General features: G+C 45.4%; 1 protein-coding gene across 1 annotated transcript; it reads right to left on the bottom strand.

Annotated features, from left to right (window-relative positions):
- Window positions 1-24,409: 24,409 nt before the first annotated feature.
- Window positions 24,410-58,985, bottom strand: FSCN2 (fascin actin-bundling protein 2, retinal). Its single transcript, XM_077253377.1, has 5 exons — window positions 57,853-58,985; window positions 31,136-31,292; window positions 30,510-30,631; window positions 26,082-26,249; window positions 24,410-25,137 (listed from the first exon to the last, which is right to left on the bottom strand). Exons 1-5 carry the CDS (start codon window positions 58,676-58,678, stop codon window positions 24,932-24,934), a joined length of 1,479 nt encoding a protein of 492 aa, XP_077109492.1. The 5' UTR covers window positions 58,679-58,985; the 3' UTR covers window positions 24,410-24,931.
- Window positions 58,986-72,089: the final 13,104 nt, after the last annotated feature.

The raw sequence follows: 72,089 nt of genomic DNA, 5'->3' as shown, positions 1-72,089 counted from the left end.
GCGCCTGTGCGGCGAGTGCGGCCACCCACCTTGGTAATCCCAGCACCGCAGTGTGTTATGCATTATGCAGAGTGCGGGGCTGGGATTCACAAGCAGGGCGGCCGCACAGGCGCAGTGTCCAGCATTGCCCCAGTGTGTCCAGCAATCTGCCCCAGTGTCCAGCATTGCCCCAGTGTGTCCAGCAATCTGCCCCAGTGTTCAGCATTGCCCCAGTGTGTCCAGCAATCTGCCCCAGTGTCCAGCATTGCCCCCAGTGTGTCCAGCAATCTGCCCCAGTGTCCAGCATTGCCCCACTGTGTCCAGCAATCTGCCCCAGTGTGTCCAGCAATCTGCCCCAGTGTGTCCAGCATTGCCCCAGTGTGTCCAGCAATCTGCCCCAGTGTGTCCAGCAATCTGCCCCAGTGTGTCCAGCAATCTGCCCCAGTGTGTCCAGCAATCTGCCCCAGTGTGTCCAGCAATCTGCCCCAGTGTGTCCAGCAATCTGCCCCAGTGTGTCCAGCAATCTGCCCCAGTGTCCAGCATATTACCCCCAGTGTGTCTGAGTCAGACATAAAGAAAAAAAAAAAAGTAAAATCCTCACCTCTCCCGTTCCCAGCGCAGGTCCGGTGCACTCAGCGTCTCTCCGGCTCTGCAACGCTCAGGACAGAGAGGCTGAGTGCGCAGTGATGACGTCATCGCACCCTCTGCCCTGAGACGTCGCAGAGTCGGCGCCGCCCGAAGATTTAAAGGGCCCGCGTCGTTTTTTTTTCTTCCTCCTCCTCTCTGGGTCGGACCCGCCCCCGGCATTGTGCCGCCCGGGGCGGCCCGCCCCCCCGCACCCCCCTTCCTACGCCACTGCTCTCTCCCTGGCACTGTTATGAAGGCTCTCTCCCTGGCACTGTTATGAAGGCTCTCTCCCTGGCACTGTTATGAAGGCTCTCTGCCCGACACTGTTATGAAGGTTCTGTACTCGGCACTGTTATGAAGGCTTTCTCCCCGGCACTTTTATGAAGGCTCTCTCCCTGCCACTGTTATGAAGGCTCTCTGCTCGGCACTGTTATGAAGGTTCTCTACCCGGCACTGCTATGAAGGCTCTCTCCCTGGCACTGTTATGAAGGCTCTCTCCCTGGCACTGTTATGAAGGCTCTCTCCCTGGCAGTTATGAAGGCTCTCTCCCTGCCACTGTTATGAAGGCTCTCTGCTCGGCACTGTTATGAAGGTTCTCTACCCGGCACTGCTATGAAGGCTCTCTCCCTGGCACTGTTATGAAGGCTCTCTCCCTGGCACTGTTATGAAGGCTCTCTCCCTGGCAGTTATGAAGGCTCTCTCCCTGCCACTGTTATGAAGGCTCTCTGCTCGGCACTGTTATGAAGGTTCTCTACCCGGCACTGCTATGAAGGCTCTCTCCCTGGCACTGTTATGAAGGCTCTCTCCCTGGCACTGTTATGAAGGCTCTCTCCCTGGCAGTTATGAAGGCTCTCTCCCTGCCACTGTTATGAAGGCTCTCTGCTCAGCACTGTTATGAAGGTTCTCTACCCGGCACTGCTATGAAGGCTCTCTCCCTGGCACTGTTATGAAGGCTCTCTCCCTGGCACTGTTATGAAGGCTCTCTCCCTGGCAGTTATGAAGGCTCTCTCCCTGGCACTGTTATGAAGGCTCTCTACTCGGCACTGTTATGAAGGCTCTCTCATTGGCACTGTTATGAAGGCTCTCTCACTGGCACTGTTATGAAGGCTCTCTCATTGGCACTGTTATGAAGGCTCTCTCACTGGCACTGTTATGAAGGCTCCTCTCTGCCCGGCACTGTTATGAAGGTTCTCTACCTGGCACTGTTATGAAGGCTCTTTCCCTGGCACGGTTATGAAGGCTCTCTCCCTGGCACTGTTATGAAGGCTTTCTCCCTGGCACTGTTATGAAGGCTCTCTCCCTGGCACTGTTATGAAGGCTTTCTCCCTGGCACTGTTATGAAGGCTCTCTCCCTGGCACTGTTATGAAGGCTCTCTGCCCGGCACTGTTATGAAGGTTCTCTACTCGGCACTGTTATGAAGGCTCTCTCACTGGCACTTTTATGAAGGCTCTCTCACTGGCACTGTTATGAAGGCTCCTCTCTGCCCGGCACTGTTATGAAGGTTCTCTACCTGGCACTGTTATGAAGGCTCTTTCCCTGGCACGGTTATGAAGGCTCTCTCCCTGGCACTGTTATGAAGGCTTTCTCCCTGGCACTGTTATGAAGGCTCTCTCCCTGGCACTGTTATGAAGGCTTTCTCCCTGGCACTGTTATGAAGGCTCTCTCACTGGCACTGTTATGACGGCTCTCTCACTGGCACTGTTATGAAGGCTCTCTCACTGGCACTGTTATGAAGGCTCTCTCACTGGCACTGTTATGAAGGCTCTCTCACTGGCACTGTTATGAAGGCTCTCTCACTGGCACTGTTATGAAGGCTCTCTCCCTGGCACTGTTATGAAGACTCTCTCCCTGGCACTGTTATGAAGGCTCTCTCACTGGCACTGCAATGATGGCTCTCTTTCATGCACCGCTATGAAGGCTCTCTACCTGGCACTGTTATGAAGGCTCTCTCCCTGGCACTGTTATGAAGGCTCTCTAACTGGCACTATTATGAAGGCTCTCTCCCTGGCTCTGTTATGAAGGCTCTCTCCCTGGCACTGTTAGGAAGGCTCTCTCACTGGCACTATTCTGAAGGCTCTCTCCCTGGCACTGTTATGAAGACTCTCTCACTGGCACTGTTATGAAGGCTCTCTCCCTGGCTCTGTTATGAAGGCTCTCTCCCTGGCACTGTTATGAAGGCTCTCTGCCCGGCACTATTATGAAGGTTCTCTACCCGGCACTGTTATGAAGGCTCTCTCCCTGGCACTGTTATGAAGGCTCTCTCACAGGCACTGTTATGAAGGCTCTCTCACTGGCACTGTTATGAAGGCTCTCTCACTGGCACTGTTATGAAGGCTCTCTGCCCGGCACTATTATGAAGGTTCTCTACCCGGCACTGTTATGAAGGCTCTCTCCCTGGCACTGTTATGAAGGCCCTCTCACTGGCACTGTTATGAAGGCTCTCTCACTGGCACAATTATGAAGGCTCTCTCACTGGCACTGTTATGAAGGCTCTCTCCCTGGCACTGTTATGAAGGCTTTCTCCCTGGCACTGTTATGAAGGCTTTCTCCCTGGCACTGTTATGAAGGCTTTCTCCCTGGCACTGTTATGAAGGCTCTCTCCCTGGCACTGTTTTGAAGGCTCCTCTCTCTGCCCGGCACTGTTATGAAGGTTCTCTACCCGGCACTGTTATGAAGGCTCTTTCCCTGGCACTGTTATGAAGGCTCTCTCACTGGCACCCCTATGAAGGCTCTCTCCCTAGCACTGTTATGAAGACTCTCTCACTGGCACTGTTATGAAGGCTCTCTCACTGGCACTGTTATGAAGGCTTTTTCCCTGGCACTGTTATGAACGCTCTCTCCCTGGCACTGTTATGAAGGCTCTCTCCCTGGCACCGCTATGAAGGCTCTCTACCTGGCACTGTTATGAAGGCTCTCTACCTGGGACTGTTATGAAGGCTCTCTCACTCGCACCGCTATGAAGACTCTCTCACTGGCACTGTTATGAAGGCTCTCTCACTGGCACTGTTATGAAGGCTCTCTCCCTGGCACTGTTATGAAGGCTCTCTCCCTGGCACTGTTATGAAGGCTCTCTCACTTGCACCGCTATGAAGGCTCTCTCCCTGCCACTGTTATGAAGACTCTCACTGGCACTGTTATGAAGGCTCTCTCCCTGGCACTGTTATGAAGGCTCTCTCCCTGGCACTGTTATGAAGGCTCTCTCACTTGCACCGCTATGAAGACTCTCTCCCTGCCACTGTTATGAAGACTCTCACTTGCACCGCTATGAAGACTCTCTCCCTGGCACTGTTATGAAGGCTCTCTCACTGGCACTGCAATGATGGCTCTCTTTCTTGCACCGCTATGAAGGCTCTCTACCTGGCACTGTTATGAAGGCTCTCTCACTGGCACTGTTATGAAGGCTCTCTCACTCGCACCGCTGTGAAGGCTCTGGCACTGTTATGAAGACTCTCGCTGGCACTGTTATGAAGGCTCTCTCACTGGCACTGTTATGAAGGCTCTCTCACTGGCACTGCAATGATGGCTCTCTTTCTTGCACCGCTATGAAGGCTCTCTACCTGGCACTGTTATGAAGGCTCTCTCACTCGCACCCCTATGAAGGCTCTCTCCCCTAGCACTGTTATGAAGACTCTCTCACTGGCACTGTTATGAAGACTCTCTCACTGGCACTGTTATGAAGGCTCTCTCACTGGCACCCCTATGAAGGCTCTCTCCCTAGCACTGTTATGAAGACTCTCTCACTGGCACTGTTATGAAGGCTCTCTCACTTGCACCGCTATGAAGGCTCTCTCACTGGCACTGTTATGAAGACTCTCTCACTGGCACTGTTGTGAAGGCTCTCTCACTGGCACTGTTATGAAGGCTCTCTCACTGGCACTGTTATGAAGACTCTCTCACTGGCACTGTTGTGAAGGCTCTCTCCCTGGCACTGTTATGAAGACTCTCACTGGCACTGTTATGAAGGCTCTTTCCCTGGCACTGTTATGAAGGCTCTCTCCCTGGCACTGTTATGAAGGCTCTCTCACTTGCACCGCTATGAAGACTCTCTCCCTGGCACTGTTATGAAGACTCTCTCACTGGCACTGTTGTGAAGGCTCTCTCCCTGGCACTGTTATGAAGACTCTCTCACTGGCACTGTTGTGAAGGCTCTCTCACTGGCACTGTTATGAAGGCTCTCTCCCTGGCACTGTTATGAAGACTCTCACTGGCACTGTTATGAAGGCTCTTTCCCTGGCACTGTTATGAAGGCTCTCTCACTTGCACCGCTATGAAGGCTCTCTCACTGGCACTGTTATGAAGACTCTCTCACTGGCACTGTTGTGAAGGCTCTCTCACTGGCACTGTTGTGAAGGCTCTCTCACTGGCACTGTTATGAAGGCTCTCTCACTGGCACTGTTGTGAAGGCTCTCTCACTGGCACTGTTATGAAGACTCTCTCACTGGCACTGTTGTGAAGGCTCTCTCCCTGGCACTGTTATGAAGACTCTCACTGGCACTGTTATGAAGGCTCTTTCCCTGGCACTGTTATGAAGGCTCTCTCCCTGGCACTGTTATGAAGGCTCTCTCACTTGCACCGCTATGAAGACTCTCTCCCTGGCACTGTTATGAAGACTCTCTCACTGGCACTGTTGTGAAGGCTCTCTCCCTGGCACTGTTATGAAGACTCTCTCACTGGCACTGTTGTGAAGGCTCTCTCACTGGCACTGTTATGAAGGCTCTCTCCCTGGCACTGTTATGAAGACTCTCACTGGCACTGTTATGAAGGCTCTTTCCCTGGCACTGTTATGAAGGCTCTCTCACTTGCACCGCTATGAAGGCTCTCTCACTGGCACTGTTATGAAGACTCTCTCACTGGCACTGTTGTGAAGGCTCTCTCACTGGCACTGTTGTGAAGGCTCTCTCACTGGCACTGTTATGAAGGCTCTCTCCCTGGCACTGTTATGAAGACTCTCTCACTGGCACTGTTGTGAAGGCTCTCTCACTGGCACTGTTATGAAGGCTCTCTCCCTGGCACTGTTATGAAGACTCTCACTGGCACTGTTATGAAGGCTCTTTCCCTGGCACTGTTATGAAGGCTCTCTCCCTGGCACTGTTATGAAGGCTCTCTCACTTGCACCGCTATGAAGACTCTCTCCCTGGCACTGTTATGAAGGCTCTCTCACTGGCACTGCAATGATGGCTCTCTTTCTTGCACCGCTATAAAGGCTCTCTACCTGGCACTGTTATGAAGGCTCTCTCACTGGCACTGTTATGAAGGCTCTCTCACTCGCACCGCTATGAAGGCTCTGGCACTGTTATGAAGACTCTTTCGCTGGCACTGTTATGAAGGCTCTCTCATTGGCACTGTTATGAAGGCTCTCTCACTGGCACTGCAATGATGGCTCTCTTTCTTGCACCGCTATGAAGGCTCTCTACCTGGCACTGTTATGAAGGCTCTCTCACTCGCACCCCTATGAAGGCTCTCTCCCTAGCACTGTTATGAAGACTCTCTCACTGGCACTGTTATGAAGACTCTCTCACTGGCACTGTTATGAAGGCTCTCTCACTGGCACCCCTATGAAGGCTCTCTCCCTAGCACTGTTATGAAGACTCTCTCACTGGCACTGTTATGAAGGCTCTCTCACTTGCACCGCTATGAAGGCTCTCTCCCTGGCACTGTTATGAAGACTCTCTCACTGGCACTGTTGTGAAGGCTCTCTCACTGGCACTGTTATGAAGGCTCTCTCACTGGCACTGCAATGATGGCTCTCTTTCTTGCACCGCTATGAAGGCTCTCTACCTGGCACTGTTATGAAGGCTCTCTCACTCGCACCCCTATGAAGGCTCTCTCCCTAGCACTGTTATGAAGACTCTCTCACTGGCACTGTTATGAAGACTCTCTCACTGGCACTGTTATGAAGGCTCTCTCACTGGCACCCCTATGAAGGCTCTCTCCCTAGCACTGTTATGAAGACTCTCTCACTGGCACTGTTATGAAGGCTCTCTCACTTGCACCGCTATGAAGGCTCTCTCCCTGGCACTGTTATGAAGACTCTCTCACTGGCACTGTTGTGAAGTCTCTCTCACTGGCACTGTTATGAAGGCTCTCTCCCTGGCACTGTTATGAAGACTCTCTCACTGGCACTGTTGTGAAGGCTCTCTCACTGGCACTGTTATGAAGGCTCTCTCCCTGGCACTATGAAGACTCTCACTGGCACTGTTATGAAGGCTCTCTCCCTGGCACTGTTATGAAGGCTCTCTCCCTGGCACTGTTATGAAGGCTCTCTCCCTGGCAATGTTATGAAGGCTCTCTCACTTGCACCGCTATGAAGACTCTCTCCCTGGCACTGTTATGAAGGCTCTCTCACTGGCACTGCAATGATGGCTCTCTTTCTTGCACCGCTATGAAGGCTCTCTACCTGGCACTGTTATGAAGGCTCTCTCACTGGCACTGTTATGAAGGCTCTCTCACTCGCACCGCTATGAAGGCTCTGGCACTGTTATGAAGACTCTCTCGCTGGCACTGTTATGAAGGCTCTCTCACTGGCACTGTTATGAAGGCTCTCTCACTGGCACTGCAATGATGGCTCTCTTTCTTGCACCGCTATGAAGGCTCTCTACCTGGCACTGTTATGAAGGCTCTCTCACTCGCACCCCTATGAAGGCTCTCTCACTCGCACTGTTATGAAGGCTCTCTCACTCGCACCGCTATGAAGGCTCTGGCACTGTTATGAAGACTCTCTCACTGGCACTGTTATGAAGACTCTCTCACTGGCACTGTTATGAAGGCTCTCTCACTGGCACCCCTATGAAGGCTCTCTCCCTAGCACTGTTATGAAGACTCTCTCACTGGCACTGTTATGAAGGCTCTCTCACTTGCACCGCTATGAAGGCTCTCTCCCTGGCACTGTTATGAAGACTCTCTCACTGGCACTGTTGTGAAGGCTCTCTCACTGGCACTGTTATGAAGGCTCTCTCACTGGCACTGTTATGAAGGCTCTCTCCCTGGCACTGTTATGAAGACTCTCTCCCTGGCACTGTTATGAAGGCTCTCTCCCTGGCACTGTTATGAAGGCTCTCTCACTGGCACTGTTATGAAGGCTCTCTCCCTGGCACTGTTATGAAGACTCTCTCACTGGCACTGTTATGAAGGCTCTCTCACTGGCACTGTTATGAAGGCTCTCTCCCTGGCACTGTTATGAAGGCTCTCTCACTGGCACTGTTATGAAGGCTCTCTCCCTGGCACTGTTATGAAGACTCTCTCCCTGGCACTGTTATGAAGGCTCTCTCCCTGGCACTGTTATGAAGGCTCTCTCACTGGCACTGTTATGAAGGCTCTCTCCCTGGCACTGTTATGAAGACTCTCTCACTGGCACTGTTATGAAGGCTCTCTCACTGACACTGTTATGAAGGCTCTCTCCCTGGCACTGTTATGAAGACTCTCTCACTGGCACTGTTATGAAGGCTCTCTCACTGGCACTGTTATGAAGGCTCTCTCACTGGCACTGTTATGAAGGCTCTCTCACTCGCACCGCTATGAAGGCTCTGGCACTGTTATGAAGACTCTCTCGCTGGCACTGTTATGAAGGCTCTCTCACTGGCACTGTTATGAAGGCTCTCTCACTGGCACTGCAATGATGGCTCTCTTTCTTGCACCGCTATGAAGGCTCTCTACCTGGCACTGTTATGAAGGCTCTCTCACTCGCACCCCTATGAAGGCTCTCTCCCTAGCACTGTTATGAAGACTCTCTCACTGGCACTGTTATGAAGACTCTCTCACTGGCACTGTTATGAAGGCTCTCTCACTGGCACCCCTATGAAGGCTCTCTCCCTAGCACTGTTATGAAGACTCTCTCACTGGCACTGTTATGAAGGCTCTCTCACTTGCACCGCTATGAAGGCTCTCTCCCTGGCACTGTTATGAAGACTCTCTCACTGGCACTGTTGTGAAGGCTCTCTCACTGGCACTGTTATGAAGGCTCTCTCCCTGGCACTGTTATGAAGACTCTCTCCCTGGCACTGTTATGAAGGCTCTCTCCCTGGCACTGTTATGAAGGCTCTCTCACTGGCACTGTTATGAAGGCTCTCTCCCTGGCACTGTTATGAAGACTCTCTCACTGGCACTGTTATGAAGGCTCTCTCACTGGCACTGTTATGAAGGCTCTCTCCCTGGCACTGTTATGAAGGCTCTTTCACTCGCACCGCTATGAAGGCTGTCCCTGGCACTGTTATATGATTACTCAGTTTGGCCCTATAATGGGAAGACACTGCTAAGGAGACACTGCGCTGTCAGCAATGTCACTACTGGTATGGGGGCACTGGGGCTTGCACTGTTATGAGGTCTTCTTAGCAATGCTACGTAAATATTGTGACTGGCGATGTTAGACTGGCCCACATATGGGGCACCCTGGGTAGAAGTGAGAATGGGGGGGGGCATTTTCAATGAGCTGAAGCATTGTATTTGGCCCCCACATTCCTGGCCCTGCACAGGGAGTGGAGCCACTATCAGCCATTTAGGGCACTGGCGGGCTGTGGTACCTGGCAGCGCCCTGATGTCAATGGAATTCCTTGGGATGAATTAACTTTATCTTGGTTACATAAGCTTTACAGAGCCGTCTGTCCAGAGTCCTGGGAATGTGTAAGGAGCCCTGCAGAGACGGCTGGAGGGAAACTCACTCTGCAGATTACCTACAAAGGAAGACGGGAGGGGTGGGGGAGCTTTTTCTTCCTCTGCATTCCTGCCTAATATTAAATTAGGTTAATTGCCCCCCACCCCAGGTTAGGGGTGACTGCAGTGCACCTCATTTAAAAAATACAAATAAAAATGCAGCCTGTCAATTCTTTCAGCACTTCTTTTTCCATTGAATGGATGAAAAGATACAGACAAAAAACACGTAATGTGCACAGCGTTTCTCCTGCAAGCACTTTGTGTTTTTCATGCTGCAGAAAAGCACTGTGTGAACATACCTTAGCAAATCCTGCTCCCTGCGGCTCACCATCCTGCCAGCTACCACTCATAGGTGGTGCTTGTGAGATAGTTTCTTTTGTTCTGTGAGAGAGAGAGAGCTTTTTTGCATATTTTTCTCCCATAAAGCATTGGCTAAGCACTCCATACTCCAAGTCGTCCCCCCAACAACGAGTTAAATATATTTTGGTAAATAGAACCCTACGTTCATCGAGAACATGACTGCCTGTCAGAGGGTCCCCTAAACATATTTATCGCAGGTCGATAGGATCTGCTATAAACTTGTGATTGATGGGGAGGGGAGAAAAAATACATCCTCTATTCAGACTTAGTTACATTTTTGTGAAATTGCTAAATTTGAGTTTTGCTGAAAAGCTGTAAAAATGGTGACATTTTACAGTTTTGCTGTGATCACAGCAAAAAAAATGCATTTTATGAATGAACTGTCTTCATACTATGGATGAAGATTCGCAGGACCTGGTCTAGCTGACACATTAGTAGTCCATGGTTGCCAGACCGAGACCCTGCGAACCTCACACAAGCCATGTGCCCCCTCTGATTTGTAGGCCACCACCATGTGGTGACTTTGCTGGGCCTACTAATCAGAAAGGTCTCCGTGGAGGTTCAGAGGTTCTCTGGGCTCTGGTCTGGACCACCGATAAGACCACTGGACCAGGGTCTCTTTGATGCTGGAATTGCATTTTTTTTTTAAATCTTATTTTACGTGAACGCAAAATTGAAAAGTGCGTCAGTTTGTGGTGAAATGACTCAGAGGTTTTTGATGCATTTTTCACCACATGGTCATCAAGGACTGATATTAATACACCTATAGTATAAAGACCACCCGGCCCGGATTGCAGATGTCTGCCGGTCATTGTGTCCGGCAGCTCTTGCCTCTCATGTGTAAGTGGAGCACATGTGGCCTCCCTCTGAAATGTCCTTATAAGGAAGGGTATAGAGACGCCTTGTGAATGCAAAACGCTGCTGCCTCCTAATGTAAAGCGCTGCAAACCAAGCAGGAAGCCGATGGTTATCACAGGGGCCGGAAACAATACGCCCAGTCATGTGACTGCCGTGCAGCCCCAGGTTGAAAAGAATAATAAAAATAAAAAAAAAAGTAAATAAAATGTTAAATTAAACAAAAAAAAATTGAAAAAAAAATGTGATTATGCACGGCCTGACTGCTGCCAAGCTGCACTCCCATTATCTGCTGACAGCACGAATCCAGCTGTGAGCTTGAGTTCCACAGAACTGACAGCATCGGAGGGCGATGAGACTTGGCAAGAGGTCTCCAGACGAATAAATCAGATTATATATGAATTAATTTAGGGGGCGAACCGACCTTTAAATTAATAGTCTGATTGTAACCAAAAGTATATTTTTCCCTTGGATTGTCCCAAAAATAAAACTGTAAGGCCACGTGCCCACGTTGCGGAAAGTGGTGCGGATTTTTCCTGACTGATTTTGGTAAATCCGCAGGTACTGCGGATTACCTGCGGAATTACCACGGATTTACCGCGCTTTTTTTGTGGATTCCACCTGCGGTTTTACTCCTGCGGATTCCTATTATGGAGCAGGTGTAAACCGCTGCGGAAATCCGCACAAAGAATTGACATGCTGCGGAATAAACAACTTTACGTTTCCGTGCGTTTTTTTCCGCAGCATGTGCACCGCGGATTTTGTTTTCCATAGGTTTACATGGTTCTGTAAGCTCAGGGAAAACTGCTGTGAATCCACAGCGGCCAATCCGCTGCAGATCCGCAGCAAAATCCACAACGTGTGCACATAGCTTAAAGATATGGGATTTAAAATGGTTGGGAATCAGGAAAAGCTGGATGGGAGTCTCCCTTTTGCTTTTGTGGTAATTAGACATAAAAAGCAGTTCCCTAATAAAAATGTTAACAAGCTGACCTCCTATCATGCAGGGGGAAGGTAGATGACGATGTAAAAGAGGACATTTTCCAGAATGCAGATCACGGAACAAGGAGAGAATGGGAGGAGGTTTCTCCTCTGAAACGGATGCTGGAAGCCTGTGCTAGCATTTCTTCTGCCGTGTTGCTATCAGTATGTCAAGAGTGGGAGAAGAGGGTTGCATTGACAATCCAGCACAATATGCAGCACTTTGAACACATTTTATAAGTGGTCATAAACTTGTAAATAACTCATGAAAGAATAAAGTTATGTTAAAACCAAGCACACCATTGTTTTTCTTGTAAAATTCTCAATAAGTTTGATGTGTCACATGACCCTCTTCCCATTGGAAAAAATAAAGTTGGATCCAAAATGGCCGACTTCAAAATGGCCGCCATGGTCACCACCCATCTTGAAAAGTTTTCCCCCTCCCATATACTAATGTGCCACAAACAGGAAGTTGATATCACCAACCATTGCCATTTTATTTAGGTGTATCCATATAAATGGCCCACCCTGTATGTACACAGTGACTGCACCAGCAGAATAGTGAGTTCAGCTTTTGAGCATAAGACACGGAATTATTCAGCTGTACATGCCTGATCGTAGGTCATTGCACTACAACATCAGGTAGTTGTCAGCAAGTGACATTTTACCTGACATTCCTGGTGATGGGATATCTTCAAGACGCCTTATATGTATTGTAACCTGAGCCCAAGGAGTTACATAGCAGCAGTGACATTCCTAGCCTGGGCTATTACATTATGATGATTAACCCCTACATTCACTCACTTTTACTATTTTATTGTCAGTCTTCACTGTAGTTCTGGCATTGTATTCATGAACCAGGAGGAACAGGATGAACCATATTAAATAAAAGCATTACAGCATAGCTTCTAATGCTTTTTTGTTGGAAGTAAAATAAAAGCAGAATGGCAACCCAGATAACCTGGTATCCACTAAACCCATCTGCAAGCAGGTTAGCTGTTGGTGGATTTGCTTTTAAGTCTATCTATATATATACTGTATATAATTGTCTAAGGGGTACTTCCGTCTTTCTGTCGGCAACTTCCGTCACGGAAATCCCGCGTCGCTGATTGGTCTGGCCAGCTGCCTGTCATGGCTGCCGCGACCAATCAGCGATGGGCACAGTCCGATTAGTCCCTCCCTACTCCCCTGCAGTCAGTGCCCGGCGCCTGCTCCATACTCCCCTCCAGTCACCGCTCACACAGGGTTAATGCCAGCGGTAGCGGACCACGTTATGCCACGGGCAACGCACTCCGTTACCGCTGCTATCAACCCTGTGTGTCCCCAACTTTTTACTTTTGATGCTGCCTATGCAGCATCAATAGTAAAAAGATCTAATGTTAAAAATAATTAAAAAACAAAAAACCTGCTATTCTCACCTTCCGTCGTCCGATGATGCGCTCGCGCCTGCCGCCATCTTCCATTCCCAGAGATGCATTGCGAAATTACCCAGAAGACTCAGCGGTCTCGCGAGACTGCTAAGTCATCTGGGTAATTTCGCTATGCATCCTGGGAACGGAAGATGGCGGCAGGCACGCGCGCATCGCCAGAGCTTCGCTGGATCCCAGCGGGTAAGAATATAACTATTTTTTATTTTAATTATTTTTTTTAACAGGGATATGGTGCCCACACTGCTATACACTACGTGGGCTGTGTTATATACCGCGTGGCTGCTATATACTACATGGGCAGTGTTATATACTGCGTGGGCTGTGCTATATACTACATACCCTGTGTTATATACTGCATGGCTGCTATATACTACGTCGCCTGTGTTATATACTGCGTGGCTGCTATATACTGCGTGGGCTGTGCTATAAAGTACGTGGGCTGTGTTATATACTGTTTGGGTTGTGTTATATACTGCGTGGCCTGTATTAACGCATCAGCTATTCTACAATATGTATGTATATAGCAGCCACATAGTATATAGCACAGGCCACGTACTATTTGTCTGCTATATTCTACATGGCTCCTATATACTACGTGGCCTGTGCTATATACTAAGTGGCTGCTATATACATACATATTCTAGAATACCCGATGCGTTAGAATCGGGCCACCATCTAGTTTTATAATTATGTTTTATATGTTCACCGCTTAAAGGGGTTGTCCAGCTACAGGATGTTGATGACTTTTCATTGAGATAGGTCATCAAAATGAGATGGGTGGGGATCCAATACCTGGCACCAAAACCGGGCGGCCCAGTGTAAACATATCAGGCTGAGGAGCTGTATCTACTATATAATTGTCTAAGGGTCACTTCCATCTTTCTGTCTGTCCTTCTGTCTGTCACGGATATTCATTGGTCGCGGCCTCTGTCTGTCATGGACATGGCAAAACGCCCACGACCATTGCCATGACCAATCAGCGACGGCCATAGTCTGGCAGCGAAATGGCCGCTGCTTTACTGCCCTGCAGTCAGCGCTGAGCGCTCACACAGGGTTAATGCCAGCGTTAACGGACCGCGGTGTAACGCACTCCGTTAACGCAGCTATTAACCCTGTGTGACCAACTTTTTACTATTGATGCTGCGTATGCAGCATCAATAGTAAAATGATCTAATGTTACAAATAATAATAATAATAATAAAAAAAAAAGGTTATTCTCACCATCCGACATCGCGTGTTGTCCTCGGCAGTGCAAGCGGCAGGTTCCGGTGCCAAGGATGCTATGCGAGAAGGACCTGCCATGACGTCATCACAGGTCCTGCGCGCATACCAACCCTGGGACCGGAAGCTGCCGCGTGCACCGCACACAGGCGCTAGGACTTCAAGGGGCCTTCAGAAGGTGAGTATATGTTTATTTTTTATTTTAAGTCTTTTTTAACCACGGATATAGTGCCCACATTGCTATATACTACGTGGGTTGTGTTACATACTGCGTGGGCTCTGTTATATACTACATCTCTGTGCTATATACTATGTAGCTGGGCAATATACAACGTGACTGCAATATACAGTACAACGTGACTGTCCAATATACTACGTGACTGCAATATACTACGTGCTCTGTGTTATATACTACGTCGACTGCAATATACTACGTGGCTCTGTTATATACTACGTGGCAGTGCAATATACTACATGCTCTGTGTTATATACTACGTCGACTGTGCAATATACTACTTGGCTCTGTTATATACTACGTGGCTGTGCAATATACTACGTAGCTATGCAGTATACTACGTGCCTCTACAATATACTACGTGGCTATGTTATATACTACGTGGCTCTGCTTTATACTACATCGCTGACCAATATACTACATAGCTGTGCAATACACTACGTGACTGTTATATACTACGTGGCTGTGCAATATACTATTTGCCTGTGCAATATACTACATGGCTCTACAATATACTACGTGGCTCTGCTATACACTACGTGGCTGAACAATATACTACATACCTGTGCAATACACTACGTGGCTATGTTATATAATACGTGGCTGTGTTATATACTATGTAGCTCTGCTATATACTACGTACGCTGTGTTATATACTACGTAGCTCTGTTATATACTACGTAGCTATGTTATATACTACGTCGGTTGTGTTATATACTACGTCACTGTGCAATATAGTACGTAGCCTGTGCTATATACTACCTGCATATTCTAGAATATCCGATACGTTAAAATCGGGCCACCATCTAGTGTGTTTATAACCTATAGAAATATCACTACTTTTATCAGAGGTTCGGTGCTGCGTACGTCCTCATTACAGGCTCTCTGTCAATAGAATGCCCCCTGCTAACTGCTACAGCTCTGATAGGGTTTGTAATCCAGCTTATCCAGGGTCCTGAATGGCAAGAATGCCCGAATGTATAATGATATTTACAAAACACACCAGGCATTGCAACTCGACCCCATTGACGTGAATGAAGCTGAGCCACAGTACCACACATAACCCATAGTGTTTCTTAAAGAGAGCAGCCATGTTTTACTAATCCTGGAGGACCCCTTTAACTGCTCCTATAGCACTACCTACTGTCTGTCACCAACCTTCCCATACATAGGTCAGGTTTATACCTGTCTGATATGATGTTTTCCACCAGTATCGTGCTGTGCCCATTTCCTTTCCATTTAAATTCATTAATCCTAAAGACTTGCATATTATAAAGAAGCAGAGGTCTAAGGGGTAAGGTTTCTCCTTGTGGAGAGTGACATACCAGCTCTGTCACTCTCCACAAGGAGAAACCTTACCCTTAGACCCCAGTCCAGAGCCTCTCACCTAGCCTAATCAGTTCTCATGCTTCGCACTGGCGAGGGCCAACAGCCCGAAACACCGTGTCTGCGTATTGAGATACTGATTTGGCTTTTATCCTAAGTCGTATTGCAAGACTCGTTAAAGGGTTGATTGTGACTTGTAGGATCGCTACTTCCAACAGGTGGCGCTATAGAGTTCAAGTCCTCTTTTTCTCTAAAGAGGCAATTTGCATATAAAGAAGCAGAAATGTTTTGGTCAGGGTGGTGGAAAAGTTGTAGTGGCAGCCATACTAGTTGTCACGCGACAGGTTGGGTCTTTACTTGTTTTTCAAGGATAAAAGGCACCATGGGCAGTTGGCACTAGCTGGGCATGCGGGGCTTCCAGGTGAGCAGCCGTGTGTGTTTCACAATGATGGCGAGGATCTATATTACGCAGCACACGATCTATAGTCACATCCTGTTCTGCTTCCTCCTTCATGCGCGCAGTGTGGAGGTCTATGTATCTCCTTATATAGAGAAATGGTGCTGAATGTGAACACGTCCTGTAAATACCAATAACCACAGGGTGCATCACAGGAGATGCTGATAATCCCGTACAGTACCAATTGTCCAGAGGTGATCCTGTATAGTAATGCCCGCCATCACTTGCCTCTGATTGTAACATCCGCTGCTGGCACCATTGGTGTTTGTCACAAGTGCAGCCGGGTGTAGACGAGGTCCATAATAGGCAGAGGGCTCGTGAACAGACCTTGTGCAAAAAGGAGGAAAAAAAATGGCACTATTCATAGCTCACACAACTTGAAAGAGTAACGGCACACACCTCGCGATTATTCGGGAACTTCATGTGCTTCATCAAATGCTAGATTTTAGTGAAACTTCAAAGAGAGGAAAGGCGGCACACTCTGTCCCATAAATACGTCTTTTACTACAGATTCATTAAAGAGTGGATGCAGGAGAATGCAGGTGCAAGAGACAGCTGACGTCTGTTTCGCACACAATGGTGCTTTAACAGGTCCAAACAACATCATGAACAGACCTTGGTATTGCACTCATAAATTGCTTCATGGTGCCTACTCACTACTGCAAGCGATAGAGACTAGGGGAGAATATAGTATAGGCTCGGGGCAGACTGTCTCAGGTAAGTGCAGGCTATATCAAGACTAGTAGACTTTATTCTGAGTAAATGCAAAATAAGGATTTTGAAGAGCTGGTGCAGGCTATGGGAAGGATAGGCCAATCTATGGGAAGGGTAAGTGCAGGCTATGGGAAGGGTAGGTGCAGGCTATGGGAAGGGTGGGTGCAAGCTATGGGATGGGTAGGTGCAGGCTATGGGATGGGTAGGTGCAAGCTATGAGAAGGGTAGGTGCAGGCTATGAGAAGGGTAGGTGCAGGCTATGAGAAGGGTAGGTGCAGGCTATGGGAAAGGTAGGTGCAGGCTATGGGAAGGGTGGGTGCAAGCTATGGAAGGGTAGGCCAATCTATGGGAAGGGTAGGTGCAAGCTATCGGAAGGGTAGGTGCAAGCTATGGGTATGGTAGGCCAATCTATGGCAAGGGTAGGTGCAGGCTATGGGAAGGGTGGGTGCAAGCTATGGAAGGGTAGGCCACTCTATGGGAACGGTAGGCTAATCTATGGGAAGGATAGGTGCAAGCTATGGGAAGGGTACGTGTAGGCTAGGAAAGGTAGGTGCAAGCTATGAGAAGGGTAGGCGCAGGCTATGGGAAGGGTAGACTCAGGCTACGAAATGGGTATGCGTGGGCTATGGGTTGGGTAGGCGCCGGCTACGAGAAGGGTAGGCATGGGCTATGGGAAAGGCAGATACGGGCTATGGGAAGGGCAGGCGTGGACTATGGGAAGGGTAGGCTCGGGCTAGTTGTAGAGTAGGCCCAAGCTATGGGAAGGTAAGGCGTGGGCTATGCAAAGATAGTGCAGGCTTGATGAGGAGTAAAGTGAATATGATCCAGACTGGATATACACTAAGGGTACCGTCACACAGTGAAATTTCCATCGCTGCGACGGCACGATTCGTGACGTCGCAGCGTCGTATGAATATCGCTCCAGCGTCGTAGACTGCGGTCACACTTTGCAATCACGGCGCTGGAGCGATGCCGAGGTCCCCGGGTAACCAGGGTAAACATCGGGTTACTAAGCGCAGGGTCGCGCTTAGTAACCCGATGTTTACCCTGGTTACCAGCGTTAACGTAAAAAAAACAAACAGTACATACTTACATTCCGGTGTCTGTCCCCGGCGTTCTGCTTCTCTCCACTGTGTAAGCGCCATAGCCGGAAAGCAGAGCGGTGACGTCACCGCGTCACCGCTGTGCTCGCTTTCTGGCCGGCAGGCGCTCACACAGTGCAGAGAAGCTGAGACGCCGGAGGACTGACACCGGAATGTAAGTATGCACTGTTTGGTTTTTTTACGTTTACGCTTGTAACCAGGGTAAACATCGGGTTACTAAGCGTGGCCCTGCGCTTAGTTACCCGATGTTTACCCTGGTTACAAGCGAACACATCGCTGGATCGCTGTCACACACAACGATCCAGCGATGTCAGCGGGTGATCAAGCGACGAAAGAAAGTTCCAAACGATCTGCTACGACGTACGATTCTCAGCAGGGTGTCTGATCGCAGTAGCGTGTCAGACACAGCGATATCGTAACGATATCGCTAGAACGTCACGAATCGTACCGTCGTAGCGATGGAAATTTCACTGTGTGACGGTACCCTAAGGTGAATATTTGGTGCTGACTAAATGAAGTGGTGACAGCTAATTACAGATTACATGCATAACCAATGGTGTATAGAGATTACCTGCAGATTATGGATGTATACAGATTACATGCAGACCCCGGGTATGTACAGATTACATGCAGACCCCTGGTATGTACAGATTACATGCAGACCTCGGGTGTGTACAGATTACATGCAGACCCTGGATGTATACACATTGCATGCAGACCACGGGTGTGTACACATTACATGCAGACCCGGGTGTATACAGTTAAAGTGCAGACCCCGGGTGTGTACACATTACATGCAGACCCCGGGTGTGTACACATTGTATGCAGACCGGGGGGTGTACAGATTACATTCAGACCCCAGGTGTGTACAGATTACATGCAGACCCCGGGTGTATACACATTACATGCAGAGCCCGGGTGTGTACAGTTTACATGCAGACCCCGGGTGTGTACAGTTTACATGCAGACCCCGGGTGTGTACACATTACATGCAGACCCCGGGTGTATACACATTACATGCAGACCGGGGGGTGTACAGATTACATTCAGACCCCAGGTGTGTACAGATTACATGCAGACCCCGGGTGTATACACATTACATGCAGAGCCCGGGTGTGTACAGTTTACATGCAGACCCCGGGTGTATACACATTACATGCAGAGCCCGGGTGTGTACAGTTTACATGCAGACCCCGGGTGTGTACAGTTTACATGCAGACCCCGGGTGTGTACAGCTTACATGCAGACCCCAGGTGTGTACACATTGTATGCAGACCCCGGGTGTGTACACATTCCATGCAGACCCCGGATGTATACACATTACATGCAGACCCCGGGTGTATACACATTACATGCAGACGCCGGGTGTGTACAGATTACATGCAGACCCCGGGTGTATACACATTACATGGAGACCCTGGGTGTGTACAGATTACATGCAGACCCCGGGTGTATACACATTACATGCAGACCCCGGGTGTGTACAGATTACATGCAGACCCCAAATGTATACACATTGCTTGCAGACCCCAGGTGTATACACATTACATCATTACATGCAGACCCCGGGTGTGTACACATTACATGCAGACCCCGGGTGTATACACATTACATGTAGACCCCGGATGTATACACATTACATGCAGACCCCGGGTGTGTATAGATTACATGCAGACCCCGGGTGTGTACAGATTGCATGCAGACCCCGGGTGTGTACAGATTGCATGCAGAGCCCGGGTGTATACACGTTACATGCAGAGCCCGGGTGTGTACAGATTGCATGCAGACCCCGGGTGTGTACAGATTACATGCAGACCCCGGGTGTGTACAGATTACATGCAGACCCCGGGTGTGTACAGATTACATGCAGACCCTGGGTGTGTACAGATTGCATGCAGACCCCGGGTGTGTACAGATTGCATGCAGAGCCCGGGTGTATACACGTTACATGCAGAGCCCGGGTGTGTACAGATTGCATGCAGACCCCGGGTGTGTACAGATTACATGCAGACCCCGGGTGTGTACAGATTACATGCAGACCCCGGATGTATACACATTACATGCAGACCCCGGGTGTGTACAGATTACATGCAGACCCCGGATGTATACAGATTACATGCAGACCCCGGGTGTGTACAGATTACATGCAGACCCCGGATGTATACAGATTACATGCAGACCCCGGGTGTGTACAGATTACATGCAGACCCCGGGTGTATACACATTACATGCAGACATCGGGTGTGTACAGATTACATGCAGACCCCGGGTGTATACAGATTACATGCAGACCCCGGATGTATACAGATTACATGCAGACCCCGGGTGTATACACATTACATGCAGACCCCGGGTGTGTACAGATTACATGCAGACCCCGGGTGTGTACAGATTACATGCAGACCCTGGGTGTGTACAGATTGCATGCAGACCCCGGGTGTGTACAGATTGCATGCAGAGCCCGGGTGTATACACGTTACATGCAGAGCCCGGGTGTGTACAGATTGCATGCAGACCCCGGGTGTGTACAGATTACATGCAGACCCCGGGTGTGTACAGATTACATGCAGACCCCGGATGTATACACATTACATGCAGACCCCGGGTGTGTACAGATTACATGCAGACCCCGGATGTATACAGATTACATGCAGACCCCGGGTGTGTACAGATTACATGCAGACCCCGGATGTATACAGATTACATGCAGACCCCGGGTGTGTACAGATTACATGCAGACCCCGGGTGTATACACATTACATGCAGACATCGGGTGTATACAGATTACATGCAGACCCCGGATGTATACAGATTACATGCAGACCCCGGGTGTATACACATTACATGCAGACCCCGGGTGTGTATAGATTACATGCAGACATCGGGTGTGTACAGATTACATGCAGACCCTGGGTGTATACAGATTACATGCAGACCCCGGGTGTGTACAGATTACATGCAGACCCCGGATGTATACAGATTACATGCAGACCCCGGGTGTATACACATTACATGCAGACCCCGGGTGTGTACAGATTACATGCAGACCCCGGGTGTATACAGATTACATGCAGACCCCGGGTGTGTACAGATTACATGCAGACATCGGGTGTGTACAGATTACATGCAGACCCCGGGTGTATACACATTACATGCAGACCCCGGGTGTGTACAGATTACATGCAGACCCCGGGTGTATACACATTACATGCAGACCCCGGGTGTATACACATTACATGCAGACCCCGGGTGTGTACACATTACATGCAGACCCCGGGTGTGTACACATTACATGCAGACCCCGGGTGTGTACAGATTACATGCAGACCCCGGGTGTGTACAGATTGCATGCAGAGCCCGGGTGTATACACGTTACATGCAGAGCCCGGGTGTGTACAGATTGCATGCAGACCCCGGGTGTGTACAGATTGCATGCAGACCCCGGGTGTGTACAGATTACATGCAGACCCCGGGTGGATACACATTACATGCAGACCCCGGGTGTGTACAGATTACATGCAGACCCCGGGTGTATACAGATTACATGCAGACCCCGGGTGTATACAGATTACATGCAGACCCCGGGTGTATACAGATTACATGCAGACCCCGGGTGTATACACATTACATGCAGACCGGGGGGTGTACAGATTGTGTATGTTTATGGTTGATAGTAAGACTATAAATATAGATGTTTCTGACTACAGTTCGCAGCACATAAAGGGTTACGTAAATTCTATTGAGGATGAGGGGAAAAAAAAGCATTAGTTCCTCTGAGCCAAAATACTAGTGGCCAAAAAGGGACTTCCAATTTAGGGAAGGAGTTTATGCAGTGGGAGGGCCCCGGACTGTGAGAGCAAAGGGTGCGATCCTCTCATCTCCCCACATATGGTAACGGCAAGGCCTGGTCCACCACTGGGCCTGACCCTCCCTCTGCACGGCCATTGTGCAAAAGAGGACAGGGGTGACGGTGCACCCTCAGCGGTTGCCTGACCGCAGCTCGGGGTGCATTGTGCAATCATGGCGTCATTACTGCCGAGTAGACAGCTAACCCTGGGGGGGTTGAGCAACAACAAAGACCTAATGTATGATTTAGGCCTCCTAACAGAATTTGATCATTTAAAGGGATTGTCCACTTTGTGCAGCCATGCTGCAGGGATGGCTTGCTATTGGCACCCAATCATCTCCCATTGCAATCAATGACCCATTCCTACATGTGCAGGGGCTCTCCATCCTAGAGATAATGATCCATGGATGAAACCAGCTGCCATATATGATCTTAGCACACATTTTATTTTTTTTACATGGACTCATAATTTTGGACCATGATTCTTTGCAGCAAATGCCACATTAATACCTTTACCAGCAGGTGCGGCTGCCATAAAGCATCCACTTTTACTGCTGTATGTGGGGGAGGGGCAGTGACAACCACTCTGTCCGCTGTTTCTCTTCTTCCTCATTTTTTTTTTTGCCATCCTTTAAGCACCCGCCACCCATATACTGGCTGCCAAACTACAAACACAGTGGCACCCCAAATTCAGAATGCTCATGACTGATCCAGTTAAAGGGCATGTCCAGGATTAAAAAAAAACATGGCTTCTTTCTTCCAAATCAGCGCCACCCCTGTCCACTGGTTATGTCTGGTATTGCAGCTCAGCTCCTCTGAACATGTTAGTTGTCCACGGAGATATTTGCTATATTTTTTTAGCTTTAGGCGAAGTCGATACAGGAACATTGGCTGTGCTGCATTGCGCTACCATAGAAGTGAATGGTGACTCCTACACGGCTCAGGGCCAAGTAAGTTGCAAAAAGTCCAACCGTGTGGGTTCTTCCGACCTGCTTGTCACAGTGTTGTAGGAGTCGCAGTGACCCCATTCACTTCCATAGTGCCGCGATGTAGCAGCGAGCGAGCCTCAGTCATGGCCTGTAGCCCTAGCTGTAAAGAAAGGGCCCCGTATACATTGCCCTTTAATATGGGGTCCTTTCAGCACAGCAATTAGTGACTGGGGGGGTTGTCTCCTCGCTGCTTTGAAAAATGGTTCTAATGTTCAGTGTCTGTAGAAAAAAAATGAAAGCATTTCTTCGCACAGGGTCACAGCTGCAGCTCTATAAACGGCGTGACCACTTGACCCTTCGCTTTATTGTGTGCATGTATCTTTAAAAAAAGGGATTTTTTTTTTTTTTTTACTGTCCACACCATAATAGCAGTATAAGCTTCCTTCCTGCTGGAATTAACCCATTTTGTGCCCCTGTACATGCAAGAGAGATGACGATGCTTTGCTGCACGGGTCGAGGGTCCTGGAGGGACTTTTTCGAGGGGCATTCTGTCCCTAGATGGCTGTGTCACTTGGGTTGCTTGCTTATTAGGGGGCATTCTGACACTATATGGATGCCCTAGTATGGTTGCTATGGGTTACAACACACTAGGAGGCATTCCAACACCACATGGATGCTCTAGTACGGTTGCTATTGGTTACAGGACAATCAGCATGCATTGTAATTTGACTACTGCATAAAGAGGATACAATGTGGTTGCCATGGGTTACAGTGAATTCAGCGTACATCCTGTGACGAGTGCTTTCGTTAGGTTGCTATGGGTTACAGCACATCAGAGGGTGGCATCTCACTATATGCAGGACTCAGATTGATTCCTATGGGTTACAACAATTTGGGGCATTCCGCAAATGTCTCCAACATCGCTAAGGGCTACAACACTTGGGCATGCAGTCTGACAAAACATGGATGCTTTATTTGGGTTGCTATGGGTTACAGCACATCGGGGAGATCTTACTAGTTAGAAGCTCTAGTTTGGTTGCTATGGGTTACAACACATTAGTGAAGCATTCTAACACTACAGGGATGCACTAGTTGAGTTGCCGTGGGTTACAGCGCATTGAGAGTGCATTCTGTGACTACATAGGTGGTTTAGTTGGGTTGCTATGGGTTACAGCACATTATTGATCATCCTGTGATTATTTGGTGCCTCCAGATTGGCTTCCATGGGTTACAGCATATTATAGGGGGATCCAGCTTGGTTGCTATGGGTTACAGCTAATTTGGAGTGTATTCTATGACTACATAGATGCTTTTGTTTGGTTGCAGCACATTATTGGGGTCATTTGGTCACTATATAAGGATCCAGTTTGGTTGCTACAGGTTGCAGAACATTTTAAGGAATACTTAATCACTCTGTAGAGGATCAGCTTGGTTGCTTTGGGTTACAGTACATTAGGAGTGCAGTCTGTGACTAAATGGATGCTTTAGTTTGGTTGCTGAGCGTTACAGCACATTGTGGGGTATATGGTCACAATGTTGAGGATCCAGTTTGGTTGCTCTAGTTTACTAATTCACCCATGAGTTAAGCAAGTAACCCATTTTTTGCCAAGTCCATGACTGGATGTATAAATATCTGTCATGGTGGTCCCACATGAGACTTATTCTGGAGTCACAGACTGAGAGCCACAAACGTTTCATGGATTTGCCAACAAGTTCATCTTTATTGATATTATGAGTGAATGCAGCAGCACCTCAATTAAAAATGATATAAAAAAAGACCCCCTATCCTGTAGAAGGAGGGCCGCTTGCTCTGAGCTGCGTATAGCGTTCTCTTAACCCTCATCGGGCTGCATTGGTAGCCACTCTGCTAAATTACGCAGTATGTAATCGCGGCAATTGTCCAGCACGTGTCCACGTTTCTATTATTGGTCCCTCTAAATCATGTGCCGGAGAAGTAGAGGCTAAATTACATATCTAAACCTATGCTAATTATAATAAATTATTTAGATAATTACATGCATTTCCCATGAGCCTAGTGGGATGTTGTCTGTGGAGGGCCATTATGTCCATGGGACATTGTGAACCACAAATTAGAAGCTGGTCACCATTTGGCTCACTGCTCGCCTCTCTACGAACTCATTTGTTGTGCCAGTCTTTGACCCTTGTCCTCCACGCTGACAATCTAATGTCCTCTAGACCTAAGCTGTGGTGGCTGGGGTCTCAGTATTCCCAGAGGGTGGCAGAGATTACAGATTCTGCATCTGCCTTTAGGGTGCCTGCTTGGTCCCCACGAAGATATTTGCCATTTTTGCCCTTAATGGCCACGCGGTTATATTCTCGAAACTCGAAAAAGAAATCTTCGGACATGTCTCCATCGGAACAAATCATGCCATTGCTGGAGATGTACCAGAACTTCCCACCCTGACCTATAAGAAATAAAGCCGAAATTTAGTTTTATTAACTACGAAAGAAATAAACACACACACTATACGGAGTAAACTATTGGGACACCCGTCTTAATTATTAAATTCACTCTTTTCAGCCAGTGTATAACATTCAGCCACTTACTTCCAGTTCATAACCGCCAGACCCATTGCCTCCAGTGTATAACATCCAGCCCCTCGCCCCTGGTGTATAACCTCCGGCCCCTCGCCCCTGGTGTATAACCTCCGGCCCCTCGCCCCTGGTGTATAACCTCCGGCCCCTCTCCCCCAGTGTATAACTTTACTAACATTACATAATGGCTTGTGGTAAAAAGCTCCCTGATACCAGCGTGATATTCAAGCAGCTGCATGCAGCCTTACATCACCAAGCACAATGCCGAGTGTCACATGGAGTGGTGTAAAGCTGCCACTACTGGACTCTGGAGAAAATATATTCTGTGCACTGATGGATCACACTTCTCTATCTAACATCAGATGAAAGATTCTGGGTTTGGTGAATGCCAGGAGAACTTTACCCGCCTCACAGCATTGTGCCAGCTGTACAGTCTCATGGAGAAGGGATAATGCTATAGCAGCACTTTTCAGGGGTCAGCCTCTGCTCTTTATGTTCAGTAAAGACATTTTGGATAGTTGTAGCTTCCATCTTTATGGGAACACAAACAAGGACCATAAAGAGATTGGAGAGTTTGGTGGAAAGAACATGACTGCCCCCCACAGAACCCAGACCACAAACTAATCCAACACCTTTTTGATCAACTAGACCGGAGATTGCAAGCCTATAGATTTAGAATGGAAGCTCCTGTAGGTGTCCCAATACTTTGGTTCGTATAGTGTATGAATATTGATATGAGAGAAATAAATATTATATAGATAGATAGATATGTGATAGACAGATACACATGACTAGATAGTATGGGATATCTAACCTTTGATTTGGTAGGCTCCGTTATTAAATATGATCTGGAAGACGTCGTAAGATGAGCGGTTTGCATCCAGAGTATTTGAGGTTTTATGGTAGCAGACAAATCCCAGATCTCCGCGGAGGACCAGAATCGGTCTGTTGATTAGTTTCAGTGTGAACTCTTCATCTTCACCTGCAGACACATGGAGGCCATGCTGTTAGTCACATTAGTCGTTCATCTATGCACCCACCAACTTGTTCAGCCATGATGACAGGGAATGGTCTGGAGACCCCAGTGGCTAGCCAACAGTCCAATGGTGATCATTGTATAGTAAAATGTAAAGACTCAGCCACGTTTGTGGGGGAAGGTGTGTAGAAAAGAAGAGCTCGATATCTATCAAAAGTGTTAGACCACCTAAGCTTTCCAGGCAGAAGAATAACTTGAAGAACCTGGCCCCTAAGCAAAATCTATAACCTGGCCCTCACCTACCATGTGCCATTTATAATACTATATAATACATAATCTTTTTATGTATAAGAGGAGTCAATATAATTAAATGAGCCTCAATAACTCCTCGGAAAGCCACTAAAAAGCCTCGCGAAAAAGCCGGTCTAATTGGCCATGTCACGTTCTGTCACCTCGCCTCATACAATACATCTGCTGAGTAACAGATGTTCCTTATCATTTCCATAATCAATGCCTGCACACTGCCCCCCATAGTCATGGATTACACTGGTGAGATTATCCCTTTACTTTCTTTTGTTTCACTGTCTTTTTAAGAGCTCAGATTGACCATGTATGGAACCTCAATAAAAATATATTTAAAGGGGATTGTCCAGTTTTGGAAGTGCAGGGGTTGTAAAATGTGACCTATCCATAAACTATCCTCTTACTATATCAGAGTTTAAAATGTAATCACTTAAAGGGGAATTCCATTTTTAGGTATCTTATAAAAAGATCTGACACGCAATGGTAGAAAGGAATAGGATGTGGTGCTCAGTAAAGCCACTTAAACATGCTACTGGCTGTGGATTTCTGTAACTTGGACTCTTCTCTTTAAGGGCATTACTTTTTTTTCTCTAGAGTTCGAGATTGTACTTTCCATTCAGGAGAATAAAAATTGTGCCACGCAAAAAGAAGTGCACAAAGATGCGATCACCACCAAAAGAGAAAGCCCCCAACAAACTTTCCTTTGGCTCTCCGGACCTGAAGGCCATAGAGAGAAATAGGAGTCGGTGGCCTCACACTTGGCGAAGTTTGGTGAGAGCCTGTCTTGCTCCCAACATCCACATTGGCTGCCCTCCCTGGGAACTCAGCGCTCAGTCTAGATCGGCTTTCGTCTGGACTACTGCAACTCTCTACTGATCAATCTCCCTGTAACCAAACTTTCTCCTCTCCAATCCATTCTGAATAAAGCAGCCAGGGTTGTATTTCCATCCAGCCGCTACAATGGCACCTCCACCTTGTGCCAGTCATTGCGCTGGCTGCCCATTTGCTCCAGAATACGATACAAACTTATCTCTCTCACCCATAAAGCTCTCCACAATTCTGCACTTCCCTCATCTCTGTCTATTACCCTACTTGTGCCCTCCGTTCCACAACTGATCTAAGACTAACATCCCCTATAATCTGAACCTTGCACCTCCGTCTCCAAGATTTCACTCGTGTTGCAGCGGGTTCCTGGAATGCACTACCCCAGACAATTCGACTACTACCTAACCTCCACGTTTTTAGGCTTGCTTTAAAAACACATCTCTTTAGACAAGCCTATCACCTCAACGCACCAACGTAACTCTCCCCTCTTTCTAAATTTTACTCCGAACCTGGTCTCTCCTTTTCAATAGTAATTGATAACTGTACCTAGACTGATCCTGACTGGTGATCGGATCATGCAGCTTATTTTAAATGTCCTATTTATTGTAATGATGGCTGGACCATATATGATAAGTACTTTTTATCTATTGTGTCCCCCATTTCCATATATATTGTAAGCTTGTGAGCAGAAACCTCGCTCGTCCAGTAACTGGGGAACTATGTGTTACTTTGTGATGTCTTTATTATTTCTACATGTCCCCACTTATTTCTAAAGTGCTGCAGAATATGTTGGCGCTGTAGATATAAAATTATTATTATTATTTCCTGTCGGAGGGGCAGTGCCAGAGGGGTGCAGAACTTGATGGCCACACACTTTTACCCTAGACCGGTCAGGAGTGAAGCCCATATGGGATACCGCACCCTTCAAAGTAATTTTTTTTAAAATCCGTGTGAAAAAGTGGACACAGATAATAAATTAAATAAGCAATTTAAAGTGTAAGGGAAGAGTCAGACAGCCGTATGACTCAGAACAGGATCAAAACACAGTGCTCGGAGTGGCCGACTGCTGTCCTGACCCAAGTGTGACAGCTCCATAGAAACACATGCTGTCACACATGGGTCGGGAGAGCCGCCGGCCAATCCAAGCATTGCGTTGCGATCCTCTTCCGAGTTACATATCCTTCTGACTCTACCCCAATACTGACCATACTGGAAATTTAAAAATTGCTCAACGTAGCCTGAAAGCTCGGAATAAGGGTAGCTGCTCACAAAAATGAAAGTGAAGTGCTGTGTAAGTGCACCATCACTTAAGTTGGGTCCCACAAACCTGTGAGTTTAAGCACCCGAGGAACACCACTTCTAGAGCACTACTGCACCTTTAGCTCGCAAGCTGCTCATCTCATGGCTTCGATGCTCGGGGGTTAGGGACACCTGCAGTTGGCTACACGGGTAGCAGGATGGCCAATTGGTTAGCACAGAGCCTGTATGTTATTCCCAACTTTGCATGGGCTCCCTCAATACTGATAGGGCATTGTGAGCCCCAATGGGGACAGTGATGACAATATCTGTAGAGTGCTACAAAATATGATGGCGCTATATTAGAAAGCATAATAAATAAAAAAATAAATATAAGCCACCCTGCCTATATCCCGAAGCTTCCATCCAGTGTGCATTAGTGTAACCGCCTTACATCAGCAAGCCAAGCCCACACATAAGAGTAGGCACTACATTGGATCTTAGCCAAAAGGCCAAGTGGAATATACTGTAGAGCTGAGCGGGATTTGGTAGTAATCAGATGTTGGATTTTGGAGTTTCTGGCTGTAGTTGCACAGACATGTCTCACTGACATCTAGGAGGCAAGAACACACATTGGGGTTACGCTTGGGGTGATAGAATGATGACTGACTCTTGTGTCATAAAACATTGACACGTTGAAGGTTATGAAGTGTAGCAATATGGGGTGATAAAACTATAATAGGGTCCCAGATCATTGATACACTTAAAAACTATGACACAAAAACACTGATGGTGGTAAGATAATGATACACTGACATTGGGGTAGATGATAATGTCTTGGGGTCCAAAACAATGACACACTGACACTCGGAACCCCAAAATATGACACATTAGTAGTTGGGGTCATATTGACACAGCAGTTACAGACTGATGACAAACTGATACAGGACACATAACACTGATACGGGGGGGAGGATTTAGAGTAATGACACACTGACACTGGGGGTATCGAAAACTGACACTGTGGGCATACAGTAACGACACTCTGACACTGGGGATATAGATTAATAAAACTCTGACACTGGGAGTATAGAAAACTGACACTGTAGGCGTAGAGTAATGACACTGGCACTGGGGTATAGAGTAATTCCTAAACCAAGAATCTGCAAAAACCCTAGTCCATGCCCTCATCGTCTCCCGCCTTGACTACTGCAACCTCCTGCTCTGTGGCCTCCCCTCTAACACTCTCGCACCCCTCCAATCTATTCTAAACTTTGCTGCCCGACTAATCCACCTGTCCCCCGCTATTCCCCAGCCTCGCCCCTCTGTCAGTCCCTTCACTGGCTCCCCATTGCCCAGAGACTCCAGTACAAAACCCTAACCATGACATACAAAGCCATCCACAACCTGTCTCTTCCATCTGCGAACTCGTCACCCGGTACTTACCTACAAGCAACCTCCGATCCTCACAAGATCTCCTTCTCTACTCCCCTCTTATTTCCTCTTCCCACAATCGCATACAAGATTTCTTCCTCGCATCACCCCTTCTCTGGAACTCTCTAACACAACATATCAGACTCTCGCCTAAAATGGAAACCTTCAAAAAGAACCACACTAGGATCTGTTTAGAAAGGCTGCATTCACACATCCGTGTCTCACGGTCCGAGTGCAGACCGAGATTTACAGACCGGTCACTGGTTTCCTGACCCAAACAAGGCAACCTTATATATGCCTATGAGACTGTCAATTTCATGTCAAGGGACCACAACCTGTCTGTGAATCGAAGTCCATGCCCCATAGAAGTTTGAATGCTGCAAAAAATACAGACCTCCTCCTGGTCGTATCACCTGGTCCTAGTACCATACTGACTGCATTAAACGGACATGTTTTCCATGCACTCACCAACTGAGTCGCACACAGCCGCCAGCTGTCCATTCTTCTTAGTACAGATGTATTTCCCATTACTGGCCCTCAGCGCGACTCTCCGACCTCTCCATTCAATATCAAACATTGTGTTGGCAGCTCTGTGAGTGACACAAGAAGAAATCCAAATCAAAAGCTATTGCCCTGTTGCCTTTATTACACTCTAGAGCTGCATTTAGAAATCTGCCGGCTGCTATTGAAATTTGTCAAAGGGTTTGTTGACAGAAGCAACTATGTTGTGTCACTGAACAATCAGGTAATGCAGAGATGTGAGCTCTTTAGTTTGAAAAGCTTTTTCTTAGAAAAAAAAAGTGTAGAGACTGTCTTCCAAAAACAGTGCCACTCGTGTCTACAGCTTGTGTGTGACGTTGCCGTTCTGTCCCATTCACCTTCATGTAGTTAAGCATCAATATCAGACACAAACTATGGACAGGTGTGGTGCTATTTCTAAAAGAAAGCAGACATGATTTTCTAATCTTTGGCCCAGTGTAACATTGCTCCCAGTATACTTCCTTGGTTCAGGAAAACAGAAGCTACTTAGATATATGGAAGAACTTCAAGATTCGGTTTTGGCAAAGATCTTTACTCTTACAGCAAGGACTTACGTTTCAGTGGCCGTGGACTGGATCCCTCCGTGACTCACAAGGGTCCAATACTTGCCAGAATTGGTATGGAAACTACACTTTTTTGTTTCCTTATTGATCTGCATCTGGAAGGTTTCGTAGTCCGTCTCCTCATCTTGGTTGGCAGAGACATTTACTCCTGGAGATGTGAAATAATAGATTCATTTACAAGACGAGAAGTTATTAAAGGGGTTTCGTGAAAGGCATAATTACAGTACAGGTAACAATAACACATTTTCCTCCAACCTCCTGGCATGTCATTAAAGAGAAAAATTTGACTACTTCCTTACAAAAAGAGCATCACTCCTGTCGACTGGGGGGCTTGTATCGCAGCTTGGCTATGCTTGTGTGAATGGGGCTGGGCTGCGATATCAAGCACTTTTTGTGGTCAGGATCAGCACTGTTTTTTGAAGAAAGCAGCCATGTCTGATTACGGTAATCTTTGAGAACCCCGTTAAGATGCTATTTGTGAATTTCTATCCACATTTGTAACTATGTTTCAAAGCTGCATTGTAACGCACAGGATGTCTGTTTTCTCCATCAGCAGGGGTCTCACTTTTTAGACATTTATAGAAACATTATTGATGTCTGTTGTCTATACAACTCTAAGAAGGTATTAGGTGCGCCTGGTGAAGTCGAGGTGTGTCTTTGATCTACCATAGAAGTTCAATAGGCAATAAAAGGTCCACGGCACCATCTTGGCAGATGCAACGCTCGCGTGTGGCACACGTGGTTTGAGGACCCACTGTGCCACAGAGCCAGGGTTACCTAGGATCGGTGTGACTAAGCGGCTACCTTGTCTTCGCTAGAGCTCCTGATGGTAGAATTAGACTTGAGTTGCAGGTAGCCACCAGGTACCCCTCCTAGGCAGTCCCCAGTACTGTAGCTGCGGACCCCAGGAGTCTGCCTGGCAGACATAGATTGGACTCAGAGTAACTGGCAGGACAGAATATGGACTCTGTTCAGACTAAACAGGTTCTAGATCCTTGGGCAGAATAGATATTGGCACGGAGTCACAGACAGGGCTGGATTCGGATATTGGAACAGTACGGACTCTGGACAACTAACCAGAATAGACACTGGTACTGGTTCAAGTACGGTTACTGCCGATACCTCCTACTGAGGAGGATGCCTTTTATACAAGATGCCTCCCAGTTATTGGCTAAGGGCATTTTCAAAGTACACACACTGCCCCTTCAAGAACAGGGGAGCATGAGAGCATTAGCTACGTCGTCGGGAATCCTGTGCGGTGTGCACAGGATCAGGACAGATAGCAGGAGACTCATTGCGCGGCTGGTCAGTGTCCCAGCATGGAGGAGGAAGAGGATTTGGTGATTCTTGGCTATTTGGATTGTATACTAATCCAATAGTAATCTATATATATAATTGTCTAAGGGGTACTACCGTCTTTCTGTCGGCAACGTCCGTCACGGATTTTCATTCGCTGATTGGTCTCGCCAGCTGCCTGTCATGGCTGCCGCGACCAATCAGCAACGGGCACAGTCCGATTAGTCCCTCCCTACTCCCCTGCAGTCAGTGCTCGGCGCCCGCTCCATACTCCCCGCAGTCACGGCTCACACAGGGTTAATGCCAGCGGTAACGGACCGCGTTATGCCGTGGGTAACTCACTCCGTTACCGCCGCTATTAACCCTGTGTGACCAAGTTTTTACTATTGAGGCTGCCTATGCAGCCTCAATAGTAAAAAAACATCTAATGTTAAAAATAATAACAAAAAAATAACAAATCATTATATACTCACCTTCCGCCGCCTTTCCGACGCTCCGGTGACCGGTCCATGCAAGCGGCAGGTTCCGGTGCTAAGGTTGGTGTGCGACAAGGACCTGCCATGACGTCACGGTCATGTGACCGCAACGTCATCACAGGCCCTGCGCGAGAAGGACCTGCCGTGACGTCATGGTCATGTGACCGCGACGTCATCTGTTGTGAACTCCGTTTTCAGGCTCCCTCTTGTGGTCACAGATGGTATTGTGTGACTTTGGTTTTTTGGCTCCCCCTGGTGGTTTGGTTTATTATCCTGCGGGTCTGGCTGGATCAGCTGCCTCGTTATTCACCAGGGAGGCTCCTATTTAGCTCTGCTTCACTTTCACTTGTTGCCGGCTGTCAATGTATTCAGTTCTATTCTGATTACTCCTGATTATCTCGTTTTCTGCCTCTTCAGGATAAGCTAAGTTCTGTTTGAATATTTTTTGCTCATCTGCCTGCAATATGATTTCTGTGTATGATGAGTCTAGTCCAGCTTGCTAATATGTGATTTCTTTTTGCTGGTAAGCTCTGGGGTACGGAGTTGCTTCCCCCGCACCGTTAGTTGGTGCGGGGGCTCGAGCAATCTCTGCGTGGATATTTTGAATAGGGTTTTTTATTGACCGCACAGTTCCCTTCCTATTTTCTGCTATCTAGTATTAGCGGGCCTCATTTGCTAAATCTGATTTCATCTCTGCGTTTGTGCTTTCCCCTTAACTCACCGTTAATATTTGTGGGGGGCTATTCTACACTCACCGGCCACTTTATTAGGTACACCATGCTAGTAACGGGTTGGACCCCTTTTGCCTTCAGAACTGCCTCATTTCTTCGTGGCATAGATTCAACAAGGTGCTGGAAGCATTCCTCAGAGATTTTGGTCCATATTGACATGATGGCATCACACAGTTGCCGCAGATTTGTCGGCTGCACATCCCAAAGATGCTCCATACAAGGCAGGATGGATCCATGCTTTCATGTTGTTTACGCCAAATTCTGACCCTACCATCCGAATGTCGCAGCAGAAATCGAGACTCATCAGACCAAGCAACGTTTTTCCAATCTTCTACTGTCCAATTTCGATGAGCTTGTGCAAATTGTAGCCTCAGTTTCCTGTTCTTAGCTGAAAGGAGTGCTACCCGGTGTGGTCTTCTGCTGCTGTAGCCCATCTGCCTCAAAGTTCGACGCACTGTGCGTTCAGAGATGCTCTTAGGCCTACCTTGGTTGTAACGGGTGGCGATTTGAGTCACTGTTGCCTTTCTATCAGCTCGAACCAGTCTGCCCATTCTCCTCTGACCTCTGGCATCAACAAGGCATTTCCGCCCACAGAACTGCCGCTCACTGGATTTTTTTTCTTTTTCGGGCCATTCTCTGTAAACCCTAGAGATGGTTGTGCGTGAAAATCCCAGTAGATCAGCAGTTTCTGAAATACTCAGACCAGCCCTTCTGGCACCAACAACCATGCCACGTTCAAAGGCACTCAAATCACCTTTCTTCCACATACTGATGCTCGGTTTGAACTGCAGGAGATTGTCTTGACCATGTCTACATGCCTAAATGCACTGAGTTGCCGCCATGTGATTGGCTGATTAGAAATTAAGTGTTAACAAGAAGTTGGACAGGTGTACCTAATAAAGTGGCCAGTGAGTGTATATCTTTGGGGTCATTCCACTGAGGCAAGAGAGGACTTTCTTTCCCTCCAGGAATAGTCAGTTTCTCAGGCCTTGAAGAGACGTCTAGGATTTTTAGGTAACGTTCCACGGCTGCCTATAGTTGTTTGCGGATAGGATCAGGTTGCGGTCAATCTAGTTACCACTTCCCCAGAGCTAGTAGTCTGTTCAGTTACTTAGCTAGTCCGACCTGCGATCCTTGCCACTAGGATCATAACAGTACAGCCGGCCTATAAAGTGTTAATTGCATGGCAGAAGCAGGAGAAAAGAAGCTTGGAGATTTTTTTTTTTTTTTTGCTGCCGTGTGTCTAGCTGCTGTGTGTCTGGCTTCTCTCCTCCTCCTCTTAATCTTGGTGTGGCTCTGAGTTCAGCTGCTGATATGGATATCCAGAGTTTAGCCTCCAGTGTAGATCATCTTGCTGCAAGGGTACAAAGTATTCAGGATTTTGTTGTGCACAGTCCTATGTCAGAGCCTAGAATACCTATTCCGGAGTTGTTTTCTGGAGATAGATCTAGGTTCCTGAATTTTAAGAACAATTGCAAGTTGTTTCTTTCTTTGAAACCTCATTCCTCTGGGGATTCTGTTCAGCAAGTTAAGATTATTATTTCTTTCTTGCGTGGCGATCCTCAAGATTGGGCTTTCGCATTGGCTCCAGGGGATCCTGCATTGCTCAGTGTGGATGCGTTTTTTCTGGCCCTTGGATTGCTCTATGAGGAACCTAATCTTGAGAACCAGGCTGAAAAAGCGTTGTTGGCCCTCTCTCAGGGGCAAGATGATGCAGAGGTGTACTGCCAGAAATTTCGGAAATGGTCGGTGCTTACTCAATGGAATGAGTGTGCCCTGGCTGCAAATTTCAGAAAAGGTCTTTCTGAAGCCATTAAGAATGTCATGGTGGGGTTCCCTACGCCTGCAGGTCTGAATGAGTCAATGACTCTGGCCATTCAGATTGATCGGCGTTTGCGGGAGCGCAAACCTGCGCACCATTTGGCGGTGTCTTCTGAACAGATACCTGAGTCTATGCAATGTGATAGAATTCTGACCAGAAGTGAACGGCAAAATTATAGACGGCAAAATGAGTTGTGCTTTTACTGTGGTGACTCAGCTCATGTTATCTCAGCATGCTCTAAGCGCACAAAAAAGATTGATAAATCTGTCACCATCGGTACTTTACAGCCTAAGTTTATTTTGTCTGTTACCCTGATTTGTTCCCTGTCATCTTACTCGGTTATGGCTTTTGTGGATTCAGGTGCTGCCCTGAGTCTGATGGATTTGTCATTTGCCAGGCGCTGTGGTTTTGTTTTGGAGCCTTTAAAATTCCCTATTCCACTAAGGGGAATTGATGCTACACCATTGGCTACGAATAAACCTCAGTACTGGACACAAGTGACCATGTGCATGACTCCTGTTCATCAGGAGGTGATTCGCTTTCTTGTATTGCATAATTTGCATGATGTTGTCGTGTTGGGCCTGCCATGGTTGCAGACTCATAATCCAGTCCTGGATTGGAAAGCAATGTCTGTGTCAAGTTGGGGTTGTCAGGGAATTCATGGCGACGCTCCTGTGGTGTCAATTGCTTCATCCACTCCTTCTGAGGTCCCTGCGTTTTTGTCAGATTACCAGGATGTATTTGATGAGCCCAAACTCAGTTCTCTACCTCCTCATAGGGATTGTGATTGTGCTATAAATTTGATTCCTGGTAGTAAGTTTCCTAAGGGACGACTTTTCAATTTGTCAGTGCCGGAGCATGCTGCTATGCGGAGTTATATAAAGGAGTCTTTGGAGAAAGGACTTATTCGCCCCTCCTCCTCCCCTCTTGGTGCGGGGTTCTTTTTTGTGGCTAAGAAGGATGGTTCCTTGAGACCTTGTATTGATTATCGCCTTCTAAACAAAATCACGGTCAAATTTCAGTATCCTTTGCCATTGTTATCTGATCTGTTTGCTCGCATTAGGGGGTCTAGTTGGTTCACCAAGATAGATCTTCGTGGTGCGTATAACCTAGTGCGTATTAAGCAGGGTGATGAATGGAAAACTGCATTTAATACGTCCGAAGGCCATTTTGAGTACTTGGTGATGCCTTTTGGACTTTCTAACGCTCTTTCTGTCTTTCAGTCCTTTATGCACGACATCTTCCGCGAATATCTGGATAAATTTATGATTGTGTATCTGGATGATATTCTGTTTTTTTCGGATGATTGGGAGTCCCATGTTAAGCAGGTCAGGATGGTGTTTCAGGTCCTGCGTGCCAATGCTTTATTTGTGAAGGGCTCAAAATGTCTTTTTGGAGTCCAGAAGGTCTTTTTTTTTTGGGTTTCATTTTTTCTCCTTCTGCTATTGAGATGGACCCAGTCAAGGTTCAGGCTATTCATGACTGGACTCAGCCTACATCTGTTAAGAGTCTTCAGAAGTTCTTGGGTTTTGCTAATTTTTACCGTCGCTTCATCGCTAATTTTTCTGGTGTTGTTAAGCCATTGACGGATTTGACCAAGAAGGGTTCTGATGTTACTAACTGGTCTCCTGCGGCTGTGGAGGCCTTTCGGGAGCTGAAGCGCCGGTTTTCTTCGGCTCCGGTCTTATGTCAGCCAGACGTCTCCCTTCCTTTCCAGGTCGAGGTTGATGCTTCTGAGATTGGAGCGGGGGCTGTTTTGTCGCAGAGAAGCTCTGATGGCTCTGTGATGAAGCCATGTGCTTTCTTTTCAAGAAAGTTTTCGCCTGCCGAGCAGAATTATGATGTTGGTAATCGGGAGTTGTTGGCTATGAAGTGGGCATTTGATCAGTGGCGACATTGGCTCGAGGGAGCTAAGCATCGTGTGGTGGTCTTGACTGATCACAAGAATTTGATTTATCTCGAGTCGGCCAAGCGGCTGAATCCTAGACAGGCTCGTTGGTCGTTGTTTTTCTCTCATTTTGATTTCGTGGTCTCATACCTGCCTGGTTCGAAGAATGTGAAGGCTGATGCTCTTTCTAGGAGTTTTGTGCCTGACTCTCCTGGTGACTCAGAGCCAGCTGGTATCCTCAGAGAAGGGGTGATTTTGTCTGCCATCTCCCCAGATTTGCGATGAGTGCTGCAGGAGTTTCAGGCGGATAGACCTGACCGTTGTCCACCGGAGAGACTGTTTGTCCCAGATAGATGGACCAGCAGAGTTATTTCCGAGGTTCATTCTTCGGTGTTGGCAGGCCATCCTGGGATTTTTGGTACCAGAGATTTGGTGGCTAGGTCCTTCTGGTGGCCTTCCTTGTCGTGGGATGTGGGTTCCTTTGTGCAGTCTTGTGGAATTTGTGCTCGGGCTAAGCCTTGCTGTTCTCGTGCCAGTGGCTTGTTGTTGCCTTTGCCTGTCCCGAAGAGGCCTTGGACGCACATTTCCATGGATTTTATTTCAGATCTCCCTGTCTCTCAGAGAATGTCGGTCATTTGGGTGGTGTGTGATCGTTTTTCTAAAATGGTCCATTTGGTGACCTTGCCTAAGTTGCCTTCCTCCTCCGAGTTGGTTCCTCTGTTTTTTCAAAATGTGGTTCGTTTGCACGGGATCCCTGAAAATATTGTTTCCGACAGAGGATCCCAGTTTGTGTCTAGGTTTTGGCGGACCTTTTGTGCTAAGATGGGCATTAATTTGTCTTTTTCGTCGGCCTTCCATCCTCAGATGAATGGCCAAACCGAGAGCACTAATCAGACTTTGGAAACCTATTTAAGATGTTTTGTTTCTGCTGATCAGGACGACTGGGTGACTTTTTTGCCATTGGCCGAGTTTGCCCTTAATAATCGTTTTTCCTCGGGTCAGGTGGAGCCTTCTGACTGTCCTGGAGTGGATGTTGTGGTGGATAGGTTGTATCAGATTTGGAATCATGTGGTGGACAATTTGAAGCTGTCACAAGAGAAGGCTCAGCGCTTTGCCAACCGCCGTCGCTGTGTGGGTCCCCGACTTCGCGTTGGGGATTTGGTGTGGTTGTCTTCTCGCTTTGTTCCTATGAAGGTCTCCTCTCCTAAGTTTAAGCCTCGGTTTATCGGTCCTTATAAGATTTTGGAAGTCCTTAACCCTGTGTCATTTCGTTTGGACCTCCCGGCATCGTTTGCTATTCATAATGTGTTCCATCGGTCGTTGTTGCGGAGGTATGTGGTGCCTGTGGTTCCTTCGGTTGAGCCTCCTGCCCCTGTGCTGGTTGAGGGAGAATTGGAATACGTGGTGGAGAAGATCTTGGATTCTCGTATTTCTAGACGGAGGCTTCAGTATTTGGTTAAGTGGAAGGGCTATGGTCAGGAGGATAATTCCTGGGTTGTCGCCTCTGATGTTCATGCGGCCGATTTGGTTCGTGCCTTCCATGTGGCTCACCCTGATCACCCTGGGGGTTTTGATGAGGGTTCGGTGACCCCTCCTCAAGGGGGGGGTACTGTTTTGAACTCCGTTTTCAGGCTCCCTCTTGTGGTCACAGATGGTATTGTGTGACTTTGGTTTTTTGGCTCCCCCTGGTGGTTTGGTTTATTATCCTGCGGGTCTGGCTGGATCAGCTGCCTCGTTATTCACCAGGGAGGCTCCTATTTAGCTCTGCTTCATTTCCACTTGTTGCCGGCTGTCAATGTATTCAGTTCTATTCTGATTACTCCTGATTATCTCGTTTTCTGCCTCTTCAGGATAAGCTAAGTTCTGTTTGAATATTTTTTGCTCATCTGCCTGCAATATGATTTCTGTGTATGATGAGTCTAGTCCAGCTTGCTAATATGTGATTTCTTTTTGCTGGTAAGCTCTGGTTGCTTCCCCCGCATCGTTAGTTGGTGCGGGGGCTCGATCAATCTCTGCGTGGATATTTTGAATAGGGTTTTTTATTGACCGCACAGTTCCCTTCCTATTTTCTGCTATCTAGTATTAGCGGGCCTCATTTGCTAAATCTGATTTCATCTCTGCGTTTGTGCTTTCCCCTTAACTCACCGTTAATATTTGTGGGGGGCTATTCTATATCTTTGGGGTCATTCCACTGAGGCAAGAGAGGACTTTCTTTCCCTCCAGGAATAGTCAGTTTCTCAGGCCGTGAAGAGACGTCTAGGATTTTTAGGTAACGTTCCACGGCTGCCTATAGTTGTTTGCGGATAGGATCAGGTTGCGGTCAATCTAGTTACCACTTCCCCAGAGCTAGTAGTCTGTTCAGTTACTTAGCTAGTCCGACCTGCGATTCTTGCCACTAGGATCATAACAGTCATCACACCCTCGGACCGGAAGCTGCCGCCTGAACCGAACACAGGCGACAGAACTACAAGGGGCCCCTCGGAAGGTGAGTATATGTTTATTTTTTATTTTTTCACCTGTGACATACGTGGCTGGGCAATATACTACGTGGCTGGGCAATATACTACGTGGCTCTGTGCTGTATACTATGTCGCTGTGCAATATACTACGTCGCTCTGTGCTGTATACTACGTCACTGGGCAATATACTACGTCACTGGGCAATGTACTACGTAACTGGGCAATATACTACGTGGCTGGGCCATATACTACGTCACTGGGCAATATACTATGTCACTAGGCAATATACTACGTCACTGGGCAATATACTACGTGGCTCTGCTGTATACTACGTTGCTGTGCAATATACTATGTGGCTCTGTGCTGTATACTACGTGGCTGGGCAATATACTGCGTGGCTCTGTGCTGTATACTACGTCGTTGTGCAATATACTACGTGGCTCTGTGCTGTATACTACGTAACTGGGCAATATACTACGTGGCTCTGTGCTGTATACTACGTAACTGGGCAATATACTACGTCATTGGGCAATATACTACGTAACTGGGCAATATACTACGTGGCTAGGCAATATACTACGTCACTGGGCAATATACTACGTGGCTGTGCAATATACTACGTCACTGGGCAATATACTACGTCACTGGGCAATATACTACGTGGACATGCATATTCTAGAATACCCGATGCGTTAGAATCGGGCCACCATCTAGTGTATGTATAATACTCTGTAAAAGTTTTAGGTGGGTATGGAAAGAAATGCTGCAAAGTAAGAATACTTTCAAAAATAGAACTGATAATAGTTTATTTTTATTAATTAACAAAATGCAGAGTGAATGAACAAAAGAGAATTGTAAATCAAATCATTATTTGCTGTTACTGCCCTTTGTCTTGATCAGTTCTTCTCAATACACTTGCACACAGTTTTTGGAGGAACTTGGCAGGAAGATTGTTGCAAATATCTTGGAGAACTAACCACAGATCTTTCATGGATGTAGGTTTGGCAAAACCTTTTGACTCTTCATGTAATCCCTGAAAAAAAGTCCATGATAGTGAGATCAGGGCTCTGTGGAGGACATGTCATCACTTCGAGGACTTCTTGTTCTTTTTTATGTTGAAGAAAGTTCTTAATGATATTGGTTGTATGATCAGGGTCGTTGTCCTGCTGCAGAATAAATTTGGAGCCCATCAGACGCCTCCATGATGGTATTTCATGATGGGTAAGTATCTGCCTGTATTTCTCAGCATTGATTACACCATTAATTAACCACCCGCCTACTCCTTCTCCAGCCTAGATTTCTTACCGAAGGATGACTCAGAGTCATTATCTTTCACTTCTTCCATATCAGAATACTCACTGCTACTCATTTCCCTTTGCCCAGGAGTAAAAGCTTTATCCTCATCATCAGACTCCTCTTCCCCTTGACACTCCTCAACATCAAGCACTGGATCAGGACAATTGCTCCCATCTTTTGGGAAATCACTCAAAGGGTCGCCAAAGATGGTATTAAGAGCTTCAATCAAATCATCCTGAGAGGAGCTATGAGACTCTCTTCTAGCTTCACAACTGCTCCCTTTTCTCCACCTGTTTCCACACACACAACTGGAAACTTTTTTCCATGTATATAAACCCTACCAGTAGAATTATCCACATTCATGTTCCTGGGGAATATTTTCCCACCTCCTGTGGACCAATTTATTTAGCAAAATGGCTTTCAAGCCCATATACAGTATATATATAGTTGTTTTTTTTGTACTAAAGTAGCTCTTTGACCTTCCAAGAAGCTGGATGAAAACTCATGTAGCATACCTTCACCACTTAATTGTAGCAGATACACAATCCATCCCTCCACTTTTCTATCTTTAATTTAGAGAAAACACCAAAAAAAAACAGGCAAAGATGCTTACCTGTCTAGGCCTCAAAACAAATGCACTATCATGGTGCAGCGGGCCTGAGTAAAGATGGCGACTACACAGATGCGGTAATACCAAATGAGACAGCCAGCCTACAGGGATTGGCTGTTTGGCACACCAGGGCAAATGGATAATCTGCATGCGGCAGTGTTCACATAGAATGCACAGCAACTGGATCACAGCCTATTAATTATCGCCCTGTGGCAGGCTGCCCAGTGCTAACTGTAATGCGTCTCGTGTGAACAGAGGTCACAATTTAAAAAGCCATCAGGGCCCAACTACACCTCAAAAAGTAAAAATAAATAAAGTGCACAAGAACATATCAAAATATGTAAGGTATTAGTTAATATTATGGCCACAATACGTAAGCTGGCAACCACGTCAAGGGTCCTCACACTTGCTAGTCCTACTCTAACAGCAAAAACCACAAAAGGAGGAGAGAAAAAAAGGAGAAAGAAAAAGAGGAATGAAAAATAAAAATCTCTATGGCATTCTTAAAACGGTTCTGTTAAATTAGTAAAGTGAAATCTCTTTGAGATGGCCATCCAAAATGTTATGGTCTTCTAAAGGGGTGGTCTTAAGAACAAAATTCAGTGTACAGGGGAAATCCCATTTGCCCAGTATTTTTGATATGACCTTAATTTTTGAGGAAAGCTTGTGGCCATTTCTCCACCAAGAATAGAGAGTGGACTTGTTCTTGCAATTGGTGACAGTGTCAATAGTAGGATACCACCAGTAAAGCCCCTCACACACATTATAAGAGGAAGAAATCAGCACTGTGATGTCTGATGTATATGAAACACAAAGTCAACAAGATGGTGGTCATAGTATATCCAAACAAAAGGTCAAGTGCATCAGTTAAGAAAATTATGTATTTTGGTGCCCAAGAGTTTTTGATGTAAGGTCAACTGGGTACAGGTGTGGTATCCCTGTTAAATTGTAAAGCGCTGCGGAATATGTTGGTGCTATATAAGTAAAGATTATTATCCCAGGATATATTTTGTACTGCCAAATTCACTGCTCGTAGGGCATTAGTTTGTGAGCTGTGTGTTTAGAGCCTCATTGAGGCTGCTTATGGCCTCCGCAGGGGGCCTCTTTGTCTACTCTCCCATGTACGTTATTATCATTCAAGCACCACTTAGACAGCTCTTCATGGGCATAGATAATTAAAGTGGGATTGACGATAGGAGAGTACAGGGATCAGAGGCCACCCGAGAGCTGCCTACCAGCATGCTACCCCCTCCTTGTGCATGGACTGCCATCCCTGTGTGAGGTGCTGAATGAATGCATTCTTATCACATGAAAACCATGTGGCTGGAGAGGGAAGTCTGCAATTTGGTGCTATGGAGGACAAATTTCAGGAAAATTGCAATTTACAAGGACTGAGCCGAGTTAACACATTGCGTATTTGCAGCCTCCATGTCTTGCATTTTTTTGTCATGGGCCTCTCCTCAAATGTATGTACAGAATACAATGATTATATACTGTGTGATACCACATAATGTTCTCATGTCTCAGTTTTCCCCAGATAGCTCCATTTTGTTTGGAATTGCATTCCTTAGGTTGAAATACTATTTTTTTTAATACATTTCTTGCAAACATATGTTTCATGTTAAAGGATTTACTGAATTTAGTACCCAGGAGAAACAAGTACTAGCTTTTCTAGGTCTAAAACTGGAATGAAAACCCATCTCTGTCCACTCATCTCGATCACTCTTGGCTGAGATAAGTGAAGTTCCTTTTTTCTGTCTTGACATTTCCTGGAATAGCATTGTGTCAACACCATAGCTTACCACTATGTTCAGATATCAATGCCAAACTGACCGACTGACTGAAGTATTCATAGGCATGTCTTTCTTTCCTGATGCATGGAAAAGCATGTTTGAGTATGATGTTCAGTACAAAAGCATACAGCATGTTTCTTTTTTTTCCCTGGAGCCTTTGAGCAATGTTCTTCAGAACCTATATAGTGGCATATATTGGAGGTATACGTTGGAAAACACTCTGACAGAAGGCTGAAACACAATGTGAACAGTCCTTGTAAAAAAAACATTACCCTTATGCTCCAGCAATGTCTTTGAGGCTTTTGTGTCATGTTCTAGACATGGACTAAGGCTTAACAATCCCCTACAACATCAAAGAGGGTACTTGTGCCAAGAGGGTGATGAGAAAATACCCTTTCCCATTGGAACATAAAGTATATTAGAACTTCAAAGGTTGGAGGTTGCCAGATACTTAGGTTGTCAGTTCTTGGTTGAGTTGTCTAAGTATAAAAGTTAATTTCAGTGCAATCTCCTTTAAAATTATTGAGTAGAGAATGACACCAGCATTGTCATGGCCTCGCCTGTTTGCATCTTCTAAACTCTGTGTCTGCTTGTGACCCCGTATTATCGTGTTTTTGCTCCCTCTGTACAGGCCCAAGCTGTTATTCTCTTCAGGCAGGAGTTATCAGATGAACTGCCTTTAATCCTTCTCGTGCCATGCCATGCTTAGTAGCCTGCACAAATTGTTTCCTTGAGGTTTAGCTCATCACTGGCTCTTTGGCACTTTTCTGCCACCTCCTTTTGCCCAATCCGGTAAGTCTTCAGATTCCCTCCCTAAACAATTGGCACTAATTGAGCCTGTTAATCTGATTGCGGCTCCTTCCATCTGGCTAGCTATTCCAGCTCTCGCGACCCTCACCCTCTTTTAATCTTGGCTGTTAGCCTTCGTTCTGCATAATCAGCTTTGAACGGGCTCAGCCGACTTTTCAGAATGCATGTATGTGCCCCTCCTTCACCGAAGAAAATATCTCAATGTAGACATTAGTCGTCTTAAAGCACGTTGCCAACCACAGAGAATATAAAACAACATAAATAGACAGTTGCATTGCCCGAAGTGCTGTGAATCATCAGTATAATTTCATAAGAGCGGGAAAGCCATAACTCTTGGCTCAGCACACACTACTGTTAGGAAATTTCCTATAGGAGTCAGCTATGCCTCAGGTAAGTAACTTTCCATGACTTGCCTGGCACAGACTAGTAAGTGAAATCATGAGAAAAATGAAGATTATTGATAACCATACAGAGACATAACAGAAATATTTCTTAAAGAAACTCCGTATTTCCTGTGTCGAGATGAGCATTCTGATTCGCAGGACCCAGTTCCAGTGGCCATGTCGTAAGTCCATGACCACCACACAGGAGCCCTGCTAAGCCTCTCCTATCTGTCAGCATACTTGGCCACCTCTTCTAGTTTGTAGGTTCGGCATTATCATTACAGAATGACACATGCATGATGTTGCATCGGTCCTATGAATCGATTCCACCAGGTAAGCAGAGACATGCAGGGTTCCCATCTAGTGGCCATGGATCACAAACGTGACCACTGGACAGAAACCCTGCTAACCTTCAAGCATCCTCAGCAACCTCTTCTGATCAGTAGGTCAGCATGACACACACATAATGTAATGCTGGTCCTACGAATCTATGCTGTTGACCATAGCCTCCAGACATGAGCCCTGCGATCCTTTTCCTCCGGAACCCATACCAATGGACGGTGTGGGTCCTGGAGGAGAAGTCTCGCAGGGCTCACGTGAATTCGTTTCGCTTTAGTCTTCATAGGTCACACTTCTGTTAGCCAAGTGTGAGAGCTATGCCCAGCATATGTCTCACTGTCACATCAACCAGGGAAGTGGTTTGAAGCTTCTGATCCCCAATGCAAATTCCTGAAACCATCCAATGCAATTTAAAGAGCTTTTACCCTCTTTGGTGGCAGACATGACATCGGGTTTCCTTAGGTACTTTGGCATGGATGTAATTGGTAGGTGTGCACCCACTTCAGCTAGACCATTGACGCCACCCCTTGTAAAACACAGATGGTCCTGATGGCGACTTCTCACACTAAGTATCATGGTTGTGGCTCCTCCAACCATTTGGGTGAGTTTTTTTCCTCAAAAATAGCCCTTTTGAATGGTATATTATTTTTCATTTGATCTCCAAAATAAAATCACATGGTTCAGCAATGACAATGGTGGAGCTAAATATGATCGGTATAACCCTTTACCTGACCTTGAAACATCTCAATTCTCGGGTCGTTTACTATAGTTATTGTTTTTACTGCAATGTTGTCAATTTATTATCACCTCACTATTATGGTTAGGACATTATAAGTTACTCTGGATCAGTTGTATTTTTTAATGAAAGCTTGACATAGTTCTTCTCTATCATTCAAATCTCAGGCTAATGATCCATCCTTCCTCCGTGCTTTACACTGCAGCTTTCCTTTTTCAAATTGGCTGTTGTGTAAAAGCACAAGCTCAACATGATTCCTCATAATTTATTTTCATTCCAGAAATATTATCAATTCCATGCAACTAAACCACAAGCGAGACGATCAAGTAGCTGGCTAGGGGGATCTCTTCGGTGGATCTTGAAGGACAGACAATGACTGAATACTAAAATTGTCCATGTTACATGAGGAAAGTGTCTGAGTATTTGCCTGACCAAAGCTGTCATCACTGAGAGGAGAAACCGTACAATATATGAGAGCAGTTCTTGAATTATTAATAGGCGGAGGAGACGGTCTCAGCATTTCCTGAGCCAATACAATGGTCCTTTCTTACACTGATTTAAGGAAAATATCATTTCTGTCCAATTTCGATCGCATAAGATGTTTTGAACAATAGACAGAGAATCTCAGAGATGTTGGTCAGTCCATGTGTAATATGCCAGAACTCATATTGAAGGGGTTGTATGCAGTTGCCTCACCTTCATTGATTTTATCAACACAGTACAATGCGTATAGGTGGTGTTGTGCTAAGGGCTGCAGCTAAGCGTACTTGGTTGGACCCCCATTGATGGTCTATCGTAAAGCTCGCCAAACATTGGAAATAGCTATGGGTTAAGCGCCCGACTAAGTGTCTGTATGTTCTGAATGGGGAGAAGGGTACAAGCCATTGCCAGACTCTTTTTAATCCCAATAGCAGATGTCACGGGACACCTCTGTACACATTAGATGGTCAGTTGTGTGGCCAGCTCAAAGATTTCAATCAGCAGACAGCCATCATCTCCCGACTCCCCATACACACAAGCCCTCGGCTGAGCATTCACGTTTTCAATGGGGTGAGAGCAGAAAGCTGCTGGCAATAGATTTTCTTCCCTGAAAAAAACCCAAAGGATTGAGTATTGAAATTCCAGCTGCCCGATCCTTCTCTCCACCAACATCACCTGTCTAGGAACAGTTTGGAGAGCAGACTTACGTATTCATCAGGCGGTCCTTCCAAAATCGGCAACTGACTTTCATCTAACATCTATGAGAGCCTTAAAGGGAAGGGGTTGTCCGGTTAATTCAAGTTAACACCTATCTTGCAGATAGAGTTCACAAAAAGAATCCAGTTGGCACTCCAATCTATTGCGGTGCTTGTGATAGGGATGGCGTCCTGCTTTAAATCACCACACAATTGTGCCAGTCTTCTTACTACTGATTTCTACCGTCAGGGTAGGTGATAACATGCTGATCAATGGATGTCTCACTTCTGGGACCCACACCGATAGTCAGATTGGGGAAATTTTATCCACAACAGGGAACTATAATCCCTGTAGGGAATAAATGGAGCGCAGGTCGCACGTGCACACTGCCACTCCATTCTTACAGGGATAAAAGTTCCCCATTTTGCCAATCGCTGCTGGTCCGAACAGTTGTGCCACCACCGATCAACAAATTATCACCTATCTTATAGATGGTTGATAACTTATTTTTACCGTACAGCCCCTTTATGTCCCAATAATGCAATGCTCTCCAGACTTACAAATTGATATTTTATCTATAGTTACCTATATTTCATGGGATTGTGTTCTAGGCTGATTATCTAGGTACATCCCTGCCAGCACCTTTTTCTTTAATAATATCACCATAGATCTACATTCTATTTATTTCTTTTGTGTGGTGGACATGGCCATTCTGGCAAAGTGAAAGTGTCTCTGAGTCTGTGGCCTAAAAATGGGAGTGACCTCACTTTGATAACAGTGAAGAAGGAAAAGACACCAAGTAATCGCATGCACTTGTGAACTTGTAATCTGAGAAAGTGGCCAGGAGACCAGACTACAGTTCTGAAGGTTGTCATATTTGACCTACACCTCATTGAAATGACACTGGTAGAATTTGAAAAAAAAACCTGCAGAACTTTGGAAAAAAATGTCCCCCACTGATTCCCTTATGTGATAGGAGACAACTGAGATTTAACACAGTATTAAGGGGCATCAAAAACATGAAGCAATCTGCAGATTTATAACCTCAGTTGCTAAATGGAAAGGGACAATGGACAGCAACCCCCTTTGAGATAGATAGTGACTCTCTCCACTAGGCACCATGTACAACCTTCTGTAACACTTAAATGAAAACTATGGTAAAGAGGGCCAACCAGTCCTGCTGGGAGTTTTCGTCTTTTCTTATGACCTCTTTAATGAAAATTACCTAAGGACAGAACTCATTTGGAGATCACAAGTAGGTAGTGACTTCCACACTGTAAATTTCTGGAACCATGTTCCTTACCTGACCTATCTATCGCAATTAACGACATCACACTTTTCCCCGTACTGAAAGTCCGCTGCATCGGAGTAACCCTTGACTCTGCCCTGTCCTTCAAACCCCACATCCAAGCTCTTTCCACCTCCTGTCGCCTCCAGCTCAAAAATATCTCCAGAATCTGACCTTTCCTCAACCGTCAATCTCCTATAATGCTTGTGCATGCCCTCATCATCTCCCGCCTTGACTACTGCAACATCCTTTTCTGTGGCCTCCCTGCTAACATCCTTGCACCTCTCCAGTCCATCCTTAACTCTGCTGCCTGACTAATTCATCTCTCTCCTTGCTACTCCCCTGCTTTCCCCCTCTGCAAATCTCTTCACTGGCTCCCATTCCCTCAGCGTATCCAGTTCAAATGACTAATACTGACCTACAAAGCCATCCATAACCTGTCACCTCCATATATCTCTGAACTAATCTCCCGATATCTTCCCTCGCGTAATCTCCGGTCCTCCCAAGACCCCCTTCTCTCCTCCACACTTATTCGCTCCTCACCCAAACGCCTTCAAGACTTCTCCTGATTATACCCCATCCTCTGGAATTCTTTGCCCCAACACGTCCAACTATCAACCACATTCGGATCCTTCAGACGGAACCTGAAAACCCACCTCTTCAGGAAAGCCTACAGCCTGCACTGACCCTGCTGCCTCCTCACCACTACCGAAGCTACCTCCTCACCAACACCGGAGCTCCTGCAACCCTCAACCTATTGTCTCCTTCCCCAGCATCCTCTAGAATGTAAGCCCGCAAGGGCAGGGTCCTTGCCCCTCTGTATCAGTCTGTAATTGTTAGTTTGCTTACTGTAAGTGATATCTGTAATTTGTATGTAACCCCTTCTCATGTACAGCACCATGGTGTCAGGACTCTGAACATTTTTTACCTTTTGTGCATTACTGCCCTTTTCCAAGATGGCGTCTTTGGTCTCATGTGCACTGTGTCTTCCTGCTATAAAACTCCACCCCAGCCTTCAGTCTGTGCTAGAGAATTCTGCCTTGCATCCAGCTCCTGACCTCTGACTACTACTAGCTACGACTAGCTACTCCCTGGCTATACACCTGCTCCTGTGAACCTGTGTGGTGATCCTGCTACTCAGCTCTGAGTTCCTGCTGCATACACAAGTTTCCAGTAATCCTCCTTCATCTGGTGTTCGTGTTTACTTCCATCTGCATTTGCTGGACATGTAAGCTGTTTCTGCTTTGCAATAACCTGAGACTATTAACCAGGCCTCCCTGGTTGAGCTAAGATATGATTTGAACTGCCTAATAAGCATATCTATCTGTGCCTGGACTAAGACAAGGATTTATTCGTGTCAAGTATCCTCAAGAATAACTGTGCTTCATAGACTTTCTGCTTGATTGCATTTTCCTCTGAAGTTTCCTATAGACTGCTAAGCTGCGTTTATTATTTGCACCAAGTCTTGTGGACTTGAGTTTCTCTCTGCACCTGTTTGAATCACCGTGTGATAATATAGACTTTACCACTTATAAAACTGTGTCCTGTAGTTGTCTTGTTCCACGCAAAGAGTCTCCTGAGTTATCCCCTATAATTATTACACATGGAATCAATGGTGCTATATAAATAAATGATAATAATAACCATATACAACCTCGTGTGGAATTGAAATGAAGGTTTTAATAAAGAGAAAATCCACCAGTCTTACTGATTGTGTGTATCTTGGGAGCTTTTCTTATTAGTTGTTCTCTGATGGGTAAATGATGAACATTTACATCCATTTATTTAAACAGAAATTCGGACTCTGGGAAATGAGTTGGATGTGACTCTTTAGCTTTTTGAGAGCATTTGAGAGAGATATAACACTTGATCTTGTTGGCGGTCTCACTTGATCACTGACAGCCGTCTCCAGTGTAGAGAAAAGGGTGTCAATCAATCAGCGACTCCACCCTCTGGACTCAGGATGTATTTCTCCAGTAGTGGGAAGGTTTCAGTAGCCTGAGAAATAAGAGTATCTGCTATATAGGCAAACTATGTGGTCGCTTTTTGTCCCTTGGAGAGACAGGGACCAGCCCTCTTTGCTACTAGTTTGTAAGAATCTGTGCATATAATTTTTTCTATCACTTAATAAAAGTCAGACTTGACTGTGAAGGTCTACGTGGTGTGCATGGGAAGCTTTAGTTGTGTTGGCTTCAGCTGTTCAGGACATTACTAGGATGGAGTTGACCTGTTGACTTGGTTACTGTAAGTTGCTTTTGACAGGGTATCAGATGTGACCAAACAAGAGTTGTGTTACTTGTGGCCACGGCTCCGAGCATCATCTTACACTTTAGGCTTCAGCTGAAACAATGACTGTCTAAAGAGCTCATTCGTTGCTCATAGATGCTCAACAAGCCCTGTACCCTTCGGGAAACATAAAGGGGTCATAAATTATAAATAAAGCCTAATATATTAAAAGTTCTGTAACTAAAATCAGGGGCATAGCTATAAGATGTGCAGAGCTGACACCCTGGTTCTGGTGCCTGAGGTGGTCCATGAGCCCCAATTCAATAAGTAGGACAGTATATGGGGGCCATGTTACAGATTTTTCAGTGGAGTCCAGGAACTTCAAGTTCGGCCTCTGTCTATTTTACTTGTGTTTCGATTTGTCCCTCTTTTCAAGATATCTGTCTGCTTGCTGTCAGTGAAGGATGGCATTGTTGCCTACACCTTTAAAGAAAATGTCATCAGTACGAGTGACCAGTTCATTAAGCTGTACAATTAATATCCCATTTAGTTGTTTCTAATTTGGTCTTACGCATCAGTCAACCCCTTTCCCTTTTGGGACATATGGACACCACACCATAGAGAGGGGTCTCCCACTTGGAACCAACCTCAATATACGCAGACCCAATATATGCAGATGAAATGTCTGGCTTGGTGTAGTTTGTGCTGGAAAAATCAGATGTTTGCTGTTTCGGCGCTAACCTGAGGGGCACTTTTCTAAGATTCCAGTAGACCTTGAATAAAAAAAAATGCATTCTTATGTAAAGCTACATTCACCCCTTCACCATACTAGTCTATCTAAGCATCACACTGGTCATAAACCAGGAGAATGAGGATGAACATCATTTATCATTACTGACGCAAGGTGATGATAGTTTGGTAATGGTCATGTCTATGGCTAGCCTTCATAAAGCTGCTTATATGTATGCAATCTTTGGTGGACTCCTGGTTTAGCTATTTCCAATGGGGACGTTTTTATTGGTCACAGTTAGAGGAAACTTCTTTATCCATAATTGAGCCTTATTGCTCTTGCATGATTAAATCAGGAGTGTGATGAATAAATCTTATATATTCATATTATCTGAGTAACATAACCCGGGTAACATACATATGTGTCCTGTAATAAGTATCTCTTAAGATGAAAGGCTCCCTGGCCAATAAACTGCACAGTCATCATTATAATCACTCATCATCCTCTAATTATATCATTTCCGCAGATTGATGGGAGAAATTAGCAATGAGTAACAATGCCTAAAAGGCTAAGTACTATGCACAGTGGACCTGGTCATATCCCAGGACAATGACCTCTCCCAAGTGTCTAGAATCCATCAGTATATATAATATATATATACTGCTCAAAAAAATAAAGGGAACACTAAAATGCCACATCCTATATATCACTGAATTAAATATTTCATATTCAATAAACATAAAAATTATCAATGTAAATCAAAATTAATATCCCATGGAGGTCTGAATTTGGACTGATACTCAAAATCACAGTGGAAAATCAAATTACAGGCTGATCTAACTTCAGTGGAAATACCTCATGACAAGGAAATAATGTTCAGTTGTGTGTGTTGCCTCCACGTGCCTATATGACCTCCCTACAATGCCTGGGCATGCTCCTGATGAGGCAGCGGATGGTCTCCTGAGGGATCTCCTCCCAGACCTGGATTAAAGCATCCGCCAACTCCTGGACAGTCTGTGGTGCAACATGACGTTGGTGGATGGTGCGAGACATGATGTCCCAGATGTGTTCAATCGGATTCAGGTCTGGGGAACAGGCGGGCCAGTCCATTGCTTCAATGCCTTCATCTTGCAGGAACTGCTGACAAACTCCAGACACATAAGGTCTGGCATTGTCCTGCATTAGGAGGAACCCAGGGCCAACCGCACCAGCATATGGTCTCACAAGGGGTCTGAGCATCTTTTCTCAGTACCTAATGGCAGTCAGGCTACCTCTGGCGAGCATATGGAGGGCTGTGCGGCCCTCCAAAGAAATGCCACCCCACACCATTACTGACCCATTGCCAAACCGGTCATGCTGAAGAATGTTGCAGGCAGCAGATTGCTCTCCATGGCGTCTCCAGACTCTGTCACATCTGTCACATGTGCTCAGTCTGAACCTGCTTTCATCTGTGAAGAGCACAGAGCGCCAGTGGCGAATTTGCCAATCCTGTTGTTCAGTGGCAAATGCCATTCGTCCTGCATGGTGTTGGGCTGTGAGCACAACCCCCATCTGTGGACGTCAGGCACTCAGACCATCCTCATGGAGTCGGTTTCTAACCATTTGTGCAGACACATACACATTTGTGACCTGCTGGAGGTCATTTTGCAGGGCTCTGGCAGTGCTCCTCCTGTTCCTCCTTGCACAAAGGTAGAGGTAGCGGTCCTGCTGCTGGGTTGTTGCCCTCCTATGGCCCCCTCCATGTCTCCTGGTGTACTGGCCTGTCTCCTGGTAGCACCTCCAGCCTCTGGCCAGTACGCTACAAACCTTCTTGTCACAGCGCGCATTGATGTGCCATCCTGGATGAGCTGCTCTACCTGAGCCACTTGTGTGGGTTGTAGAGTCCGTCTCGTGCTACCACGAGTGTGAAAGCACAACCAACATTCAAAAGTGACCAAAACATCAGCCAGAAAGCATTGGTACTGAGATGTGGTCTGTGGTCCCCACCTGCAGAACCACTCCTTTATTGAGTGTGTCTTGATAATTGCCAATTATTTCCATCTGTTGTCTATTCCACTTGCACAACAGCATGGGAAATTAATTGTTAAACAGTGTTGCTTCCTAAGTGGACAGTTTGATTTCACAAAAGTCTGATTTACTTGGAGTTATATTCTGTTGTTTAAGTGTTCCCTTTTTTTTGAGCAGTGTATATATATATATATATATATATATATATATGTACATATATATATATATATATACATACATTATGGACTGTCCAGGTAAAAGAAGATGGCATCAAATACCCCAATCAAAATCAGACTCCCTTCTGAACCAAAGCCAATGGATGACCTGGCTCTTGAATCTCCTGCCGTCCCATCCCTTGTAGAAGAAAGGGTCTTGGATATGTGGTCACTTTGCAAATTAAGATTTTCTGTGGACAGAGTAAGACGTATACTGCTTGTGAGATGAAAAAAAGTTCCAGCGTTGGTTCACATGACCGAATAAGAAGGCTGGGCTGGTTTTCATTTTACTCATGTGACTTCATTCTAAATTATTTGGTAATTTTATGTTTCTTTGGACAAAAGGAATCCTTGTACTCGATCCCACCGACCATGGAGGGTAGGGATGGATCAAGCCGAACTTGGTCTATCTTCTACAACAGTGGGCCCCAACCTTTCTTTCTTGGAGAGCCACATTCAGCTCTGAAAGAGTGGGTGACATCCTGCTCCCGAACCCATCAAAGTAGTGACACCCATAGCCTTCATCATAGGTATGTCAACCAAAGCTTTCCTACAGAGGTCACACTGACGCACTATACGTGCATACACGAGTTCCCACCTTACTCCCTTTTGGTATTCTTGCATCAAGCACTCCCACCACACTATCACATCCATTTCCTCCAACTGGCAGCATAATCCTATCTTCAGCTTGCCATACTTAATTTATCTCTGCACCCCCAAGGCCAGCATATGTGCATTCAGATTTTCTCTTCTGTTTGGGGCTACTCACAAAAGTCACCATCTGGAGACATACTCTTCATAGCTGTTTGCTAGACCTGGTGCTACTGCACGAAGCTCACAGAGCGAGCTACACAACATGAGCACACGAGTCACATGTGCCTCCCAACATAGGCTGAGGACTTCTGCTCTGCTGGGTCCACAGTGAACAGATAGGATGCCTCCATGATATGAATGCCCTTAACTTGATGTTTTTTTGTATTCGTCTTAGAAACCAGTCAATCATGGAGACCTCTGAGTTTGAAGTTAATATGCAGCGGCATTGATGGTCATCTTGCATGCGGTGCTTCCAATGTGCCAATCACAGTGCCAGTCAGCACCCTAATAAGTTTCATTTTTTTACCCCAAAAATGTTGGATAGAACTTTTTGCTAGCCAGAACGAACATACAAATAAAAAAAAAATAGTGATCCCATAGGTCCATTAATGGTGGCCCCACCATTTATAACTCCAATGTCTGTTATAGTCTCATAAGTGTCAGCCAAAGAATCACAAGTCAGAAATAATATTCTCACAAGTATAAACCACTGTACCACGGCACAAAATTGTTCATCTTCTCTGTGACTCATGTCATTTTCTCTAACTCCCAATAATTTCTATGGAGAGTGGCCATGAATGGACTCTTCTGTTCTTGAAGTTATTGGGTGTGAAAAATGCTGGATCCCACTGCTTTCTTTGACTTTAACTAAATCCTTGATTTATTTTCTACTTTCAAAAGACTGAAAATTGTTTTATTTTTTTTACACCAGCGGACTCTCAGTAGTGAACGTCCTTCTCTCTCCAGACATCTCTGCTGTCCACATAGTCGACAGTGATATGTGCAGCCTGGGGAGAATTCCAGTACATGGTGATTATATGGTGTCATTGCCACCCCCGAGCCATGTAAATCACTGCCGTCTGTGCCGACAGCAGTTAATAATCGGTAGCATAGAAATATTTGGAGATGTGTGCCGACTTACTCCATCACTGGTTTTCTACAGATATACAGTCCATCTAGCACGCTCACGTAGCTACAGCCGTAAGCTGCACACCGGCTAAGAGCGTACAGGCGGAAACGAGATATGAGAGAATCTAATTGAAATATTATTAAATGGCAATTGGTTTTCCAGCTTGAAATAGGAAACAAATCTATATAACATTTGCAGCCACACTGCTCCCACAATTGCGGTTAGCTGTTTTTGGCTGCGTTAACCACATTGCAGCTAAAACAATGCATTTTTGCAGAAGCTTCAGAATTGTAGCAAATTGCATTGTTGTTACCATTAAATTTGAAATTGCTGTAAAACCGTTGTTTTTACCACAATCTCACCGAATTGAGGAAAAACATCAGTTTGTGCCGCCATTCTGGTGAAAAAAATTGCTGTAAAAACTATTTCATTTTAACACGATTTTGAATACTGTCGCAAAAGTACAATGCATTTTTACTGCCGTATTGGAAAACAATGCTGAAATTTTGCACCACTGTTGCAACGTGTGAACGCACGCTAATACTAGTCAGAGACTACTGGAGGCTGACATGACCACCTGAGAACAGATTGGTCACCAGATTTCACAAAACAAACTGCATACGTTATTGAATATGAACGCTTAGCCCTGATGAGACTGGTGTCCTTACTTTGAAAATCCATATCAGAATGGCTGTTTAATCCTGATGCCAAATTTTAGCATTTTATAAGTCAATCTAGGCAGGTAGACTTTTGAAATGGATTATAATTATAAAGCTATTCTGCCATGGATTTTCAAAGTAAGTACACCAGTCTTGTCAGGTCAATGAGCTTTGCTTAATACTGATACACTTACTTTATAGTGAAATCTGGGGACAGTTTTTCACTTATTACAGTATTTTATTATTCCCATATAATAGGTTGATCACAGTTAGTCCAGTAATTTTTAGGAGGACCCTGTAACAAGTGTTCAATATCCATGCAGCACCACCACAGGGGAAATGAACATAGTGCCCATTCAGGTCGCAGACATATCAGGTCCACCAGAGAGAGATAAACTCTTCTTCACACAAAATGGGACTCCTCTATTAATTTCCAAGGGTGTGTGAAAATGTTTTTTCTAAACCAGAAATTGGAAACCATTTAAAAAAAAAAACTTATACAGATACAACAGAAAGAATTATATCCAACTGTTTTTTGGAGAAGAAGCACCTTACCCTCCACCTTTAGAAAAGGGAAGTGAAACCTGCTATTGGCCCCAGAAGTGTTTTTTCTCTTAGTGTGTTGTCAGTACTTGACACTTCCATTAGTTATAGGAGCATCGTCTGCAGTAACGTGCTCCAGACCATACAGTGTGACTTTTCTATGTAGGTGGACTTGCTTTTCAGCAGACTGGGCACACGTGGCACTTGTATATCCACAAAGGAGGATAATAATTATTCTAATGGGAGGGCCACCAGCGCCCTTAGCTATAAATATCCATGGAAAGGATGTGGAATGTTTCACCTTATTATGACTCACTCGATCTATGGAAATGTACAAAAGATCCATAAGATCCCCCCAAAAAACACTAGTCCTTGAGATGTTCTCCATCAAGATATTACCAATATTACAGCATTCACATGGATTAGTTTCTCAGCATCCCTATGTGGCAAATGTGTATTGTTATGATTGTTACACCTACCCTCCCTCTTTAAAGTGGACCTGTACTTCCCCACAAAAAAAAATATATTAGTGTATTTAGATCATCCGTCTACAGGATTTAATTACCTAAGTAATACCTTGATCTAGTTGCCAGAAATTCTATATTCTTGAACAAGTGCATAGACAAACAAGCTGCCCATAGAACTGTGCAAACCATTGATTATTGCTGCTAAGATACTATACAATGATACAATTAGTATTACCTCCACTACATTTTGCCTCTTTTTGGTTATTTTACCCTCATCACTTGCATTACTGTAATATAAATGAGAAACTTTGGGATTCAAAATAGATGGTAGGAATCACGTATCCTGCACAGGAGACTCAAAAGTCAGTATGACCACATCTTGGCCAACTCAACCAAGCTGTGACCAAGATCGACTCGATCTGGTGTCCCAGCTGCCAGACTCCTATCTTTCTTATTTGTATATCGTAAATAGATATTTTGGATCCACACATTTTTAAGGAACAAGAATCTCATAATTTAGAAGGTTACATTATGAAGGATCTTAAAAAAAAATACTGAAAGAAGATCAACATCTAAACATCATTGGCATGACACCATATCCAGCTAACTGAGGTGGATTTTCGCATTTGGGATGTCTGAAATATAGACAGGAATGCATCCAAAAGAGAGCCATTGCCAACCTCTACCAATTTGAGCTTGTCTTTCTAAAACCACTTTGGGAGAGAAATGTAATTTATCAATATTTTTTACATTTCTAGAATGTTTTGTGATATTTTATAAATCTGTCACCACTTGGACTTGATAAGTTTCCCTCTAGTTCTTATGTGCCTTCTATATGCACCAGACATCTTACATTAAAAATCCACTTAAGATTCAGTTCTAAAATTTCAGTGTGAAATTCCATTAACTAATTGGTTACCATACAATAATATAAGGGCACACAAATCAGCATTTCACCAAGGAAGGGTACACTGATATATTGACCAATGACTTCACAAAGGTACGGTAAATGACATGAAGATTTTAGGAGATTACCTTGTCTGATTGAGATGTATCTTTTGTTGGAGGCCATGAAGACAACCTGGGGATGACTTTCTTCAAGATCAAAAAGTTCATCTTTGCCAGGTTTGGAGCTCCGCCCAGATTTCAGTGTTCCTGTAGGCCCCATGGGTGTCAAGTACTTCCCACTACAATCTTTGAATGCCAACTTTCCACCCTTAAACTCCAAAGTATAGCCTGTGCCATTATCAGGATCTTTAACCAACTTTCCATCATTACGTAGGTACCTGTTGTCACAAGTTTTCAAGCAGTACTTTTTATCCTGAAACACCAGGGTGATGAGTGAGTCCACACCCCATGGTATATTACTGTCTGTGGAAATTTCATCTTCTTGAGGGCTCAAATGTGCGTACCTTCTCCTGCTGACGCTGAGTAAGTTAGCCTGTGGATGAATGGCCAGATGCACTGCCCAGAGCTCTGTCTCCGTGATGGTTTGGGCAAAACATGACAGCTTGTCTTCTGAACCTCCAAAGAACCTCTTGTGTATATCTGACTGAAGGGCCCATCTGCCATCAGACTGGGCAGTTATGGTAAAACGACAATCTCCCTCTGGCTTTTCAGACTCACATGAAACATTCCCATCTTTGTCAGCGGACAGATATCTTGCCAGGTGGTGGCTTTTGAGGTAGACCACTGAACTGTCCACCTCATCCTGCTCTAAAGTCCATATCTGCTTTTTCTTCAGGCTTGGAGCAGAGGCATAAACTTTGAAGCCAAAAGCTTCTGCAGTCAGATACTTGTTATCACAATTTATCAAGCCAAACTGTATTTTCAGAATTTGGTGTATCCCATTGGTTGGCATTTTTTTCTCGGTCTTTCAAAATATCTTGTAGATTCCTAAGCGAAAGTGTCTCGTGTTACCAGCAGTCTGAACGCAAAAGGTAGGCACTTAGCAAGCAGCCCTGAGAGATCTGGATTAAAATGAGTGAACTTAGAAGCACCTCAACTTAACACCCAGTGACGCGGTTGTGATCCTCGTCCAGTTGCCCGTACTTTGGGCTGCGTCGGCCGCCTTCCTATAATCTGCACATCGCCATCTCCCTCCCAGACTGGATGCAGAGAAGCTGGACTTTCCTCTTCACATATTAAGCTTAGGACACAGACTGCTCAGCCAAGTGTTTGCTGCAGCCTGTTTAATTGGCCACATCTAGAATTACAAAAGCGATGTCCCTGGTTTTCAATGAACCGCGAGCTGCCAGTAACCAATAGTGGGGCTATTGCATAAACCACAAAGGGCCTGTATATCGGGAAACAATGCTCCTTTTGTTGAGTTGCTTTTCAAATATTCAACTCAGCTGAGTGAACACTTTCTCTCCGCTTAGGCAGAAGCTCTTCCATTCCTCCATCGAAAGCTTCTTTCTCTTCGGGAAGATGTCTTAATTTAGTCTTCCATTGCTGACCATAATAATAATAATAAAAAAAATTCTTCCTGACTCCCTGTGTCCTTCCTCTGACTAAAATGGTACAGGTGGAAAAAAAAGAGTCAGGTAACCTAATCCCCTCCCTCCTCCTCATCGGCTGAATTCTGTCTGTATCTTTTACTTTTTACACCTGGCTAATATTACCTGCGTCTCTGATTCCTGCAGCATTCGTGTAGGTCACCTCCTGGTTCCCCGTTCGGAGCCCACAGTATAATCTGCTTAACCATTATCCTGATATTTTTTTCCACGTTTAATCCGTTTAGGCTTCCTATGGCTCCCCACTGTGTTTGCCTCCATCTGTCTATAGTCACTTCTATATACTCGTACCTGGGCTAAGGTGAATATGCCTGAACAACAGTGAACGCTGCACGCCAGCATCATCTCCAATCGGTACACGTGAATAACAAGTGAGATGCAAAACAACATGTACGACTTAGTTACAGCCGTAAAAGCTCATGGACTCAAGACTTTTTCAAGGTCATTTTCTGAATCTTATATTGCACCCTTAGTGGAAGTCAAGTGCTCATAGCTGAGCGTACCTGTATTCTGAATGGGGAGAGGGAAGCAAGATGCTACCAGACACCACTGACAAAGGCTTATCTTCCCCGAGAACAAAAGGATCGGACATGCTAAGATCCAACAGTCTAATCCGTCTTTCCCTTCCGACATCTGCTGTTGGGGTAAAGTCAGGACATCCACATATACACTGCTCAAAAAAATAAAGGGAACACTTAAACAACAGAATATAACTCCAAGTAAATCAGACTTCTGTTAAATCAAACTGTCCACTTAGGAAGCAACACTGTTTGACAATCAATTTCACATGCTGTTGTGCAAATGGAATAGACAACAGTGGGGACCACATACCACATCTCAGTACCAATGCTTTCTGGCTGATGTTTTGGTCACTTTTGAATGCTGGTTGTGCTTTCACACTCATGGTAGCATGAGACGGACTCTACAACCCATACAAGTGGCTCAGGTAGTGCAGCTCATCCAGGATGGCACATCAATGTGAGCCGTGGCAAGAAGGTTTGCTGTGTCTGCCAGCGTAGTGTCCAGAGTCTGGAGGCGCTACCAGGAGACAGGCCAGTACACCAGGAGACATAGAGGGGGCCATAGGAGGGCAACAACCCAGCAGCAGGACCGCTACCTCAGCCTTTGAGCAAGGAGGAACAGGAGGAGCACTGCCAGAGCCCTGCAAAATGACCTCCAGCAGGCCACAAATGTGCAGGTGTCTGCACAAACGGTTAGAAACCGACTCCATGAGGATGATCTGAGTGCCTGACGTCCACAGATGGGGGTTGTGCTCACAGCCCAACACTGTGCAGGACGCTTGGCATTTACCACAGAACACCAGGATTGGCAAATTCGCCACTGGCGCCCTGTATTCTTCACATATGAAAGCAGGTTCACACTGAGCACATGTGACACACGTGACAGAGTCTGGAGATGCCGTGGAGAGCGATCTGCTGCCTGCAACATCTTTCATCATGACCGGTTTGGCAGTGGGTCAGTAATGGTGTTGGGTGGCATTTCTTTGGAGGGCAGCACAGCCCTCCATGTGCTCACCAAAGGTAGCCTGACTGCCATTAGGTACTGAGATGAGATCCTCAGACCCCTTGTGAGACCATATGCTGGTTAGGTTGGCCCTGGGTTCCTCCTAATGCAGGACAATGCCAGACCTCATATGGCTGGAGTATGTCAGCAGTTCCTGCAAGATGAAGGCATTGAAGGTATGGACTGGCCCGCCTGTTCCACAGACCTGAATCCAATTGAACACATCTGGGACATCATGTCTCACACCATCCACCAACGTCACGTTGCACCGCAGACTGGAGACCATCCGCCGCTTCAGCAGGAGCATGCCCAGGCATTGTAGGGAGATCATACATGCACGTGGAGGCCACACACACTACTGAGCATCATTTCCTTGTCTTGAGGCATTTCCACTGAAGTTGGATCAGCCTATAACTTCATTTTCCACTTTGATTTTGAGCATCGTTCCAACTCCAGACCTCCGTGGGATATTAGTTGTGATTTATATTGATCATTGTTATGTTTTATTGTTCTCAACACCTTCCACTATGTAATGAATAAAGATTTACAACTTGAATATTTAATTCAGTGATATCTAGGATGTGGAATTTTAGCGTTCCCTTTATTTTTTTGAGCAGTGTACATAGTATGATCTCTTGCAAGTGGTAGATTCGGACATCATGAATTTAATGTGTATGGCCAGTTTAAGGTTGAGGACCTTTTGAACCAGGGACATGGGGTACTTGGAGTTTGCATATTGTTACCAAAATGGGAATTGCAATACGCACAGATAGCACCGGGTTAGTCAACTGTAAGAGTGAGAGTTTGGTATGGATACCGTATTTTCCGGCGTATAAGACGACTTTTTAACCCCTCAAAATCTTCTTAAAAGTCGGGGGTCGTCTTATACGCCGGGTACAGATAAAATGTGCATATGGTGGGTGGGGGGGAGTGGTCCCGATGACTAAGACAGGGGGCATCTCACAGTAAAGTGTGAGTGGAGTATATCCCCCTATTACCTCATTGCGGCAGCGTGGGGGTCTCTGTGCTGGGAGCGGCAGCTCCTCTTCGTGTCGTGGGTGCTCTGTGCTGTGGGGCGGCGGCGCATCTTCGTGCCGTGGGTGCTGTGGGGCGGCGGCGGTGACGCATCTTCTTGCAGCGTCGGGGCTTCTCCGGCATCTCCTCCAGGCCCGGAGGCACCGCCAGCCCCATTACAAATTACACAATAAATCATGCTTCTAAAGTTTAAGATGTTCATGAGATCTCCCTCGACCATTGTGGGCTTCCAGATGGTGCTTTTGAAAGCTGGGATGCAGTCTGACGCACAAGCGACCTTCCTGGAGCATCGCTTTATAGGGAAATTTGGTGGCATCTCGGAGATTTTCCAACTCTTCCGGTAGGTGTCCTCTTCTGGGGAAATCTGCCAATATGCATTAAATAATACACTAAATGGAATTGGAAAAAACAAATCTGCTTTCTTCTAGAAACAGCACACCTCTTGTCTCCATCCTGTAGTCCGATCTCTCCTTACAAGCAGCGATTCTGCATGGGCCAAGCAGATAAAAGGGGGAAAAGGAACCAGACACCATTGCCCTGTAATCTGAAGACAGAAGAGGATACAAAATGGGGTTTCTATTGCTCCCAATTCCCATATTTTTCAGAGCAAGGAAATCCCTTGGCATGTGGCACCAATCCTTCTGGATATGACAGAAAACACACTCGGAGCTGTAATACAAATCTCCTGTGTAATGTTTTCTGTTCAAATAGGGTCCTATTGTGCCAGAGCTTTACCAGCATGACCTCATTACTCTGCAAAGAAAACATAGGCTTCTTTTCATCAGGTGGCATATCCTGGAGCAGGTGACTTTACTTTCAGAGGGTAAATCAGAAGCTTACATATAATTCCCCATCCTTACGCGTGTACTGTAAGTTTAGGGGCCCTAGATGCAGAGGGTGGTGCTGAAAAGTAAGTCAAATACACTATAAATGATGGGTTACGACGAAACCATCTTTAGTTCCGATCAAGGTTATCCAAGTAATATACTCATTAAAAGAAGAAACCAATACACTGTGTTCTGTCTGAGGGGTAGAGCATGACCTCTATCTTTTTGTTTTGTTCAATATTGCCCTGCTCTCTTAGGGCCTGCACTTGGCATTAAAGGGGTTTTCAGAGAATAAAAATATTTCTTTTAAGAGGTCAGACTGCTGAAAAAAAAAAAAAAAACTGACTTTACAGAGTCTCTCCTTCCTGGCCACATCTTAAATGCCCACTGGCTGAGTTGGGAGACCACTGCGAGCATTGATCAAGAAGGGATGAGGAAGCAGAAACCTATAGGAACGGAGTAAGCATCAGAACAGGAGATCAATGAGGGCGAGTATGACTTTTTCAAAAAGGTGTAAGCAGTCTGAGCCCCTTTTAGAAATCCCTTTTAAGCTTATGCATAAAAATAATTTGGATATGTTAGGACCTGAATTATGCTGTATCAAACATCATTATATGACAACTTTGGTGTATTTTAAAAGTAATCAGACTTACTGTATAACTTGATAAACCCTGATGATAGTGGGAGCCCTAAACTTCACCCATCCTGGGAACCCACCCTCTCAGAACCTAAACCCTCCTAGGAACGTCTTTAGCGCACCCATTGTTCACATAAACCCAGTAAATCTAGAAGAGTTGTACTATGCCCATAGTTTTTTTTTATAGGAACTATTGTAGTCTCGACCCAAAGGTGTGGTGAGAGTTGATGTAATAATACAGGTTATCGGTATATTTGCTTAGGATGTACAATTCATCAGGAAAGACCCTTACGCCCCTACAATGACTAGTATTTTGCATTCCTCTTTGGATCAACACTGCAGGACAAAAACACAGTAGATCCATCAATCCCCTGCAGTCCTGCCCATTCTGAGCTGCTCAGTACTGTAAACATTGAGCTGCACAGCATTAGTCATATTGGGCTGCTCAGTATTATAAACATTTAGATTTTCAGCACTGTAAACATTGGGCTCCTCAGCATTGTAAACAGTGGACTGCTCAGCATTGTAAACATTGGACTGCTCAGAATTGTAAACATTGGACTCCTCAGAATTGTAAACATTGGACTCCTCAGCATTGTAAACACTGGGCTCCTCAGAATTGTAAACATTGGGCTCCTCAGCACTGTAAACATTGGACTGCTCAGCATTGTAAACATTGGACTGCTCAGCATTGTAAACACTGGGCTCCTCAGCATTGTAAATATTGGACTGCTCAGAATTGTAAACATTGGGCTCCTCAGCACTGTAAACATTGGGCTCCCCAGCACTGTAAACATTGGGCTCCTCAGCATTGTAAACATTGGACTGCTCAGCATTGTAAACATTGGACTGCTCAGAATTGTAAACATTGGACTCCTCAGAATTGTAAACATTGGGCTCCTCAGCATTGTAAACATTGGGCTCCTCAGCATTGTAAACATTGGACTGCTCAGCATTGTAAACATTGGACTGCTCAGAATTGTAAACATTGGGCTCCTCAGTATTGTAAACATTGGACTGCTCAGCATTGTAAACACTGGGCTCCTCAGAATTGTAAACATTGGGCTCCTCAGCACTGTAAACATTGGACTGCTCAGCATTGTAAACATTGGACTGCTCAGCATTGTAAACACTGGGCTCCTCAGCATTGTAAATATTGGACTGCTCAGAATTGTAAACATTGGGCTCCTCAGCACTGTAAACATTGGGCTCCTCAGCACTGTAAACATTGGGCTCCTCAGCATTGTAAACATTGGACTGCTCAGCATTGTAAACATTGGACTGCTCAGAATTGTAAACATTGGACTCCTCAGAATTGTAAACATTGGGCTCCTCAGCATTGTAAACATTGGGCTCCTCAGCATTGTAAACATTGGACTGCTCAGCATTGTAAACATTGGGCTCCTCAGCACTGTAAACATTGGGCTCCTCAGCACTGTAAACATTGGACTGCTCAGCATTGTAAACATTGGACTGCTCAGAATTGTAAACATTGGGCTCCTCAGCACTGTAAACATTGGGCTCCTCAGCATTGTAAACATTGGGCTCCTCAGCATTGTAAACATTGGACTGCTCAGCATTGTAAACATTGGACTGCTCAGAATTGTAAACATTGGACTCCTCAGAATTGTAAACATTGGGCTCCTCAGCACTGTAAACATTGGGCTCCTCAGCATTGTAAACATTGGACTGCTCAGCATTGTAAACATTGGACTGCTCAGAATTGTAAACATTGGGCTCCTCAGCATTGTAAACATTGGACTGCTCAGCATTGTAAACATTGGACTCCTCAGAATTGTAAACATTGGGCTCCTCAGCATTGTAAATATTGGTATGCTCAGCACTGTAATCATTGGACTGCACACCATTGTAAACACTGAACTGAACTGCATTGTGAACAATAGGATTCTCATCATTCTTACACTGAGCTGCTCATCACTGTAATGTTAGACTGCTCAGCATTGCAAACTCGAACTGCTGATCATTACAAACATTGGACTGCACAGCATTGTAAACATTGGGCTGCCAGCATTGTAAACATTGGACTGCACAGCATTGTAAACATTGGACTGCCAGCATTGTAAACATTGCAAACATGCTCCTCAACATTGGGCTGCTCACTAGAGTAAACATTGGGCTGCCCAGCATTGTAAACATTGGGCTGCTCGCCACCCTAAGGGTATGCGCACATGTTGCGGTTTTTGCTGCGGATCCGCAGCGTTTTTGACGCTGCGGATCCGCAGCAGTTTTCCATGCACTGTACAGTACAATGTTAACCTATGGAAAACAAAAACCGCTGAGCACATGCTGCGGAAAAAAACGCGCGGAAACACAGTGGTTTATTTTCCGCAGCATGTCAATTCTTTGTGCGGAATCCGCAGCGGTTTTTCACCTGCTCCTATAGGAAACTGCAGGTGAAAAACCGCAGCGGAAACCGCAATAAAAACCGCGATAAATCCGCAGTAAAAACCGCAGCGGTTTTGCACTGTGGATTTATCAAAACCGCTGCGGAAAATTCTGCAATGAAATCCGCAGCGTGTGCACATGGCCTTAACATTGTCCTCCTCACCACTGTAAGCATTGTCCTCCTCACCACTGTAAACATTGGACTGCTCACCTCTATATATAATGGACTGCTCACGTCTGTAAATATTGGGCTGCTCACCACTAAACATTGTCCTCCTCACCACTGTAAACATTGGACTGCTCACCTCTGTAAATATTGGGCTGTTCACCATATATTGGGCTGCTCACCACTGTAAGCATTGTTCTCCTCACCACTGTAAATAATGGACTGCTCAGCATTGTAAATATTGGACAGCTCATGTCTGTAAACATTGGACTGCTCAGCATTGTAAATATTGCTGCCAATAAAGGTACTTTTTGTTTTACCAAAATGTTCAGTTGTCCTAATGTGTCCTCTATATGTCTAGCATCTAATTGTTCAAAAATAGCCTTGTCTGTTCCCACCGTATTATTTCGGGGGGACACATAGGAAGATGTCACCCTGAATGCACCTGTCATGTTCAACAAGACACTTTTCTCTCTGCTGACTAATGCTAATGGAGTTTATACAATTGGCTGAGCCTTTACGTGTGTCCCTACAGCAAAGCTTGTGTTTCATACTAGCCCTCTCCTTTCCTGAAAATAAGGCCGACAGCTTGGGTTCTAATGATTTTTTCATGCCCGTGTTATCTCTTTCCAGCCGCTGAGGATAGATCACCTCTTCCCTGCTCTTCGGGTGTGCTTTACCGTGCAGGAGCAATGCTGGGTTTAGAGTAACATACCATACTTATATAACACTCAATGTAGCTAAGTGTGCAGCTGCCGAAAGAAACTTTAGGATCGTTTTACTTCTCTTCACTTTCTTAGTGTGCAGGCAAAAAAGTTTACCAATTATTATTTTTTTTTTTTAAACGTTTTTCAAAATTTGACGCTTGAGGCCGGGACATTGTCAGAACCAGAGATCTCATGGCTTCAACCTGAAGTAACACATGACAAAATGTTGATACCACCCTATATATTAGACAGTCCTACTACTTTGGTGAGGGACCTGGATTTCTGAGCTACAAGACTCACAAAAATCAGCTGGGAGTAATGGGTATTGGACATGTCATCAATGGTGCCCCCTTCAGGATCTGCAGCGTAATTCAGACTGACATAGAGCAGTTTGTCCAGGGTGTTTCACTGCTAAACAGGTCGATATAAGGTATATGTACAATGTTTTTTACTAGCAACCGTATATAAAGCAATGGTAGTCAATGACCTACAACCCCATTATTCCACTCTCCTGATCGAGACTGGTTTTGGTACCCCAGTATTAAACTTATGAACTGCAGAGAAAAGGGAAAGGACCACCCATGAAAAACATAGGCCTGTTGTTAGTGCCGTAACTTGAAGCTTGTGGGTCTCAATGCAAAATCTCCAAGAGGGCCCCTGAATATTACAGGTCTTTAATAGTATTCATCTTTTCATATGGGCCTAAGGTCCTTGTGAATAGATAAATGAGCTGTTAAATCTATGGACGGGACATAGAGCCCCCTGAAAATTTGCTTCCAGGGATTATTTTAAATTAAAGGGGCTGCTACCAGTGTGAGACATGTAGATCAGGAGAGCAGACTGTCTGTCATTACATGATTCACATTGGTAACTTCTCTTCTCATTTAAAATAAGCTCTGGAGGCAGATTATCAGGAAGATCTATGTCCCACCCATAGATCTTAACAGCAAAAAAAAACAAACAGAAAAATGTGGATTTCTCTGGAATAAAACATCAGATCACAGATATCAAGGTATCATTTTATTTTAGTTTCTATGATCTGCCTACCCATGTAGACAGCTTAGGAGGGTTGATCCCCCTGACAGATTCCCTTTAAAACTTATTCGCACAGTGGTAGTGTGGGTGTATTTTATGGCCTATATTACAGCTTCACCTCCCATCCCAACAATAGGTCTTCTGACTTGACTGGCCTTATAGGCTTATATGAAGCTGTTATAGCTGGGGTCAAGAGAGTCACTGTCGTAACACGGACAGTAAAATACATCCACCTATTGGTTGTGTGAGAAAGTACTTACTTTAATAATGGGTGGCAAGTGTCTATGTTAGGATTCCCCTTTCACAGGTTTTAGAATATTAGCAGACATGGGCATTGGGACGTAATGCGAGGATCATAAAAAAGAAGATGGACTCCCCTGATGCAAGGAGGCATCAAATCTAATGTGCCCATTACTACTGCAAAAAATTAAATTATTTTGGGAAAAGAGGAGTGTCTTGGCAAATCTTTCCTTTGGCTGTAAGGCAGCTTGCTGCAGCAGAAGCCTCCCACCAATATTTTATTTAGTAAGCTAAGCCCCCATGTCTTTCTGGTCACTATAGAAGGTTTGAGGGTACCAGAAGGTAATAATTTTATTTCCATAGCGCCAACATATTCCGCAGCACTTTACATTTTAGAGGGGAACTTGTACAGACAAAATACATTGCAGCGTAACAATAATCACATAAATCAATGCATACCAAGAGGAATGAGGGCCCTGCTCGCAAGCTTACAGTCTAGGAGGAAAAAGGGGAAACACGAAAGGTGGATGGTAACAAGTGCTTTCATTGTTCTGACCAGCCATAATGTAATAAATTGGGTTTTCATGCAATGCTGCATAAACCGGTTATCAGCCAGAATATGTAAAAGTACGGACACAGAGGGCTATTAAATGCATAAAGCATGTGAGAACAAGATACAAGGGTCCTGGTTATGAAGAATATTTTGAATGGGCAACACAGAGATAGTTAAATAAATGTGTTGAGGCACTAGACCAGTCTGAAGAAATGTGTTTTTAGGGCACACTTAAAACTGTGGGTATTGGAGATTAATCATATTATCCTGGGTAGTGCATTCCAAAGAATTGGCGCAGCACGTGAGAAGTCTTGGAGACGGGAGTGGGAAGTTCTGATTATTGAGGATGTTAGTCTTAGGTCATTAGCAGAATGGAGAACACGGGTAGGGTGGTAGACTGAGACCAGAGAGGAGATGTAGGGTGGTGCTGAACCGTGAAGCGCTTTGTGGGTGAGAGTGATAAGTTTATATTGAATTCTGGAGTGGATGGGTAACCAGTGCAAAGACTGGCACAAAGTAGAGGCATCGGTGTAACGGTTGGTGAGGAATATGATCCTGGCTGCAGCATTTAAGACAGATTTGGGAGGGGAGAGTTTGGTAATAGGGAAACTGATTAGTAGAGAGTTGCAGTAGTCTAGACGAGAATGAATAAGAGCAACAGTAACAGTTTTTGCAGAGTCGAAAGTAAGAAAAGGGTGAATTCTAGAGATGTTTTTGAGGTGCAGATAAGAGCGAGCCAGTGATCGGATGTGGGGGGTGAATGAAAGCTTGGAATCAAGTGTGACCCCAAGACAGTGGGCATATTGCTGGGGAGTAATGGTAGAACCACACACGGAAATGGCAATGTCGGACATTGGTAGGTTAGTAGAGGGAGGAAGCACAAGGAGTTCAGTTTTTGACAGGTTCAGTTTCAGATAGAGGGAGGACATGATGTTGCAGACAGTGGTAGGACAATCACTGGTGTTTTGTAATAATGCAGGCATGATGTCACGGGGGTACTCGGTAGACTACAGCTGATTACCCGGGCCCCTGCGATATCCCTCAGACTAGGGAAAACCCTGTCTGTCCCTCTCCCAGAATTTACACTGATGGTGCGCTTGTCTGGGCCACCAGGCCTGACCCTGACTCCTGTTTCAGCCCTATGCTGAAACCTCAACCCACCACCCAGTGATTAGACCACACACCAACCTCTACAGAAAGCACAGACAGGGAAAACTAAAAAATGCACCATGCCGCAGACACACAGGAAAACACTATAATGTGCACAGGGCAAAACAAACACGAATATAGGAAGGAGAAATATGACAAAGGATAATACACCACCAGATACGATATTTCTTCTCCTAGACCACCACTCCAGACTGAGATCACCAGGCATAAGACACAAGCTATAATCGGCGATGCCCAAAGTCCAGAATGACTATTTAAAGGCCACAGGCGTGACCCAGCCTCCAACCAGATTACCAGCTAGATTAACCCCGGACAACCTGGATAAAATCTAGCTGGCGCCACTGAGCGTATAGTGGACGAATGTGGAATTACCGCTGTCTGTCGGACGCCCTAGTGTGAATAGCGTCCGACATGACACATGAGGAGTAGAGGTGTATAATTGGGTGTCATCAGCATAGAGATGGTACTGGAAACCAAATCTACTGATTGTTTGTCAAATAGGAGCAATATGCAAGAAGAAGAGGAGCGGGCCTAGGACTGATCCTTGAGGAACCCCAACAGTAAGGGGAAAATGAAAGGAGGAGGAGCCAGTAAAAGACACAGTGAAGGAGCGGTCAGAGAGGTAAGAGGAGAACCAGGAGAGAGCGGTGTCCTTGAGGCCGATGGAGCGGAGCATAGTGAGGAGGAGCTGATGATCCACAGTGTCAAATACTGCAGAGATATCCAGTAGAAATAGCATGGAGTAGTGACCATTAGAGTTAGCTGTTAGTAGATCATTAGAGACTTTAGTGAGGGCAGTTTCAGTAGAGTGTAAAGAGCGGAAACTGGATTGAAGAGGGTCGAGAATAGAGTTATCTGAGAGATAGCGGGTAAGACAGGAGTGGACCAAGTGTTCCAGGAGTTTAGAGATGAAACAAAGATTAGAGATGGGTCTATAGTTAGCAGCACAGTTTTCTGGGGCTTTCTAAGGTTTTAACATAATTCTCTTCTAGGTATAGTGCCCCTTTAAATGCATGAAATTAAAGGCACAGCAAGACAGTACAGCCCTACCCCAAAGGACACATTTCCAGTAAAACCCATACTACCCACCCTCCCATAATAATAAGGCAGGCTGGTAGCATATGTCAATAGGAATATTAATAAGGCTCCTAGCGTTTGTGTTTCTTCTCAGCGGCCGTCCTGCCCATCGTAAAGTTGTCATATCTACAGTATAATTATTCAGACTCTTTTATACACACAGATTTATTTCCGTCGCAGTAATAATACCTTCTTTTCTCCAGGTGCATCCTCTGCATATTAAATACTGAACAATATAAACTTATTCATCAGCTTTGTATAGTTTTTAGAAAAAAAGTGACTCTCTACCCGTGGCCTCTGTAACCAGCAAATATCAAATCAAATGTCTCTGTAATATATTTTTAATTTTTTTTGTGTTTTTACTTATTTTTTAGCATGTATTCTCCTCTTGTAATGTACCAGATCCTATGTGGAAACCATCAACAAGCTGCTGTTGTTCTTATCATGTGTTTGTGCAAGTAATGACCGTGAATGTGGTCACACAGAAATACAGCAAGAATGGATTTGTGATGTCAGGTCATGGTAGTAACTATTGCAGGTAGTAAAGTAACCGCATTCACTAACATGTGGTTTCACGACACTGCGATATTAGATCACTCGACTGCACATCGCCCCGTAGCCCTTGCATTTCGGCGTTCATATTTTTGTTCCAAGCAGCTGTAAGAGGCTTTATTTTTTTTCTTTATTTAGGTGTCATGATTTAATACATTTGCATTATTCTTTCATTTGTGATAATATTTACTTTGCCAAAAATGCTAAATAAAAAGCAAAAATGTATTTTCATTATTATTATTATTATTTAAGGCACACATTGAGCATCATAAATGATGCCATAAATTTACTCTACAGTTGTTACGATCGTGCTGATACCAAATATGCATATATTAATGAAAGTGTAAAATATTTTACAATCACTATATTTATATAAGATCAGTCAACGGGATCTAGCCTGCTTGTTGATGATTTCCAGGTAATATATTTTTTAGCCCACATTACAGAAAGTAAAAAAGTTGTCATGGCTTAAAAAAAACATTTACAAAAAGAAAGGAAGGGTGAAAAATAGTAAAAAAAAAATGTCTACTCGACAATTCTAACGCCGTGGTTCAAGTAGGGGTGACCTCAGTGGTCAAGCAATAAAAGAATGAGAAGTCACCCCTTTCTTTCCTGCAAAAGACCACCAAGGTGCCGGAGCCATAGAGGTTGGAGAGGGTAAGTATACATCTTTTTTTCACCCATCCTTGCCATTTGTTTTAAGTCAGACTATCCCTTTAAGGAGACTAGGCCCCAATTCTAAATTTGCATTATTCTTTTTTTTTTGTCTTCTTCAAAATGGTACATACAGTTCATGAATTTTCCATCTTTAAGTTTTTTGTGACTAA

This window comes from Ranitomeya variabilis, chromosome 4 (genome assembly GCF_051348905.1).
Source record: "Ranitomeya variabilis isolate aRanVar5 chromosome 4, aRanVar5.hap1, whole genome shotgun sequence".
Classification (NCBI taxonomy): Eukaryota; Metazoa; Chordata; class Amphibia; order Anura; family Dendrobatidae; genus Ranitomeya; species Ranitomeya variabilis.
This window is presented reverse-complemented; position numbering and strand designations above follow the sequence as displayed.

What these genes read in the sequence shown, in the direction of transcription:
- FSCN2 (XM_077253377.1), bottom strand. Translation starts at nt 58,678, where the DNA reads ATGCCAACCAATGGGATACACCAAATTCTGAAAATACAGTTTGGCTTG. An exon ending in CAGTCCACGGCCACTGAAAC is followed by an intron (nt 30,632 to 31,135) that starts GTAAGTCCTTGC and finishes TGTCACTCACAG; the next exon opens with AGCTGCCAACACAATGTTTG. An exon ending in CGGAGCCTACCAAATCAAAG is followed by an intron (nt 25,138 to 26,081) that starts GTTAGATATCCC and finishes TATTTCTTATAG; the next exon opens with GTCAGGGTGGGAAGTTCTGG.